The sequence below is a fragment of the Aquarana catesbeiana genome, linkage group LG13, assembly GCF_042186555.1.
Source record: "Aquarana catesbeiana isolate 2022-GZ linkage group LG13, ASM4218655v1, whole genome shotgun sequence".
NCBI lineage: Eukaryota > Metazoa > Chordata > Amphibia > Anura > Ranidae > Aquarana > Aquarana catesbeiana.
In genome coordinates this window covers 156,527,182-156,599,270 of record NC_133336.1, presented here as the reverse complement: position 1 = coordinate 156,599,270, position 72,089 = coordinate 156,527,182, and positions in this window count along the sequence as shown.

Below are 72,089 nucleotides of genomic sequence, written 5' to 3'. Positions count from 1 at the left end.
GCAGCCATAGTGCGGCCGTATGGGCTTGTTGCCCCCTTCGGTATTGGATCGCACCGACCTTGTTTTTTGGTGCTTTTGGGGTACGTTTGGTTGATATTTTGGGCTTATGGGATTTTCCATTTTCTGTGAGGGGCTGTTGGTGCGACTTGCAGGGGGAGAGATTTGGACAGATATTATCATGTTGCCTAACCATTTAACAACATGCATCTATCTGACATTATTTTTTGAATTAGTGTTCTTTATTTATTTTTTCAGAGCAATTTTATGTATTCTCCTGTATTCTATTCCCCTGAGGAAGCCAATGCTTTGGCGAAACTAGTAGGGAAGAAGTGATCTATTATCTCCACTCTAGTCACCACCATATTGGCTTGTAGATTGCCTACCTGCTCCACTATTATTTTTTTCGTTTTTGTATATGTGTCCTTATATATTGCATTATTGTTTTTTTTTTGTTTTTTAAGTAATTGTAATAAAATTTGATATTTTTATATATAATTTGTATTATTTTGTTCTTGGCACCACTATAATCCCTCCACTGTTGCTCCTCTTTGTAATTTACCTTCGGGATGAGGTGCCTTATCTACTAAGGACATTACAACCAGTATTACTTTCCAGTGCCACGTATTAGTGCCATCTGTCATCAGTGCCACATCAGTGTCACGTGTCATCTGTAATCGGTACCATCTGTCATCAGTGTCATGTAATCAGTGCCATTTGTCATCAGTGTCACGTTTCATCAGTGCCTTCTGTCATCAGTGCCTTCTGTCATCAGTGCCATAAGTGCCCACCAACAATGTCTAGAAGACTATTTTCAGCCAAGGAGGCGTACAATATTCTTGCAGCTGACGAGAGCAATGGGGAGCTCTCCGCTTCAGATTCCTCCTCAAATTCAGATTCTGAGTCTGACGTTGACTACGAGCCTGTCCCAAGCAGTGGAACACTGACAGACTCAGAGGAGAATGAGAGTCCTCCCATCAGACAAAGGCATTCTGGTGAGGAGTCAGTGCCATCCACCAGCACCGTAGTGCCATCCACCAGCACCGCAGTACCTCGGCAAGAAAGGCCATGTACCAGTGGGGTGTCACCTCAGTCCCAAAGGGTTAGGTCCCATGCCAGCCTTCCTTATTCCCTTCAGAACCCTTTATGGCTTCCTCCTAATTCAGGAGAAGCTAACATTCCCTCTTCACTGCCCAGCCAGGAGTCCAGGTGGACACAGAAAATTTTTCCCCAATAGATTTTTTTCATTTAATATTTACTGAGGACATGCTAGCATCAATTGTGGCCCAGTGCAACCTGTATGCACAACAATTCATAGCAAGTAACCCAACATCCTATTATGCCCGTCCCTACGAGTGGAGAGCCCTAACAGTGGAGGAGTTTAAAAATGATTTGGGCCTCACATTCTGTATGGGACTAACCAAAAAAAATGAATTACATTCATATTGGTCAACCCATCCCATCCACCACATGCCCATCTTTTCCTTAGTAATGCCCAGAACCAGATATCTCATGATTATGAGATTCCTACACTATAATGATAATACCCAGTGCCCTCCCCGAAATGACCCAAATTATGATAAGCTTTATAAAATTCAGCCACTACTAAATTATTTTTTTTAAATCTTCCCCCAGTTGTTTACCCCAGACCAACACATATGCGTGGATAAGTCCCTTATCAAATTTACTGGCAGGCTGGGCTTCAAACAATTTATTCCTACCAAAAAGGCCCGCTATGAGGTGAAGCTGTATAAATTGTGTGACCGAGCCACAGGGTATACATATGCCTTCATGGTATATGAAGGGAAGGACACCCAACTGCATCCCCCTAATTGCCCAGACTACATGGGATCAAGCGGGAAAGTCGTTTGGGAACTCATAAACCCACTGCTGGAGAAAGGCTACCATTTGTACGTAGATAACTTTTATACAAGTTTGCCCCTGTTCCGCAACCTTCACAGAAAGAACGCTCCAGCATGTGGCACCATAAGGACAAACCAGAAAGGCTTTCCTCAAAGCTTTGTCAACAAGAAGTTAAGAAGAGGGGAGACAGCGAGTTTGCGGAATGAGGAAATTCTGGCTGTGAAGTGGAGGGACAGAAGGGATGTCTACATGCTTTCTTCGATCCACAATAATACATTCCAGGAGGAATGGCCCAATCCAAAAGCCAACATGTATCCACTAATACATTGGGGGTCGTTTACTATAGCGCCAAAAATTCTCCTGCAGTACCAAAAAATAACTCTCAAAAAAGCCCAGAAAGACTTCAACTCTCAGAAAGCCAGCGCTAATGCAGATGGAAAGCAGCGCTATTGCGGCAATAATGCCTGTCAGATCACATATGCTGGAATAGTGGAAGCCAATGGGGCTCGAACCTGCAAAATCTAAAGTTCTCACCGAAGGCTTATATGCATGTTCTTTGCCATCAAAAGTGTTTGGAGACCCAGGTCTTGCCCCAGGGGACATGGATCAATGGCAAAAAAATTTTTAAAAACGGACGTTTTTCCGGGAGCAGTGATTTTAATAATGCTTTGAGTGAAACAATAAAAGTGTAATATTCCTTTAAATTTCGTACCTGGGGGTTGTCTATAGTATGCCTGTAAAGGGGCGCATGTTTCCCGTGTTTAGAACAGTCTGACAGCAAAATGACATTTCAAAGGAAAAAAAAGTCATTCAAAACTACTCGCGGCTATTAATGAATTGCCGGTCCGACAACACACATAAAAGTTCATTGATAAGAACGGCATGGGAATTCCCCACAGGGGAACCCAGAACCAAAATTAAAAAAAAAAAAATGACGTGGGGGTCCCCCTAACTTCCATACCAGGCCCTTCATGTCTGGTATGGATATTAAGGGGAACCCCGGCCAAAATTTTTTTTTAAAGTGGCGTGGGGTCCCCCCAAAAATCCATACCAGACCCTTATCTAAGCACGCAACCTGGCAGGCCACAGGAAAAGAGGGGGGGGGATGAGAGAGCACCCCCCTCCTGAACCATACCAGGCCACATGCCCTCAACATTGGGAGGGTGCTTTGGGGTAGCCCCCCAAAACACCTTGTCCCCATGTTGATGGGGACAAGGGCCTCATCCCGAAAACCCTTGCCCGGTGGCTGTGGGGGTCTGCGGGCGGGGGGCTTATCGGAATCTGGAAGCCCCCTTTAACAAGGGGACCCCCAGATCCCGGCCCTCCCCCCTGTGTGAAATGGTAAGGGGGTACCATTTCACAAAAAAACTGTCAAAAATGTTAAAAGAGACAGTTTTTGACAATTCCTTTATTTAAATTGCTTCTTCCTTCTTCCTTCTTTTTCTGGTACTTCTGGTTCTTCCTCCGGCATCTTCCTCCATGGCGTCTTGTTCCTTTCTTCTTCTCAGGCCGCTCCGCATCCATGATGGCATGGAGAGAGGCTCCCGCTGTGTGACGCTTCTCCTCTTCTGACGGTTCTTAAATAACGGAGGGTGGGGCCACCCGGTGACCCCGCCCCCCTCTGACATCATGGGGAATACCACAGGGAAGCCCCCGTGCGTTAGAGGGGGGCGGGGTCATCGGGTGGCCCCACCCTCCGTTATTTAAGAACCGTCAGAAGAGGAGAAGCGCCACACAGCGGGAGCCTCCCATCATGGTCGGATGCGGAGCGGCCCAGAAGACGAAGGGAAGAAGACGTCGGCACCACAAAGGAAGATGCCGGATGAGAACACCGGAGGAAGAACCAGAAGAAGAAGAAGATGGAGGAAAAACCCGAAAGAAGATAGAAGAAAGAATATAGAAGAAAGAAGAAGCATTTAAATAAAGGAATTGTCAAAAACTGTCTCTTGTCATTTTTAACATTTTTGACACTTTTTTTGTGAAATGGTAGGGGTACTTTTGTACCCCCTTACCATTTCACATAGGGGGGAGGGCTGGCATCTGGGGGTCCCCTTGTTAAAGGGGGCTTCAAGATTCTAATAAGCCCCCCACCCGCAGACCCCCACAACCACCAGGCAAGGGTTGTGGGGATGAGGTCAAGGTGTTTTGGGGGGCTACCCCAAAGCACCCTCCCAATGTTGAGGGCATGTGGCCTGGTACGGTTCAGGGGGGGCACTCTCTCGCCCCCCCCCTCTTTTCCTGCGGCCTGCCATGTTGCGTGCTCGGATAAGGGTCTGGTATGGATTTTTGGGGGGCCCCCCACGCCATTTTTTTTTTTATTTTGGCGCGGGGTTCCCCTTAAAATCCATACCAGACCTGAAGGGTCACTTTAAGCATTATTAAAATCACTGCTCCCGAAAAAACGGCCATTTTTAAAACTTTTTTGCATTAATACATGTCCCCTGGGGCAGGACCCAGGTCCCCAAACACTTTTTATGACAATAACTTGCATATTAACCTTTAATATTAGCACTTTTGATTATTCATGTTCGTGTCCCATAGACTTTAACCACCTGCCTACTAGGCCAATTCTGACATTTCTCTCCTACATGTAAAAATCATAATTTTTTTGCAAGAAAGTTACATAGAACCCCCAAACATTATATATGTTTTTTTTAGCAGAGACCCTAGAGAATACAATGGCAGTCATTGCAACTTTTTACCTAGCATGGTATTTGCGCAGCAATTTTTCGAATGCGTTTTTTTAGGAAGAAAAACAGTTTTGGGCTTTAAAAAAAAAAAAAAAAAAAAAACAAGAAAGTTAACCCAATGTTTTTGCATAATGTGAAAGATGAAGTTACGCAGAGTAAATAGATACCCAACATGTCACGCTTCAAAATTGCACACGCTCGTGGAATGGCGCCAAACTTCGCTATTTAAAAATCCCCTTAGGCGACGCTTTAAAATTTTTACTGGTTACATGTTTTGAGTTACAGAGGAGGTCTAGGACCAAAATTATTGCTCTCGCTCTAACGTTCGCGGCGACACCTCACATGTGTGGTTTTCATATGTGGGCGGGACATATGTATGGGTTCGCTTCTGCATGCGAGCTCACGGGGACAAGGGCGCTTTAAAATTTTATTTTTTTTTATTGTTAATTTTACTTTTTTTATTTTAGCTTGACACTTTTTTTCCAAAAAATTTTTTGATTACTTTTGTTTCTATTACAAGGAATGTAAACATCCCTTGTAATAGGAATAAGCATGACAGGTGCTCTTTACAGTGAGATGTGGGGTCAATAAGACCCCACATCTCACCTCTAGGCTTAGAAGCCTGAAATTTAAAAAAAAAAAAAAAAAAGGATCTCCGCTTCTCAGCCGAAGCAGCGCCGTTTTTTTTAATACAGAGGCCGGGCGTGACGTCATAACATCACGCCTGTCCTCCGAACGATCATAGAGACTCCGGCGACCATCTGGTCCGCCGGAAATCTCTATGCTAAACATGCGGGGCTGGCAGATCCTGTGACCGACTCACCGATCGTAGCGGTGAGTCGGTACAAGCACCGGAGGGGGGGGGACGTCCCCTCTTGCCTCCCATAAGAACGATCAAGCGGTGGAACAGCCGCTATGATCATTCTTATGGTGTGCAGATTCGCTGGCTCTAAAAGACGATATCTGGATGATGTCTGTAGCTACAGGCATCACTCAGATTTCCCCGCTCAAAGCCGAAGATGTCATTTGACGTACAGCGGGCGGGAAACGGTTTTAATGGTGTTCGCACAAATTTTTTGTCTGTTCACATGTTCTGCTGCAAACCGAACAGGGGGGATGTTCGGCCCATCCCTAGTTATCATTGAGAATCATGGGGTACAACTTGTCAAGCAACTCAGAGGTCCAAAGTCGCCCAACTGTGAAACAAGTCATATATATTTTAATAGAAAGGAGCTCTCATTTATACTTGCATTTACATCAGCAGAACAAATGCAGGAAGTGATGTGTGCACATGGGCCAGGAGCAAATGTGTGGGGATGCCAAACAAATCAATGAACCCCACCCACACCAAATCTAACTATCACATCCACCCCACATTGAGTAAGCACAAGTACATATCATACCCTTATCTGGAAAATGAGCAGCACCTCCTCTTTGCTAAAGAGGGACCTCACCATATCCACCTAGATGGAGATCTTGACCAGCACAGTGACTTCCGGGTGATTACAATGACTTATTTCTGGGTCAGAAGGCAAAGCCACACTCTTGATCGCTGCTGCGAATATTTGATCGCAACCACTATTAGGATTTTATTATTTTTGTTTACTTGCAGATATGCAAATTTGTATTTCTACTTATGATATTTAAAGGCGTTCGATAAGAAATGGTGTCCCTGGGTTAGCAGCGGGAGGAAATCGTTCAGCTGAAATCACACACTTTCATTCGCGCATGTCAGTCCCGACTGCAGGGGGAATTTCAGAGACATCTGTGCAGGTTTCTGCACTGATATCAATACAAATTGCACCCCAAAGTCGCACCAATTAAAACAATGCAATTGTCACCGCTTTGACATGTCAAATCACACCAATGTTAACTAAAGCTGACACATACAACACTGCCTATCCACCAGCTGAATTCATTACCTGCAATTCTCCACAGCTGTTATATATAAATATTCCATCTTTATCATTAACTTGCAGGTGTGTAGAAGCCTAGGTTTACATTGGATCGATTTGTCATGCGATTTGAGAGATTAAATCGCATGACTATTGGCAGCAATGGCACTGTTCCAATCAATGCAACATTTTTTTTGTGGCACTGCACCAATTTGCTAAAGTTGTTCCTGCACTACTTTTGCCGATTTCAGGTGCGACTTCAATAGACTTTTTTGTATGAAGTCGCACGGATGTCTATCAAGTAGCACCTGAAATCACGCTGACCTTGCTACTTTTAAATCGTGCTACTTCAAGTGAAGTAGCGCAATTTCCAGGGCAAAGAGATTAGTCTTTTGGTGCACAAATACATATTGAAATAAAATAGAAGAGATATTGCATTTTCCCAAAACCACCACCCACAAAAACTTAAGAGAAAAAAGTATAAGAGAAAAAAAAAAAAAAACACCACACACACCTCAATAATGTACTTTTATTTTACCAGTAGAAAAACAAAAAACAAAAATTACATTCATTTACCAGCTTCAAAAAAATTTGGACAGGATATATGGTGCTACATTTAGCAATGGGATTTTAAGGGCCCTGTTCATAGGAGCTTACAGTCTAAAATTTGACAAAACCTTAGAGTGGACACAGCTTTAATTTCAGTATATAACGGGCAACATCACATTTTTATCTGCAAGATTATAGAAACATACTCAGTCATTCTTACAAAGCATTCCAACATAATATAAAAAGACTTATTCAAAACACCCACCAGCAGCCCACAATCCACACATACATACATTGGTGACCATGTTCTGCTGGAAGCTGCATTTCGGTGTACACGATTAAACGAGATCAAAAAGAGTAGGTCAGCAGATGCTTCCAAACGATGTTTGCATGATCAGACAGGAACAATACACACATAACATTGACAGCATTGCCACATAAACCCACTTTTGACTGAAAAAATGCACAAGAATTTAATCAAATCTCCCATCATGCCTTGTCCCCCACAATTTATTTTTTTTGTCAATTCAGTAAATGGACAACAACACACATATACTGTCAGTATTTAGTGACTGTGTCCTTCACATCATATGACAAAACAAATTAATAATACAGCACATCTTAATAATCATGCAAATATATCAAAAGACATTCCACTTATCCCTCTTCCAATATCTCCCAGCTTCTTCCTCCCCCATCCCTTTCACATCAAAAAGATAAACAATATACATCCTAGCCAAAAATATCCTCACCGCATCTTCTACAGAAATTAACCTCTTCCTTCCTACCCATATATTCCGAACATCCCACATTACTTCCTTATAGACAGCAGAAAAGCACCACACCTTCCTGTCTGCATTTTTCTCCAATCTCCACAAGCCCAGAACCACCATTTCCTCCCTTACAAAAACCACCCCCACCACCTCCCTCAGGAAGCTCTTCAACTTTCCCAGCACTTCTTTAGCGAAGACACAGTTCCAAAACAAGTGGAACACGTCCTCTACTCCCCCACAGCCCTCCCTTGGACACAACTCCGATCTTACCAAATCCCTACTTTTCAGAAAACTCATGGTCGTCAGACACCCCATAAAGGTCATCCAGGATATGTCCCTTTGGCGGTTAGCCACTCCTCTTGTGCCCATACTCTTCCAGATTTGCACACTTTCCTTCTCTCTTAAGTACTGTATCCCATTAGGAAAAATCTCCCCAGCAATCCAAGCTTTAAGTTTCTTTTTATCACCAACCTCCCTCCCCAGACCCCCCAACCTCCATCCTTCCCAGATCTTGGTTAGGACCAAAAAATCCTGAGGAACGACCCATGCCTGTGGCTTTTCCAGGGCCCGCCTGTAGAGTCCCCATCTTGTAAACAATCTTCCTCCAAGGTACTGCATCATCTCCTTCCCGATTCCGTTACCTCTTAGTGTCCTTATAAACGTCACCCAGTAATGCAGCATCAAAAAGTCCCCGATCTTTGGAAGTTCGAAGCCACCTTTGGCCCTTGGTTTAGTAATCTTCTCCCTTGCACACTTCTCCATCCTCCCTCCCCAAAAGAACAAGAACAGTAGCCTTGTCATCTTCCTCACCCAATTATCAGGAGGCGGGAATATAACAGAGACATACAACATAATCGGAAGGATCACTGACTTGATCAGAACTTTCCCGGTGCAGGACAATTCACGCATCCGCCACATAGACAACTTTTCCTCCACTCGCTCAGTCACCTTATGGGAAGGCCCGTAGACGTGGTGTATCTGGATTTTGCAAAAGCATTTGACACAGTTCCCCATAAACGTTTACTGTACAAAATAAGGTCCGTTGGCATGGACCATAGGGTGAGTACACGGATTGAAAACTGGCTACAAGGGCGTGTTCAGAGGGTGGTGATAAATGGGGAGTACTCAGAATGGTCAGGGGTGGGTAGTGGGGTTCCCCAGGGTTCTGTGCTGGGACCAATCCTATTTAATTTGTTTATAAACGACCTGGAGGATGGGATAAACAGTTCAATCTCTGTATTTGCAGACGATACTAAGCTAAGCAGGGCAATAACTTCTCCGCAGGATGTGGAAACCTTGCAAAAAGACCTGAACAAATTAATGGGGTGGGCGACTACATGGCAAATGAGGTTCAATGTAGAAAAATGTAAAATAATGCATTTGGGTGAAAAAAATATGAATGCAATCTATACACTGGGGGGAGAACCTCTGGGGGGAATCTAGGATGGAAAAGGACCTGGGGGTCCTAGTAGATGATAGGCTCAGCAATGGCATGCAATGCCAAGCTGCTGCTAATAAAGCAAACAGAATATTGGCATGCATTAAAAGGGGGATCAACTCCAGAGATAAAACGATAATTCTCCCGCTCTACAAGACTCTGGTCCGGCCGCACCTGGAGTATGCTGTCCAGTTCTGGGCACCAGTCCTCAGGAGGGATGTACTGGAAATGGAGCGAGTACAAAGAAGGGCAACAAAGCTAATAAAGGGTCTGGAGGATCTTAGTTATAAGGAAAGGTTGCGAGCACTGAACTTATTCTCTCTGGAGAAGAGAAGCTTGAGAGGGGATATGATTTCAATTTACAAATACTGTACTGGTGACCCCACAATAGGGATAAAACTTTTTCGCAGAAGAGAGTTTAATAAGACTTGTGGCCACTCATTACAATTAGAAGAAAAGAGGTTTAACCTTAAACTACGTAGAGGGTTCTTTACCGTAAGAGCGGCAAGGATGTGGAATTCCCTTCCACAGGCAGTGGTCTCAGCGGGGAGCATTGAAAGCTTCAAGAAACTATTAGATAATCACCTGAATGACCGCAACATACAGGGATATGTAATGAAATACTGGCACATAATCACACACATAGGTTGGACTTGATGGACTTGTGTCTTTTTTCAACCTCACCTACTATGTAACTATGTAACCTTCTGAAAACTGCGACTTCCCCTCAACTCCCTGTCAAAACACACACCCAGCACCTGCATCCTCTCCACCTTCTGACTGCGTCCCTCATTCACCTCCACCTCACGGCCCACACTACACACCTGACACTTACTCCAATTCACACTCATCCCAGACACATTGCAGAACAGACTCACCTGCAATCTTCCACGCCGCACATCAGCCATTCCACCAGCCACCAACACAACATCATCCATGTACTCCAACACTTTCACACTCCTTCCACCACTGCCAGGCACAAACACGCCCTTGAATGCCTTGTCCTTCACTGCACTCAGTAATGGCTCCATCACGCAGATGATCAAAGGCGATAGGGGACACCCCTGTCTAACACCAGACATCACAGGGATACTCCCCCCTAGGGTACCGTTGACCAAAACCTGACTTGAGACACCTTTATATAGAGCTCTGATAACCTTCATCAGCTGGTCCGGAAACCCTAGGACCTCCAGAATCTGAAACAGAAACTGATGGGAGACTTTGTCGTACGCCTTTTCAAGGTCAATCGACTCTAGAAGGCACAGCAAGTTGTTAGATTGCGCGTAGTATACGACATCCCTCAGTAACGATAGATTGTCGGAAATTCGTTGACCAGGAACCACACACACCTGCTGCTCCCCAATCACTTCGCCAACCACAAGCTTGACTCGATCGGCAATCAATCTTGTCACAATCTTGTAGTCAATGTTCATCAGTGTAATTGGCCGCCAATTCTAAATGTCTCTCATCGCCCTTTCTATAGATGAGGGTAATCACCCCCTCCCTTAAGGACTTTGGCATCTCCCCCACTTCAAACACCAGCCTCACCAACTCACACACCTCATTCTTCATCACCTCCCACGCTTTACAAAAGAACTCAACAGTCAACCCATCCTTCCCAGGTGTCTTATTCCGGTTCATCCCATCTATCACTTGCCTCACTTCCTCCTCAGACACAACCACACACATACCAAACCTATCCTCCTCAGACAATCTTGCATCCACTTTCTCGCAATACTCTCGCATCTCCTCAGCATTTACTCCACGTCCGCCTGCAAACAAATCCATATAAAACTCACTCACCACCTCCATCACCTTCTCACCATTCACTTCCTGTCCCTGCACCATCACCGATTTCTTCACATTGCGTCCCCTCAAGAGTTTCTTGAAGAACCACGTACATGTCTCCCCTTCGTCCATGTCCTTCACTTTAGCTTGGAAGATTAGCTTCTTCCCTCTCATCACCCAAGCATTCTTTATCTCCTCCCGAAGCTTTCCAATCTCCTCTTCTAACTCCCAGCCTCCATGCCTTAATTTAAGCAGGAGTCTCAACCTATGCTGGAGAACCCTCCCTTCTTGTTTCTCTATCCTTGCCTTCTTTACACCTGCTTGAAGAAAGAAGAGCTTGATTCGCTCCTTCAGCCAGTCCCACCACTTGAAAAAGGATTCAAAATCTCCCTTCCTTCTCAACCACACTTTATATTGCAGAGCAAACTTATCAAAAATCCCTTGGTCTTCCAATAACAGATTTAATTTCCAGATTCCTCTCCCAGTCTTGACATCTTGATCAAAAATAAACTTTCCCACCAAAACCTGGTGGTCGGAGAAAGACACCTCCCATTGCTTCCACTCTGCGACCTTCAGTGCCCTGGAACCTAAAATAAAGTCATTTCGGGATTTCACACTTCCCTTATCCGAAAAAAAAGGTTGCTGGGGCTTTACCATCTCTTTTTTTTTTTTAATTCTTTATTTTCTTTTATAAAAGAGTACAAAAACCTACACCCCTTTAATTACATGGGGCTCTAAAAAGCATACCACAACTTATATCTATTACATGCATTCAAATTTAATTACATGGTGCTACCTTCCCTTTTGCTCCCCAATCCCACCCTAGCCCCTCTTTTCCCCCCCTCACCCCACTTCTGCAGACATTACTTTTCTTCTCTCCTTCCTTTCTTTCTCATACTCTCCTTTTCCAATCAAAGTCTGGGCGTTACAGTAACATTGCTTCCACATATCGTTTAGATTTCCTGAATGCAACTCAAGGACCCCATTTGCCCTTATCCTCCTCATGTTTTCTTTCTACTTGGGCTTCTAGTTCTATTTTTTCCATTAGGTACATTTCATTTACTCTATTGATCCAGTCTCTGGGTTTCGGGCCCTCTATTTCCTGCCACTTCTTAGGGATCACATTTTTTGCAGCATTTAACAATATTGGGGTTAACGAGGACCTATATCCTTTTTTCCCTCCTTCCGACCCGTGGAATAGACAGTCCCAGGGGTTATACACTATACCTCTTCCCGTTATTTCTTTGCTTATTTTAAGCACTTCTTTCCAAAATAATTTAATTTTGGGGCAGTTCCACCAAATGTGTGCCATATCACCTAGTTCCCCACACCCTCTCCAACAATTTGGTGACCTTTCTGATGAAAATTTGCTCAGTTTTACCGGTGTCAAATACCACCTAGACAGACACTTATAGTTGCTTTCTATTGTTTTCATATCAGATGTGGTTCCATATGTAGCCCCCAGGATGCTTTTCGCTGTTTCTGTACTACACCCTAAACCCAATTCCTTCTCCCATTTCTTCAGATGGTGGTGGTTCCAACGCCTCTCTACTCTTCAAGATTTTGTAAAATGCGGAAATTTTCCTCTTAGCCCCCTCCTTACAGAATAGCTTCTCGATCTCTCTGAGGTCCTCTCCCCCCCTTAAAGGCCCCGGCAGGCCTTGAATAAAGTGCTTGAGTTGCCTATACCTCCAACCATTTAATATCATTACATCCTTTTGTGACTCTAATTCCTGTTGTGTACGGATTCCCCCCCTTGTGATGATATCTCTTATTTGTGCTTCCTTCTTTAATATCCAATTTCCCCCCACCTCTTCCATCCCGGGAGGGAAGAGTATGTTATTTTTTAGAAAAATCAGAGGTGAATTATATTCCATTTGTTACTTTGGTGAATCTGGTCCCAAACTTGCAGTGTAAGGTATGTAATAAAGTGCGTTTCTTTCCCTAGTCTCCTCTGACCGGGAGGGTTCCAAATCATGTGATTTAACTGTGTGTTACTTAACCCCATCTCTAAACTAACCCATCTTTTACTTTTTCTACTTTTCTCCCATTCTAGTGCCCGTGCTATAATAATTGGCTTTGTAATAAATTCTAAAGTCGGGAATCGCTAACCCCCCTTGTGCTTTTCCTCTACTCAATACATTATATGCTACTCTAGGTTTTTTCTTATCCCAGACATATTTACTTATTAATTCTGACAATCTTCTAAAAAAATTTTGTGCTAGAGGGATTGGGAGCATCTGCATCCTGTACAGTATCTTTGGTGCTAAGACCATCTTCACAACATTCACTCGTCCTATCCATGAGACAGGACAGTAGCTTATTCTTTTTATTTCTGTTCTGATTTCATTCAAGAGGGGTATAAAATTTAAATTATATAGATTCTCCCTGGACTTTGTCAGGGTTACCCCCAAGTATTTTATATGATCCTTCCATGGAAAATGAAACACTTCCACTAACTTACTGGCTTCTTGTTAATTAATGTTTATTTTTAGGGCTTCTGACTTTTCTAAGTTGATTTTAAAGTTTGAGAGCTCACTATATTGCCTCAGTATTGCTAACAGATTAGGAATAGAGATTATAGGGTTTGAAATATAGAGTAGTATGTCATCCGTTCTTCCCCGTTTACCTTACAACCGCACACGTCTGGACTCCTCCGAATCCGGGCGAGAAGGGGTTCCAACGCCAGGACAAATAAGAGCGGGGAGAGAGGGCAGCCCTGTCTAGTCCCATTTTTCATGGTAAACTGGGCTGGAGGAAGGTTATTCACTTTTACATATGCTGTCGGCTGTTTATAGAGTGCTTTAATCCACTTTAACATTGTTGGCCCTACTCCTAACGTCTCCAGCACAGTAAACAAATCCCCAGTCGACTCTGTCAAATGCCTTTTCGGCGTCTATTGACAAGAGAACAGCTGGGGATCTTCCCGCCCTGAACGCTTCCATTATAAGTAGGGATCTTACCCCATTGTGTCTGCCCTCTCTCCCCGGAACAAATCCCACCTGATCTGGATGGATCAGGTAGGGCATTTTCTCTTAACCGGAGGGCAAGCACCTTGGCATACAGTTTTGTGTCTGCATTTAATAATGCTATTGGCCTGTAACTTGAACACAAGGTACGGTCTTTGCCCTCCTTGGGAATCAATGTCACTGACGCTAGTAAGGTGTCTCTACCCAGATCCCCCTGCTTCCCTATCTCGTTCCACAACTGACATAACCGAGGGATCAGGGACTCATTATACTTTTTAAAAAAACTCACTGTGAAGCCATCAGGCCCAGGACTCTTCCCTGAAGGGGTTGCTTTTAACGCCTGCATTATCTCCTCTTGTGTTATTAGTCTCTCTAAATCCGTTGTTTCTGCCTCAGAGTGATGGTAGGTCTGCTTCTTTGATGAACTCCCTCATCTTTACTTCATTATTCCTACACTTTCCCTTCTTCCCCACAGAGTAGAGTGACATAAAATATTGTCTGAACTCCTCCCCTATTTCTCTAGAAGTATGTCTACTTTCACCCTTTCTATCCCTGATTTTTTCTATATAATCCTCCTCCTTTTTCCTAATTGTTGTTGCTAGGTGTTTCCCTACTTTATTCCCCTTCTGGTACATATTTTTAAGATGTCTATTTCTGCTTTTCCAGGAGTCTTCTGATACTACTTCCCTTAGTTCATCTCGCTTTATCATTAATTCTGCCAGTACCTCCTTTTCCTCCTTCCCCCTATCTTTGTGTGTTTGTTCTAGCTGGTGTATTTTTGCTATAAGATATTCTATCTTTTTCCTTCTTTCTCTCTTCTCCCCTGCACCGATCGAAATTAGTACCCCCCTTATATAAGCCTTAAAAGCTTCCCATATTATTATCCCAGGTATCTCCTCTGAATCATTATTATGAAAGAATTCGTCAATTTCTGACTGGACTCTCTCCACAATATTCTCCTTCTCAAGTAACTTTTCATTTAACCTCCATGTAAAGGGAATCTTCTGTAGACCTTCTAGTCTTATTATAATTGTTACGGGTGCATGATCCGATAAGGTCATAATTTCTATCCTTGATCCTGCTATTGTATCTAACAAAGTATGATCCACAAACCAGAAATCCAGCCTTGAATAGGTCCGATGGACAGGGGAGAAGAAAGTGTAGTCCCTCTCCTTAGGGTGTTGGATTCTCCAGACATCCACCAAATGATTATCATATAGTTTCCGCCTAAGACCCAATAACTGTTTATTAGCCTCTCCACTTGTTCCAGATGACCTATCCAAGACCGGATCCATACACATGTTAAAATCTCCTGCCAGTATCACTTCCCCCTTACTGAATTCCACCAACCTATTCAGGGTCCGGGAGAGATATCTGGTTGGGTCTTTATTTGGGCAGTAAATGTTGGCCATTGTATATATCTTACCACCCAGTTGTAGTTTAATAAACAGAAATCGCCCCTCTATATCCACCCTCCTATCTATGACTGTACTTTTTATCCGTTGAGCAAACCCGATAGCTACTCCCTTCGCCCTCTTGGTTGGTGAATCACAATATATCCAGGTGGGGTACCTCCTTATCTCAAGCTTAATTCTTTCCTCTTGAACCAGATGCGTCTCCTGTAAGAAAACTATGTCTGCACCATATCTTTGAATCTCTTTTAACACCATATTTCTCTTCCCAGGAGAATTTAAACTTTTTTTTTTTTTTTCTTTCTTCCTTTTTCCTTTAAATATTCTTTATTAACATTTCTTAAAATTAACATACCTTCCAACAGACATGTAATAACAACACAGAATTCATTTAAACAGAGCTCTCTGGGGAGGGGGCAACTAACCCCTTGTCCATGTATGGCGTACTTTCATACCAACAAACCTGCCCTATCCCCAAGTTACCTTAACATGGCCGTTTTATATACAATATCCATTTTATCCCAGCCCTACCTTCCAACCCTTCCCCCCCTCCCCCCCACCCCCCTCCCATCCTATCCAGGATCTCACATTCTTTCAACTATTCCTTGCAACCAATGCTTATCAACCAGGGGTTCCACATATTTTTGAATATTTTTAGATTCCCTCTTCTAATATATAGGGCTCTCTCCTTCCAAACTGTCTCATTTACTGTTCTTGCCCACTCCTCAACTGTCGGGGGTGCAACTGTTTGCCATCTTTTCATGATCATCTTCCGGGCTTGATACAGACACCTCAAAACTGCTGTTTTTAGTACTGACTCCTCTGGTCCCCACACTCTGTATCCCAGGATGCATAATCTGACCTCTATGTCCAAAGATAACCCCCACCTGCCATTAATGGCTTCAACTACCTCTCTCCAGTATCTAACTAGCTTGGGACATCTCCAGATCATATGTATCAAGTCCCCCTCCTCACCACATCTGGGGCATTTAGCATCTAATCTTAGTCCAAATTGAGATAATGTTTTTGGGGTGTAATATGCTCTATATACCAGCATTAGATGAGAGATTCTCTGTGCAGGGGATACTGAGACTACCTGCCCGGTCTCCAATATTTTTCTCCACTGTTCATCTGTTAATTTCCCAACATCCGCCTCCCAACCTTTCCTACAACCAAGATGTTCTGGCCTTGTGATACTTTTGCTACACAGTTGCGCATATATTTCAGATATAAAACCTTTTATTTTCCCAGGTTTAACCACCTTTTGGAGCAATGCTGCTTCGTTCCATACTAAGGGGCATATCCTAAACTGGGCATTCAACGCCGATCTCATTTGTAGGTATCTAAAAAAGTTTGCCTCGGGATTCCATTTTCAGTTTGAAGTTCCTCAAAAGATTTTAATACGTTCCCTTTGTATAACTGGGATAATTTATTTATGCCCCATCTCTCCCATTCTTTAAACTCCCCCATGGCCACCACTTCCTGTAGATTCTTATTGTGCCACAAAGGGGCATATTCAGTGAACCCAGCATATCCCATTAGTCTCTTTGTTGCCTTCCAGACCTTTGTTATCATCCTAATTGTGGGGCCGCTGTCCGGGAGAGAATCTGCCTCCAATGCCTCCACCACTATCTTGTGTGGTGCCTCCAGAGTCAACAACCCCCTATCTGCGCTTCCGTCACTTATGTGCTGCAGCTGTGCCGCCAGAAAGTAACATCTTGGGTGCGGGAGTGCCATTCCTCCCTCCTTGACTGGCAATTGCAGACTCTGGAGGCTAATCCTAGCCTTGCCCCTCCTCCATATCAACTCCCTAAATAGTGTGTCAATTTTCTTAAACCATTTTTTATTCACCCACACCGGTGAGTTATGTAACAAATACAAGAGCTGAGGTAACCAGATCTTAATTAAGTTACATCTCCCTGCTGCTGTTAGGGGGAGCCGGTTCCAAATATCTATTTTGCGCTTAAATTTAACCAGTAATAGAGCTAGGTTGTCTTCGATATACTGATTGGGATCCTTTGTCATGTTTATACCCAGATATCGTAATGTTGTAACTACTTTTAATTGGGGGATTCCCAGTGTCAGGGAGTTATTAGGGATATCTATTGGCAGGAGTGCCGACTTCCTCCAGTTCACCACTAGTCCTGATAGATTACCGAACCTCTCCATCGTATCCATTATCTGCCCAAGGGAGCCTGCAATGTCTCCCAGAAACAGCAGGACATCATCGGCATACAGGGCAATCTTCTCCTCTCCTGTTCTTCTAATAAACCCCCTCACCCCTGGGCAGGACCTGATATAAATTGCTAGTGGCTCCATGGCAAGGGCGAAGAGCAGGGGGGACAGAGTGCACCCCTGTCTCGTCCCTCTTTCTAAGCAAATTTTTTGTGAGCTCTCGTTATTAACCTTAACCCTCGCGCTCGGGCCCTTGTACAGTATTTTTATCCATTTAATAAAGACGGGACCTAAGCCGAATTCTTCCAGAACCCGCCAGAGATAACTCCACTCCAGGCTGTCAAAGGCCTTGGTTATGTCTAGTGACACAATGGCTCTTGACCCCATATTCTCTGTCGGGGTCTAGAGATTCATGTAGGCCCTCCTTATGTTCATGCTGGTGGTCCTGTGGGGGATAAATCCTGTTTGGTCCGGGTGTATTAATTTGGAGATAGTTTTGTTAAGTCTGGACGCCAACACCCTTGCCAGAATCTTAGCATCCGCGCACAGCAAGGATATTGGCCTATATGCCGACAGTTCTAGCGGGTCCCCCCCTTCTTTGTGAAGCAGAATAATAGTAGTTTCAGTCATAGAGTCAGGCAACCTCCCTGCCTCTAGTGCCCAGTTCAGAGTTTTAAGCAGTTCTGGTAACAGGATTTTCCCATACTGCTTATAGGTCTCAATCGGGAGTCCGTCGGGCCCTGGTGATTTTTGGTTTGCCATTCCATTCACTGCTTGCCTTAATTCAGCCAACGTTATTGGTGCGTCTAATCCCTCTTTATCCTCCACTGTAATGGTGGGGACTAGCATGTTCCTGAAAAATTGATCCATGACCTCCTCTCCGACCTTCCCTTGTGACCTATACAAGTTTTCGTAATACTTCCCAAAAGCATCCGTAATCTCTGAACTATGAGAAGAGATCTCACCATTTGGGGCCCTAATTGCAGGAATTGTCGAGGAGGAGGAATTGGTTTTCGCTAAGTAGGCCAACATGCGTCCCACGCTTTCTCCTTCCCCAAAGACTCGTTGACTCTGAAAGAGTTGCCTATTCTCCCCCTTCCTCAGTACTGCTATTCTATAAGACTCTTGTTTGTCCTCCCATAGTTTCTGCCTCACTGGCGTTGGATCCTCCAGAAATTGCTTCTCTGCCATCTCCAGGTCTCTTCTAATCCCTTCCTCCCACTCTCTTGCTTTTTTCTTAACCCCTGCCACCCCCTGGATCAGTATACCCCTAAGGAATGCCTTCAGGGTATCCCATTGTATACCCATTGTGGTTGAGCCTTTGTTAGATCTTACAAAGTCTTCTAGCTTTGTTATTATCCTCGCTGGTTCCCCCAATAACTCCAACCAGTATGGGCTCAATTTCCAGAATCCCCGAGCCTCCCTACCCCCTATATTTACTGAGACTACCATCAGGGAATGGTCCGAAACCCCTCTCGGGAAGTATGCTACATCTTTTATTATCGGTAGCGCTTCTACGTTCCCCAGGGTTAAATCTATCCTAGAAAGGGTGGAGTGAGAGGCCGAGAAGCAGGAGTATTGCCTTATTCCCGGAATCCGAACCCTCCATGCATCTGTCAATCCTGCCTCTACCAAAAACTGGCCTAAGCGGCCTTCTGCCAGATTAGATGTTTGAGCTCTCGGTGGGAATCTATCCAGAGCTTTGTTCAGCACCTCATTAAAATCTCCTACTACTATTACCGGAATATCCGTTTTATCCAACATAAATTCCATTAGTTTATACAACACTTCAAGTTTAAAAGGTGGAGGGATATAGATGTTAGCTAAGACATACATTCTATTTTCTATTGAACAATACAGGAAAATATAGCGACCCATATCATCTATACTGGTCTGCCGACAGGAAAACACCACACCTCGTTTCACCAGTATGCTCACCCCTCTAGCATACGTGGAGTAGACCGAGTGATATTGGGCCTGAAATCTCCTATTATAAAGATATTTCGTCGTGTCCTTTGTCAAGTGGGTTTCTTGCAAGCAGACCAGCCCCACCCCCCTCATTTCTAGAAGTGAAAAGATGGCAGATCTCTTGTTTGGGTTCCCCATCCCCCGTATGTTCCAGGACCCTATCTTAAAAACCCTAGACTGCATCGAGAAAACAAAGAGCAAGAAGTGGCTCCTAAAGACCCAATAGTACAAAAACCAAAAGAAAAAAAATAAGGAAATAAAAAGTTATCCAATTTTAAGCTTAATAAAATATATTGTGCAAAAAACCTCCACACCCACTGTGACTCCATTCCTGTAAGGCAGCTAACAAAGAATCCCACTTCCAATTCCATGAGGTGCATTAGACAAAAAAAAAAAAAAAAGGGATATATCTATAATTGCACTCTGTGCTTTGATGTGCTTTGAAGCCTATAAGGCTTACCCTACTATTCCTCTTATTACTCTCTTATTACTATACATACTAGTGGTTATCCCCAAGTGTTCCCCCTTAACTTGCATTTCATCCTGCTCCCCCTTTTTTCTTTTTTCCTTCCTTCCCTTTACCACACTTGTGTTCAATCCTGAATCCCCCTCCCTTGTTTCTTTACGTGATATCCCCAATACTAAATCTGTGCTACTTTTACTCTGTTTTAATTTTATTACCCCCGTTCACCCCACCTCCCAACAGTCCCACCCCCCCACCTCCCCCACACCAACCACCCCATCCCTCTCCCACCCCCCCTTCCCCCACCTTACCAGGTACGCCCAAGGGGCTTTAATCGTGACTGCCTCATACACTCCTGGTGCCATGCCCATTCCACCCATATTCCCCTCCACCACCCCTAAAATATGCTCCTTGCCACATTTTTAAATATAATACTATCCCCTTCTCTCACTCCTATTAACCATACAAATTCCCCAACCACCCTATATCAGGTCAAAAGTTCTCCCAACGTCCCAAATCTTCATGAAGGGTATCCTAACTCTCTTGCCTCCTCTCCTTGAGTTTCAGTCTCTGTTTATTTCCTTTGAGCCAACGTGTTGCTCCTGTCGGGGAATCAAAAAAGAGAACCTCCCCAATTGCCTCCACTCGCAGCCTAGCTGGGTACAGTAGAGCATACTTAACTTCATACTTTTGTAGGGAGCGCTTGATCTCCACAAACCCCTCCCTGCGTCTCTGCAGCTCTGGTGAAAAGTCTGAAAAAAATTAAATTTTAGCTCCTTTATAAGAAATAAACCCCATCTCCCTAGCTTTGCGCAATAATGTTATCTTGTCGCAGTGGTTCAGGAACTTCATTAATAGAGACCTGGGCCGACCTCCAGAAGGCGAAGCCCTGAAGGGGACCCGATGGGCCCTTTCAATCGCAAATTGTAGAGAGAATACATCTCTTCCGAACACTTCTATGAGCCAACCTTCCAAAAAAACATTAGGAGTATGTCCCTCGCACCCCTCTGGAAGCCCCACTACCCTTACATTGTCCCTTCTTAAACGGTTTTCCATTTCATCCATTTTTTCAGTAATTTTACCCAATTGATCCTTCATGATTTTTACATCTTGCTGTAGTGGGAAAACATCATCTTCCATTTGGCTCACCCTTCCCTCCAGAGCTGTTATCCTCTCTACTGCCTTCTGCAATTCTTGCTTTATTGCTAACAGTTCTTCTTTAACCTCTTTAATTGGACAGCTTAGACCCTCCAGTGAAGTTTTACACGCGTTGACTGCTTGCAATACTTCCCGCAAGGTGGGTTCCGGGTCTATGGCGGGAGCATTGGGTGGTAACGGTATATGCTCTTTTTCCACCATCCCTATACCTTTGTTGTTATTCACACACTTAAGTCCCACTCCTGCTGCAGCTGATGAGGCCTGTCCTTGACTTTTCCTATCCCCTGGAGCTTTGACTTGCATTGCTTGCCCATTTTTTGTGGGGGTTTGTTCAGGGGTATGTGCGAATTTCTCCAGCTTTATTGCTGCTGCTGCCGCCTGACTTCCCTTTTCTTTTGCAGATCGCAGTGATTGAGGCCCCAGATTCTCCATGTTACCTGGTTCCTCTCCTCTCTTCCTTGACATAATTAACTTAAGATATGTGGGTCACCCAAGAGGAAAAGAAATAAAGGGGGGACACAGTGCGTAGCAGAACCCAGAGTGGTCACAAATGGTCACAAATGGCAGATGTCTGTAATAGCAAAAACAGTTCAAGTAGCACTGTAATGTTCAATCAGGCTATATTTAAACTGTACACCGTTACTTATTCCGTTCTTGTGGAAACTGTACACCAATTGCCCCCTCACTCCTCAGTCCCCTTGTCTTGTAATACAGAGTCACTTGCACACCGTCCCTTAGCAGCAAGAACAACAGGTAGCAAAGAGCAAACTGTCAGGGACTATGCCCTGGTTCAAAAAGTCCCGCTCACCTGTCCTCTCTGATCCCCAGACTTCAGCGGCACTGCGTCTATATACCAGCCAGCTTCTGCGAGGTTCTTCAGCTGACTCCTGGCGGGGACCCCCTCACTTTCACCTCCACTGCTCCCAGAAATTTCTAAGTACCTCCGAGTGCTTACAGCTCCCCGGGCTCCGGTTGCGCAAGCGCAGTAGCGGCAGCAGCCTCAGCTTTCAAGTCGCGGGCGCCAGTTCCTCCGCCAGGGGATTCTTCCACACCCGTCCTCTGCAGTATAGGGGCACCCCGCAAGGCACCGAGCAGTCTGGCGATGCCGGCCGTGTACTCCGCCAGCGGTACTAAGCCACAGGAGGTTCCCAAACCGCCGCTCGCTCACACTCCACACTCCAACGCTCCAACAACATCCGCATCCGGTCACGCCCCAGAATTTAAACATTTTACGTTATACGATAGACATTTAACTTCCATTATTATTTACTCTGTGAGCTTCCTCCCTTCTCTCAACTCTCCCACTACTCTCTTTCCCCATTATCCAAAATACCCTACCCAGACTGTCGTTCGCAATCAACCCATGGAGGAGAACAGGAACTACAGGGTACAAAAAAAAACAAACAACGAAAGTGCTATCTGCAGCGGTTCCCCCCCTCTCCCCCCATCTCCCTCCTCCACACCTCCCCCCCCCTCTCCCCCACCGCCCTCCCCTCTCCCCCACCGCCCTCCCCTCCCTCCCTCCACCGTCTCCAGACCTTGGGACCGTGGCATCTAACCTATTTTTCACCATGCCTCCCGCTCCCTGTGCACTAGGGTCTGGCTCTTCCAGTGGGCGCAGATTATTATTTCTCCTCCCTGCCCTCCATCAATGTGGACCAGGGTGGGTGGAGAACGTCATCTATTCCAATCCTTGAATGCTTATTGCTTATTGCCCCCTTTCCTGCACTACTCTCTCCCTCCCATCCCCCATCCCCCCCCCCCCTGCCTCTATTAGCCAAAGACCTCGCCTGTAATTAGGGGAACCTCTATATTCAAATTTATACAAAAATCCTGTAAGTTCTTCAGTTGATTTAGTCTCCAACTTCTTCCCTCTTTCACTACCACCAACGCCAGAGGGTATCCCCAACTATATTTCAGGTTTGCCCTCCTCAAGACCTCCAGTAATGGTTTTAGATGTCTTCTTCTTGCTACAGTTCTGGGAGAAAGATCTGCAAAAATCTGTATATCGCTATTGTTATATTTCACTGGTTGGGCTCCTCTCAAACTTTTCCAGATTTTCTCCTTATCCTCATACTGGTGAAATCTCACTATAATGTCTCTTGGTATCTCCTCTTTCATATTTGGGGGTTTCCTCACTCTATGGACCCAGTCGACGTTTAAGTGCTCATTTTTATCTCTGCCCAACCGTGGATTGAACATCTCCTTCATTATAGTGAATAGATCTTCCCCTCTTCTCTCTGGTAATGCTCTAATCCTGAGATTCTGTCTTCTATTCTGATTCTCCTGTTCTTCCAATTTCAGAAGTAACTCCCGCTGACCCGCCTGGAGATCTTGGATTTGGGTTTTTAGATCCTCCATCTTAACCGTGTGTTGTTCAGTAACTTCCTCCACCACTTCCACCCTTTTTAAGAGGTACCCCAAATCTGTCCTTAAATTAAGGACCTCTGCCTTTAATACTTTTTCTAGTTTCCCGAACATTTCCTGGATCTCCGTTTTCGTTGGTAATACCTCTACACTTGGTTCCGAACTTAAGTCCAGGTCCTGTCCGGGGAGATATCACCTCTCGGGGTCCCCCCTACTGCTCCTTTGTTTTTCAGAGGATCTTTCTTTTTATCTTTGGTGCTTTGTTGTTTATTATCCATAACTGGGCTTTTCACTTGGGGGTCTTTTAAATATTTTTGTATAGTGCTGGTGTTTAAACTGTCTCTTGGTTTTTTAGGTTCCGTTACTTTATTGGAGCGGCTTTTCATATTCTTTTCCCCCTCTACTCAGCTCTCCTCTGATTCACCTTACTTCTTACACTTATTATTCCTGCTTCTTTTCAGCCTCTGTTATCACTCCTCCTGAGACCCCCCACGTATCATACAGGATATAAAATTTTTTTTTTTTTTTTACAAAAAAAAAAAAAATACAGTTCAGACCAAAAATAGTCATACCTTAGTCCACTTCTGCTCGTGGGTCATCAGAATGTCCGTGGGAATACCTCTGCTGTTTTGGCTTAAGGCTTAAGGGGAATCTTTACTCAGGAGTGGTTCCAAGTTTTTGCCGCGATTCTGTTGTGAGGTTACTTGAATCAGCTGGTATATGGTGTTCTCAATGCTGCTTCATGTGCTGTGCTTTCACAGCACTATCTCCTCTGGCCCTCCTTTTGATAAACAGGCTGTTATCTCTGTATTCAGAGGATGTGCCAATCACATATACTGCCGCTGTGGGGGAAAAGGTGAGTCTCGTATAAACCCCAATGCTCCTGGAGGGGGGGGGGTGGACCGGGGGGGGCTCTTCACCAGACCAAGCTCCGGGGGACCATCTCCATCACCATAAGCCGCTGCACCCGTAAGCCACTGCACCCGTCCTGCTGGGCGGGGGGTAAAACACCTTCCTACCGCCCAGTCTGCTGATGCTGTGGATCCTTCTCTTCGGAATTACGTCGCCCGCCTCTGGCTTCGGTTTGGTGTGCTGAATTACCAGAGACAGCGCTTGCTCTCACCCCTTGCTGCCTCTCCGTCCTGCATTGCCGCCAGTCGGATCCACCGCTTCCTCCTCTGCCCCGCTGGAAGGCCCCTCCCCTACACCTGTGCACGTCACATCACACTCACCGGCTTTACCATTTCTATAGTAGCAAACCGCTCCATCCTGCAAACAAAAATCCTGCAAAATTGCATTAAAAGCTGTGCTGGTGACATCGGTCTGGCTTTCACCTTGGCCTACTCTATCTTCAGCAGTCCTAATAAGATTAAAGTCTCCAGCAACAATGGTCTTTCCTCTCCCCACAAGGTGGAGCCTCAAAATTTCCAACAAATCCATCGAGGCATTTTTTCGCACTGGTGCATAAACACATACCAACTTAAAGGATTCTTCCAGGTAGGTAAACATTACATTCAGAACTCTTCCTATCACCACTTCCTCCCATGATTCAACTTTAATTTCTGGGTTTTTAAAGAGCACCCCCACCCCTTCACTTCTATTTTCCGCAGCACAAGACCAAATTGCTGGTCCTGCAGACCAGTCCCCATGGCCTGGAGCATACCACAAACCACACTCTTGCAAACACAAGACATCACACTCAATCTTAGCCAACTCAGACAAAACAGCTGCACCACGATAGACAGATCCAATCGAACGCACATTCACACTACATATAGACAAAGCCATGAGAAGGATCAAAAAAATCCTGCAGAACACACTAAACCCCTCCATCAGGAAGCTGTTTTCCACTTCTGTTCCCTGTACCTTTTACAAGAGGAACAACTGATTCACTCTCCAAACATTGCATGGCAGGAGAACCTACCAAGTCCAATGGTGATGTTGCTCCACTTGAACCATCTGACACTTGTGAATCCATACTTAAACTTGGCAGTACACACCCACCACCACCTGGGCTCAAACCCAGAGACAAGTCCCATTTAGGCTTCTTTCTCCATGCCTCACTCTCCTGCTCCACCTCAGGCCCTGGTCTTTGAGTAGCCATTAAATAGTCTTTTGATCCTGACCCCTCCTTCCTACTCACCTCCAGCACCTCCATATCCTCAGCCCACTCACCAAGCTCCTCATCTACATATTGACTCTCCTGTTCTGCCTCCACCTGTTTTATCAAAGCGATCAGTTCTTCACACACTCCACTCACCTCCCTCCCCCCCCTCCATGCCTTCATCCGCCACAGCTTCTTCCGCCTCACCAACCTGCATCTCATTATCCCCCTCTGTCAGATTAATATTCACTCCACTTTTACCCATACTCCCTTGCAGTTCCTGTCCGACACCTTCCTCGGAGCTACTACCAGGGTTTTCAGCGTCTGGGGGGGGGTCGGCGCCTTTCCACCTTCCTTGCCGGCCACCTGCTCACCCCCGTCATCTGCCCGCTCAGTTTCCTGCTCCTCCGGTTCTCGGCTCACATTCTGCCCTGTAAACCGCCATCTCTGCACAGCCTCCGCATACGAGAACATCTTCCTCCCCACTATTTTCGGACAGTTTCTGACGATATGCTCCCCTGAACCACACAGATCACATTTCTTTTCCTTGCACTCCGCTGCATTGTGTCCCGGCTTCAAGCACACTCTACAGCAAAGCTTAGAAGGGCAGTCCTCACGAATATGTCCATATTGAAAGCACCCCCTGCAGTAACGGGGTTGCCCAGAATAGAAAACAGTACACCGCTCCCCAGCAATGGTAAATGCCAGGGAGGATGACACGCTCTACAAAAACCTGCTGCATCCCTCTTCATGCGTACTTTAAAACACAGTTTACCTCTATACATGCCATACTGGTTATAAAGCTTCTCTCCTCGATCAGCCCCCACACAATACCACAACAAAAATTGTCTCACCAATTCCGGCTCCAAAAAAGGATTATAACAACGTACAGTCATGGTCTTCAATCCAGGATCAAATAATAAACTGACGTCCATCTTCTTAGTTAGCAAATTTCCTCCCAGATCCGCCTTCACCCAATTCTCATATGCAGCTTGGCAGGTATCCTCAGTATGAAAAGAAACATCGTATTCACCACTGACCACAAAATCTTGGAGAGCAAATATATCACTGACCTGTAAATTCAGCAACTTCTGTAAAACATCCACAGCGATCGTCTTCAGACCCACTTCACCACGATATTCAGGCTTTACCTGGATTCTCATAGAATTTCGCAAACGCATCAGACCTCGCGACATGGCGACGTCCTTTTTTGGTTCTGCCTTTCTTTGGCCTCTCGTTTATCCAGGGGTCCCCCCCCCAGAACACCCCCAACTCAAAACCAAGGCAAATATGACACCTGATCTTAAGTTAGGAAGCCGAGCAGCACTCCGTAAGGAAGATTTTAGCCCTCCTCCCCACAAATCACAGGCAAAAAACCTGACTTTCTCAGGCCAAAAGAACCTTCCTACTGCAGGCCTTTATATAAGAGAGGTTGTATTGTTAACACACCCAATAGAAGTACACGCCCACCAGTATCTTTCAATCTATCTCTTCATGTATGTCTAAAGTGATTGCACCTGATGAGCAGGAACACATAATAGTATTCGCAACTGTGTTAGCCTTGGCTATGTGCATCAAATCTCCAACTACAGGACAAAGATCAAAGTCCATTTGCATCCACATAAACAAAGCAACAGTTTTCTAAGCATATGTACCCGTGCAGTGTAAACCCTAAAATTTGAAATGTCCAAGTCCCTGGGCATGATTAGTGCTCATAAACATTAATCAGTCCCTGGCTGCAATGAGCTTCCAATCTAAAGTCCAAAATTAACTTTCTTACGTTAGAACCTATTTCGACAGGAGACAAACAGGATGCCAGCATGTCTTTGGATTGTGGTGAGAAACCCACACAGGCAGAACATATAAACTTCAACACAGGCATTAGCATGTTGGGGAATTGAACCAACATCCCAGGTGCTGCTAGACAGAATTGCTACCCTCTTAGCCACCAGGCAGCCTTGCACATGTTTTCTGCATTTCTGTGGTGTGAACCAGCCCTAAGTCCATAGCCATGCTCAGTGTCACAAGCAATATACAATATATTGGCCTAAGTATTGGGACGCCTGCCTATAAACGCACATGAACTGTAATGGCATCCCAGTATTAGTATTGGGTTCAAAACTCATTTGGCCCACCCTTTGCAGCTATAACAGCTTCAACTCTTCTTGTCCACAAGGTTTAATGCCGCGTACACACGGTCGGACTTTTCGTCTACAAAAGTCCGACAGCCTGTCCGACATACTTCCGACGTACCTTCGGCGGACTTGCGGCAGACTTTCTTACGAACGGACTTGCCTACACACGACCACACAAAAGTACGACAGCCTAGTACGCGGTGACGTACACCAAGTCCGACGAGACTATAAAACGGAAGTTCAATAGCCCGTACGACACCCTTTGGGCTCCTTCTGCTAATCTCGTGTTTATCTCGTGTTAGTAGAAGTTTGGTGAGAGACGATTCGCGCTTGTGAGACTCGTATTTTTCAGTTCGTTTTAACTGTTGTTCAGTCTGTGCTTGTGAGGTTTGTATCTGCTTTTCAGTGCGTTTGGTCAGTTGGCATTGAGAAATCTTTGTTTTATTGGCCGCTCGTTCCTGATTTTCAGGTCGTTCTTCACAGGCCTTGCTGTTCTTCAGTGCGTTCTGTTTAGTGCGTTCTGACCAGCCAACCATTTTGAAACCATGTTACCTGTACGTACTCGTCGTAGATCTCGTGCATTGTATGTGCTTGGTGCTGTAGTTTATTCTTCAGCCCAAGACCAGTCCATGAACAGGGCGAGGAGGAGTTCATGGACCAAGAATTGGTTGCTTCAGCGTGACCAGTTCTGTCACATGCCTTTGCTCCGTGAGATCCGTGAGAATAATCCTGAGGATTTCAGGAACTTTCTCCGGATGACGGACCCCGTTTTTGACCGTTTGTTGGCTTTGCTGACCCCCTATATCAGCAGGCAGGATACCTGCATGAGGCAAGCCATCACTCCGGAGCAGAGGCTGGTCGCTACCTTGCGGTATTTGGCCACAGGGAGAAGCCTGCAGGACCTTAAGTTCTCGACAGGCATCTCCCCCCAGGCTCTGGGGATCATTATCCCAGAGACCTGTTCTGCCATCATCCAGGTCCTGCAGAAGGACTATATTAAGGTAAGATATTTTTCTTTTATTAGCATCACATGTTCTTTTATGTAATCTTTGATAATGTAATGTATTTCTTGCTTCAAACACTACTTACCATCATTGCAATATAGTGTGAATGTCCCCTTTTTATCCTCACACATGCTGCATTTTTTTCCTGTTATTTTTTGTCATGCATGTATATTTTCCTTCAATAACCTTCCCAGCATGAAGTGATGGGAACATATCCACCTAGTCTACTCATTTTGAATGTATTTTGTTTGAGTGTATTTAGTGTGCTTATAATTAGCAATTAGCTAGATTTCCCAACCCCCCCACCCACCCCCACCTAAACTCAGTCCAAATAGTGTGCTGCTAATTAGCAATTATCTTGATTTCCCAACCCCCCCACCCACCCCCACCTAAACTCACTCCAAATAGTGTGCTGCTAATTAGCAATTATCTAGATTTCCCAACCCCCCCACCCACCCCCACCTAAACTCACTCCAAATAGTGTGCTGCTAATTAGCAATTATCTAGATTTCACAACCCCCCCCCCCCCCCACCCTCGTAAAAATTTGCTTGAATGTTCTGTGGTGTTGATTTGTCTAAAGCAAATATATGTTGCAGTTTGCAAAATGCATGTGCACTCTACAAGTGCATTTGTTCCAGTGCTTTAGTAAATGAGCAGAAGCTCTGCTGATTTCCATCATCAAATCATATGCAAGCCTCAAAGTGTTTTCATTAATTGCCCTTGCCTGTGATTGTGTACTCCTTGCAACATGAATGCCTTTTTACATTACCTCATTTACTGTAAGCTGGTTAGCAACTGCACCTGCAGAGTGCGACAACTGCAGTCTTGTAGCCTTTTTAGTCCCTAAATTCCTGCGTGTCCTAAAAGTAATCTTTTTTAGGGATTTCACAACCCCCTAAAATGTAATCAATGTTCCATCAGAGGGGGTGAGCAATCTGATAAGTGTGCCTTTCCATATTAGTTATTCCAGAAGAATTAAATTATTTAATGTTATACTGATGCTGGGGAATAATGTTTTTAATTGTCTAATTTTCTTGCAATGTTAGCTTCCAAATTAATTGATTTTGGTTTTCTTGTTTGATTCCCCAGTTTCCTTCAACGCCACAGGAATGGCAGACTGTGGCATCCCATTTTGCCAGCCGTTGGGACTTTCCCAATTGTGGAGGGGCTATAGATGGGAAACATGTCCACATTGTGCCACCACCCCATTCGGGGTCATACTATTTTAATTATAAGGGGTTCCACAGTATTGTTTTAATGGCGGTGGTGTCGGCACACTATGATTTTTTATATGTGGACGTGGGGAAGAATGGCCGGATGTCGGATGGAGGAGTATTTGCCCAGACGGAGTTCTGCCAGCGTCTCCAGAGTGGTGGCCTGGGATTGCCACCTGATGCGGATAACGTGGAAGGACTCCCCTTTGTCTTCATTGCCGATGAAGCCTTCGCTCTCAGCAAGCACCTCATGAGGCCATTCCCCCAAAGAACCCTCACCCCGGAGAGGAGGGTTTTTAATTACCGGCTGGCCAGAGCTAGAAGAGTGGTTGAGAATGCGTTTGGAATTCTGGCCAGCCGGTTCCGCCTGTTTCAAACAGCCATTAATTTGGAGGAATACAAACTTAATTTTATCATTTTATCGTGCTGCATTCTGCACAACTTTTTAAACAAACATTCTCCGAATTATATAGGCACAGTTGGGCCTGAGGCCGGACAAATAGATGCCAACCTTACGGGCCTGGATACTGTCCGTACTGGCTTGGCCCCCCAAAGTGCCCGTCAAGTTAGACAGCAATATGTTAATTATTTTATGGGTAGGGGGGCCATTGCAATGGGCCAGGATATATAATTTTTTACAATAAAAAAAATATTGAGGAAATCTTGCATTATATTTATTGCTTGCCTTTCTTTTGGGCTGTCTCCTAGGTTATGGTCGAGCAGTTGTAGTGCCAACTGTATTTTAATTTTAAATGTCTAAATAAGCTCCATTGCCACTGTAAACAACTTTTTTGCAATTATAACCAAACTGATACTGAGCCTTGAAATAACAAACCACACATTTATTTAATTCCTATAAGGAGATGTTTTTATTAATGGTTGTTATGCATTCAGTTCTGCATTTAGTATAAAATGTTCATAGACAAAAATATAATGATATCTTAATAATGTAGAAAAATATAATTATATTTAAATATTTCTACCTAATCCACAAAAAAATATTTTTGGCTGTTTGATTTTCGCAAACAGGCTTTTTTTTTTTTTTTTGAAAATCAAGTTTTGTTATTTTTTTTGTTTTTTTAAAATCAAGTTTTATTTTTTTTGGTTTTTTAAAATCAAGTTTTATTTTTTTTGTTTTTTGAAAATCAAGTTTTTTTAGTTTTTTTTGGTTTTTTAAAATCAATTTTTTTTTATTTTTTTTGTTTTTTTGAAAATCAAGTTTTGTTATTTTTTTGTTTTTTTAAAATCAATTTTTTTTTATTTTTTTTGTTTTTTTGAAAATCAAGTTTTGTTATTTTTTTTGTTTTTTTAAAATCAAGTTTTATTTTTTTTGTTTTTTTAAAATCAAGTTTTTTTTTTTTTTTTTGGTTTTTTAAAATCAAGTTTTTTTTTTTTTTTTGTTTTTTTTTGAAAATCAAGTTTTGTTATTTTTTTTGGTTTTTTAAAATCAATTTTTTTTTATTTTTTTTGGTTTTTTGAAAATCAAGTTTTGTTATTTTTTTTGGTTTTTTAAAATCAAGTTTTATTTTTTTTGTTTTTTTAAAATCACGTTTTTTTTTTTTTTTTTGGTTTTTTAAAATCAAGTTGTTTTTTTTTTTGTTTTTTTTTTGAAAATCAAGTTTTGTTATTTTTTTTGGTTTTTTAAAATCAATTTTTTTTTTTTTTTTTTGGGTTTTTGAGAAAATCAAGTTTTATTTTTTTGTGGATTTTTTAGGTATTTACGAGAAACAGCCCTCCTTTTTTAAATTAGGTTAAACAGCCATTTATGTTCAGCCAAAAAAAGAAAGAGAAGGCCCAGAATGGGGTCAGCAAAACAGGAAATGAAGGACATGATTGATGTTTTGGGGTTTAAAAAAGGGCATTTAGATTCGACCCAAAACATCAATCATGTCCTTCATTTCCTGCTGCATACGATCCAGCCGATTACGCATTTCATCGATGTCTTTATTCCAGGCCATTATTTGACCAATTAGCCGTTGGGCACTTTCAGAGGTGAAATAGTCACTTCTTGTTGTACCTAAAGTGGAATGAAACCAAAAAATGTCTTTAGAAATATGCACACATACATAGTTTACCTTACCATAATAAAGCTGTTGTCTCAGACACTGACCTGGTGGGGTGCCCATGTAGCATAATTCCTCCACATCCTCGGGGGTGGTGCTGTTGCTTGAATCAAGCACAACCAGATCCCCTAAAATAGAGTAGACAAATTACATTAAACAAAAGGCAGCCATGCATAGATTAACGTAAGCTGGTGTGTCAGACACTCACCTGGTGGGGTGCCCATGTCGCCCACCTCTCCTTCCTCCACATCCTCAGTGGGACTTGGGCTGATTTCCCAATCATGTTTGGCTTGGGGTGGACTGTCTTCTTGTTGGTTTTTCCCCTATGTGAAACAAAAAATTATTAATCTACTTAGCACACAGATATTTTAGTACATAGTAATTTTCCAACATTTGTAGTGAAGTGGTTTGTGTAGAGTTCCTATTTTACCTCAATATTTAAAATTATAAAGACATATCGGATAGATAGATAGATATCAATATCTCAAAATATAGTTAATAATCTTTTGATCTCTCTCTCTCTATATCTGGAACAAAATCTCTAAATATCTAACTAAATGTAAAGAAAAAAAATAAAGATAACTTAAAATATTCAAAAAGAATGTTTTACATTTCTATATCTATCTATCTACCTATCTCTATATTTCTCTCTCTCTATATATTTCTCTCTCTCTCTCTCTATATCTATATATATATCTATATCTATATCTATATCTATATATATATCTATATATATATCTATATATCTATATATATATCTAGATATATATCTATATATCTATATATAGATATATATCTATATATATATATATATATAGATATATATCTATATATCTATATAGATATATATCTATATAGATATATAGATATATATCTATATATATATATATATCTATATATCTATATATATATATATCTCTATCTATATCTATCTATATATATATATCTATATATAGATATATATATATATCTATATATATATCTATATATAGATATATATATAGATATATCTATATATATATCTATATATAGATCTATCTATAGATATGTAACAAGGTTTATTAAAAGATCGTTTAAAACGATGAACAAAAAATCGTATAGGAAGGAAAAGCACATGGAGCAGTATACAAGGTAATAAACACAAGAGAAAAACACGACAAGTACTTACTTTTTTTAAGAACTTTCCGGATACGTCGGTATTGATCCGGCTCCCTGAGTTTCAGGTCAGACCATCTTTTTCTCAGTTGATCTCTGGAGCGCTGGACCCCAAAAGATGCCTGCAAAGTGTCCACGACCTTCGCCATTATTTTGGCCTTGCGCAAATTTGGCCGTGCGTACGGCCCATACTTCCCATCATAGTCGTCTTTGTGAAGAATGGCCACCATCTCCACCATCTCTTTAAAACTCATATTAGAGGCCTTAAATCTAGGCCTCATAGATTTGGTTGACGTTCCAGCCTCCGGGCTGTCTCCACTACCTGAGGTCGTCAACATTTCAGGTGTCTCCGCCATTATTTAACTCCACTACGCGCCGTAACAAAAAATGGGCGGAGAACATGAGTTAAAATCGAACGTCAGGGGCGGGCGACGCAGGCGGAGTTTCACACATGCGTAGTGTATAAAGAGGGGCCTTGCGCACGTGTCGTACGTACGTTCTGTGCGTCGAATTAGGGGGCGGAGAACATGAGTTAATTTCGAACGTCAGGGGCGGGCGACGCAGGCGGAGTTTCACACATGCGTAGTGTGTAAAGAGGGCCCTTGCGCACGTGTCGTACGTACGTTCTGTGGTAGGTGATAGTGGACCAGGACGTTACAAAACGAAGGTAATTTTAGATATATATTTTTTGGGTTTTATGGTCATGACTTTGTAGCAAGCGGCCTATATGGCTTGATAGATTGATGAGGCCTACATAGGGAGAAGATGATGAGGGGTTAGCAGAAACCTATAATAAAAGTGTTTTTTGTCTTGTGACTTCATCTTTTCCAGATATAATGAATCCCCTATTTAAGGATCCAGAGTTCCTTACAGCTTTTATTTCGAAATATCGAGAGATGAGGAATTTGTGGGAGGTGAAACACCCTCAGTATTATGCAAAGCATGTGAGGAAGTCAACGCTGGAGAGACTTCTGTCCTTTGTCCAGGCGACCATCCCGGAAGCAACAATGGAGACATTGCTCAAGAAAATTGGGGTCTTGAGGAACATGTATAAGAGGGAGCATAAGAATCAAGGAGATCAGGAGCATCAGCAGATGATGTTTATGTACCCAGGCTGTGGTACTACAATCAACTCCGTTTTCTGGATAACCAGAATGAAGCCAGGCCATCACTTTCAACCCTTCCCTCCACCCTTCCCTCCACCCCAGCAGAGGCTGATGAGGAGCAAGCTGGGTCTTCCATCCTGGATGAACCAGATATGACCATCTGGAGTCAGGTAAATTATTTTAACAAATATTTACTGTACTAATATTAATGATGTTAACTGGATGTTATAATTGTCTAAAATAATTTGTCACTCAAAATTGTGTATACATATCAATTGACAGTAGTGGCTAAATATGTTTGGCACCTGCTTGAAATAATTAGGGTGTCTGATTAGACTCTTTTATTAAAGAGATGTATTCACATTGAATTTGCTATTCATGAGAAGCAAACTGTGTGTCATTGATGAACCCAAAAAATATACTCAAACTATTGTCCTTTTTTTATACACAGGATGAGTCCATCCAGGAGGAATGTGGGGAAAGTGGCAGGCAGGAGGAGACCGGGCCCATGGACAGCCTGGAGGAGGCCGGATTCACCATCATCCTGGAGGAGGCTGGGCCCAGTGTCAGGCAGGAGGTGGCTGCTCCCAGTGAGGTGGCTGCTCCCAGTGAGGTGGCTGCTCCCAGTGAGGTGGCTGGGCCAAGTGAGGTGGCTGGGCCCAGTAGGAGCCTGACCGAATCCCAAGTGCCTCCCCTCCACCTTCCCAAAAAAAGGGCCAGGAAGGGGATGGTCACACAGGACGCATCCCTGCGCCTCATGCAAGAGGCCACCCATTTTTTAAGGAGCCCCCCCGAAGCGGAAGAATCCTATGGCTGCTACTTAGCCAGCAGGCTTCTTCAGATGGATTGGGAGCAGCGCCTCATTTGTGAGCGCCTATTTGGGGAAACAATCCATAAGGGGCTGCAGGGCACGCTAACACAAAACACCCAACTACATGAGGCAGCCCCCCTCCTCCTCCTCCTCCTCCTCCTCCTCCTCCTCCTCCTCCTGCCACAACTGAAACACCAGAGCCACAGCCTCAAAAGAAGGCTACAGGGAAGGCTGCAGGGCAGCGTGGAGGAAAGGCTGCAGGGAAGAGAAGAAAGTGATGACCTGGGTTCAGTCTGGTCTGACAGAAGACGCAGGCTGTTGTAGGACCACAGTCTGGGGACATCTAGATCATCTGCTGGTGCTGTTGATCTCTGGGATTCTTGGACCAGATTGTGCTCCCTCTTATATGGACTCAGCAAGATCCCAATTTTCTGGTACACCGACTTTTTCCAGCGTTGACTTCCTCTTTATTTTATTTTGACCATGAATAAATGGATCTTTTTTGAGTTTAGCAAAAGACTTTATGTGTTTTCTTTTAAATCATTGATTTTACACACAATGTTAAATTAACAAGGGACAACAATCTCATTGAGTTTGGAAAAAACACACCAAAAATACATTACTAATGTTAATAATGTTCAAGTGGTAAGTCTTGAAAATAAAAAAATTTACATAACCAAAAACGGTGCTTTGGGTTAACTTTATCTAAAAACTAAAAAATAATCACTATAAAAAAAAAAAAAGAATAATGGGTTCTTTGTGGTAACTTTACAAACCTAAAAAAAAAAAAAAAAAGGGGAAAAAGTATTATTAGTATGGAAACATTGTTTTTAAAATGCATACTATATCATTCATGAGATCAAAGAGAAAAAGAATCCAGAAATCAGTTTGGGAGAACTCTGATTATGAACAGCAAAACACCTTCGTCCTTTAGAGCATTTGTAAAGAAGAAATAAAATGCGCTGCATTCAACGATCACAGATTTTGCAGCGTGATGAATGTGCTACCTACAATACGAACACTAGTTTTACTAGACCGAGTGCTTCCGTTTAGTTTTTGCTTATGAGCATGCGTCGTTCTAGCATACAGACGAGCGGACTTCGGGGTCCGTCGTAGTTACGACGTAAAGATTTGATGCATGTTTCAAATCTAAAGTCTGTCGGATTTGAGGCTAAAAAAGTACGTTGAAAGTCCGGAGAAGCCCACACACGATCGGATTACCAGCCAGCTTTAGTCCGTCAGCGTCCGTTGGACTTTTGTAGACGAAAAGTCCGACCGTGTGTACGCGGCATAAGAGTGTGTCTATGGCAATGTTTGACCATTCTTCCAAGTGCATTTGTGAGGTCAGGTACTGATGTTGGACGAGAAGGCCTGACCTACAGTCTCCTCTCTAATTCATCCCCAAGGTGTTCTGTTGTGTTGAGGTCAGGACTCTGTCCAGGCCAGTCAAGTTCCTCCACCCCAAACTCCCTCATCCATGTCTTTATGGACCTTGCTTTGTGCACTGGTCCAAATGATTTGGTAGAGGGGGGATTATGATGTGGGGTTGGGCTTGGCCTCTTAGTTCCAGTTAAGGGAACTCTTAAGGCCTCAGCATACCAAGACATTTTGGACAATTTCATGCTCCCAACTTTGTGGGAACAGCTTGGGGAAAGCCCCTTCCTGTTCCAACATGACTGCACACCAGTGCACAAAGCAAGGTCCATAAAGACCTGGATGAGCAAGTTTGGGGTGGAGAAACTTGACTGGCCTGCACAGAGACCTGGCCTTAACCCGATAGAACACCCTTTGGCTGAATTAGAGTAGAGACTGCGAGCCAGGCCTTCTCATCCAACATCAGTGCCTGGCCTCACAAATGCTCTTCTGGAAGAATGATCAAACATTCCCATAGGCACACTATACCTTGTGGACAGCCTTCCCAGAAGCTGTTTTAGCTGCAAAGGGTGGGCCAAATCAAATTTTAACCCTACGGACTAAGACTGAGCTGCCATTAAAGTTCATGTGTGTGTAAAGGCAGGTGTCCCAATACTTTTGGCTAAATAGTGTATCTGGAAAAGACTTACAATGGTGGTTGAACCCTCCTACACATAAATACTACATTTAGACATAGTTATAGGACGTGTGAGATTAGACAAATTGTCTACATTAAGCAACATGGTTGGGATTTGAACCCATACACTCAGGGATGCTAAGCAGAAGTTCTAACCTCTAAGCCACAGAGCTGCCACATGTGAGAACCTCCTACACATAACTACACATAAAAACACATAAATACTGCATTTCTTTGGACATACAAGTGATGGAATTACATTACTCAAGAGTTATTCTTCTTGATTTATTCTGTGATATTTGGTGTTTTTTTGTGGGTGAGAGTAGAATATTACCCTCAGATTTTGGGGAATTACATTTTGCTTTCTGATGTTGGTACACATATCACATTTTTTGGGCTCAAATTATGAATATTTGGAAATAATAAAAAGCACAAAAAATTGTGATTCATTTTAAATTTGCATCAGCAATGGTATTGTTTGTGGATTATAAAGACACCTGTGTGAGTTTGGGGTAAAGATTGTTGTGAGAGTAACAAGTGAAAGTGACAGAGAAAAAGGAAAATTTATTATCAAATACTTACCGTAATTTTCCTTTCCTGATGGACTCCATGGCAGCCTACGTGTGGTTAACCCCGCCTCCTCTCCAATGCTATAGGACCCCATTCCCATAAAAGAGTACTCACCACTAGCTACTGCGTTCCGTAACTAGCCTACTCTATGACCAATGGGTGGGAACTCCGTCTGCCATGGAGTCCATCAGGAAAGGAAAATTACGGTAAGTATTTGATAATAAATTTTCCTTTTTCCTGACAGACTCCATGGCAGCCTACGTGTGGGAAATAACTAGCCGACCACACGGGTGGGTATGTTGAGTCAAACCAAAATTTTAATTTGCCCTATCAACCGATAGGATTCTCAAAGCAAAGTTTACAGAGGACAATGAAGCAGGCTCAATACAATAGTGAGACATGAAAGTATTGATAGAGGCCCACGAGGCCGCCTTGCATATGGTGTCCGGGGCCACGTGTCGAGCTGCCGCCCATGAAGCCGCCATTCCCCTGGTGGAGTGAGCTGTCACCGCCTGTGGAGGAGCCAAGCCTTTCGCCCTGTATGCTTGTTGAATAGTCTGAACAATCCAAGTAGCGAGTGTCTTAATCGAAGCTTTTTTCCCTTTATTGCTTCCTGAGTGTAAAATAAATAAATGGTCAGAACGTCTGAAGGGAGAAGTTATTCTCAGGTATTCTTTAATTGCTTCCCCTACATCCAGAGGATGAATTTCGGAAGATCCTGGAGACTTAAACGTGGGAAGGACTATTTCTTGATTATCATGGAACACTGAGGACACTTTTGGATTTAAACCCAGCATAGGGACGAGTACTACCCGGTCTGGGAAGAACGTCAGGAAGGGTTCTTCACAACCCAGAGAGCCAATCTCAGAGACCCTTTTTGCCGATGTGACGGCTACTAAAAAGACCACCTTTGCCGAGAAGTCCTTAATAGAGAGCGGGGAAGGCCCGCTAGTACTGAGTCCCGAGATTGAATCCAGAACTAGTGGCAGATCCCATTTGGGGAACCTGGATTTTCTTTGGGGCTTAAGCCTTGAAGCGCCACGAAAGAATTGCCGGATTAACGGATTATTTGCCCAAGAGGACCCTGAGAAGGCAGACAGTGCAGATACCTGGACTCTAAGCGAGCTGATGGATAATGGTAGGTCTAAACCTGTTTGAAGGAAGCTGAGGACGTCTTGCACCTTCGGGTGTCTACAAGACCTGCCGTTAGAAGAGCAGAAATCCACAAACTTGGACCAGATCCTACTGTAGACTTTATTCGTGCTAGATCTTCTTGAGCTCATAAGAGTTGAGATCACTGAGGGAGCGCAATCAAGCGAGATTAGCCTCTCCCTCTCAAGAACCAGACCATCAGTCTCAGTACTGCCGGACATGGGTGCAGAACTGACCCCTGAGAAAGAAGGTCCGGCCCGAGAGGGAGAGGCACCGGGTCCCTGAAGCTGAGCTGGACAAGGAGAGGGAACCATGGCCTGTTCGGCCAGTATGGAGCTATCATCAACACTTCGGCTGTTTCCGAACTGAGCCTCTGCAGGAACCTCAGGATGACTGGAAGCGGTGGAAAGGCATAGGCCTTGTTGAATCTCCAGAGATCCGTCAGTGCGTCCGACCCGAGAGCCTGGCTGCAATGACCTCTGGCATAATATTTCTTCAACTTGCAGTTGTGGCGTGAGGCGAATAGATCCACCTCGGGTTCGATCCCCAGTGATGAGACCCATCTGAATGTCTCCATATTCAGGGACCACTCGTTGTTGTCCAGCTTGGTGCGAGAAAGGAAGTCTGCTTGGGTATTTTGGACCCCTGGGACAAACACTGCCGAGATATTGCATAGGATCTTCTGTGCCCAGGAAAGGATGGGCTCGACTTCCCGAAGGAGAATGAGGCTCCGGGTACCCCCCTGCCTCTTCACATAGGCGACTGCCGTTGTGTTGTCCATTCTTAGCAATACTGAGTTCCCTTTCAGTAGGTGAGAGAAGGACTGCAGTGCACACCAGGCCGCTCTGAGCTCTAGGACGTTCGAACCCGGGACTGGCAGGCATGGATCCCATTTGCCCTGTGCAAGGTTCGAACCGCAGAGGGCTCCCCAGCCCGTCCCGCTGGCATCGGTCGTAACCGTGATCCAGGCGATGGGAGCAATGGAATGACATGTCAGTAAGTTCTTGTGTTGGAGCCACCAGAAGAGGCTGTTTCTCATTGATGATGTCACCCGGATGACCTGATTCTTGTCCCCTGTTTCCCATTGCTGCAGGAACCCTGACTGGAAGGGACGTAATCTCCACAAGGCCCATTTGACCATGGGAGTCGTGGAGACCATCGTGCCGATGATTATTAGACACTGAGAGGCCTTCAGGTGTGAGGCATGTAGAGCCCGAGCAATTCTGTCCCGGACCACCGGAACTTTCTGTAGTGGAAGAGAAATAGTGCTTCTTACGGTGTCGAACTGTGCTCCCAGATATATTAGGCGTTGAGTCGGAATTAGGTGGCTCTTTGCAAGATTCAGAAGCCACCCGAAGCTGGATAGAGCGGAGATCACCTGCTCCCGGTGGGCCAGCAGCCGATCCCTGCTTTGAGATAGAACCAGGAGGTCGTCGAGGTAGTGGTAGAGCCGCACCCCCTTTAACCTTATGAGGGCCACCGTGGCTAAGAGGATCTTTGAGAAGACCCGGGGGGAGGTTGTCAACCCGAAGGGGAGGCAAATAAACTGCAGATGCTCCTGCCCTACTTGGAAACGTAGGTACTTGTGAAGCCGCTCCTCTACTGGGACGTGGAAGTAAGCGTCCTTCAAATCGATGGAAATCATCCAATCGTTTGGCTGAATGGCTTGCTGAATGGTCGACAGAGATTCCATCTTGAACTTTCCTTGCTCTATAAACTCGTTCAGGTAGGTCAGGTCTATGACCGGGCGCCAAGAGCCACTCTTTTTTCGAACTAAGAAAAGGGGAGAATATACCCCCTGAAACCATTCGTCCCTGGGGACATGTACAACTGCTCCTTGAGACTTCAGAAGGTCCACATAGGACAGAAGAGCTTTCCTTTGATCTTCCGACCGGGGAAGAAGAGTGGAGACAAATCTGGGGGGAGGAATATTGGAAAAGGTCCATCTGTGACCTGTTGAAACTGTTCTTATCACTCAAAAGTCCGAGATCGAGGCCACCCAGACGTGCCGGAAGAGGCTTAGCCGTGCCCCTACCCGACCCGCCTGGGCGGGCGTAATCTCAAAAGGACTTTGCCTGCTCACGACCACTGGATGTCTGGCCTTTAGCGGACTTGCGAAAGGAAGCTTGACCTCTGCTCCAGTTCTTTCTGAAGTCCCTCCCGGGCTTGTAAGAGCGAGCTTCCCTGGAGCGCTCTGGGGGACGTCTTCTAAACTGAGGTTTCTTCCGCTCAAGAAGGCGTCTATCCTGGGGAAGGAAGCCCGACTTGCCACCCGTAGCACGTGACATGGCATCATCGAGTTTATTGCCAAACAGTGAGGATCCCTCGAAGGGAATTTTACACCAGGCCTGTTTGGAAATAGGGTCAGCAAGCCAAGGACGTAACCATAATGCCCGTTTGGCCGTGACTGACGATAGCATAACTCGCGCCAACAGGCGTATCAAATCAATGGATGCCTCCCCCAAGAAGACTGCCGCTAGCTTTAATTCTGCGGCCGCTGAACTTCCCGCCAGTTCTTCCGAAATTCCCTTAAGGAAGGAATCCACATTTTCCGCCCAAGCCTCCATGGCTTTTGACATGGCTGCCAGAGCAAACGCTGGTTTACAGGCCGTGCCTGCCAACCCCTAGATTCTCTTCAGATCCTGGTCAATCCTTCTCTCGAGATCATCCTTGAACGATACCGTATCCTCCAGGGGAAGAGTGACATGTTTAGCCAGCCGCATCAGGGCAGCGTCTACAAGGGGAGCATTCTCTAGGTATTTCACCTCTCCCGACTTGAAGGGGTACAATCTGGAGGTTTTGTTAACCATAGAGGATTTCCTATCCGTTTTGCTCCATTCCTCATCTATAATATCTTTCAGCTCTGAAAGGAGCGGAAAGTTTGAACGTTCTTTTCCGAGGTGTTTGAAGAATTTCTTCTGCTTGGCCGGGGGAGTAGCGGGATCCTCCCATTTAAGGGCCTCTATGATTGCTTTAATTAAAGGTGACACCATGTTGAAGTCAAAGCCTCCGATTTCCTCTTCCTCCCGAAGATCATCATCTGAGGAATCAAGAGAGGCCGCATAAGGCTGGGGCGTGCCCGGGTCTTCACGGGCCTCATCAGCCGGGGGGCCAGACAGTACCGTAGACTGGCTCAGCGTGTGGGGTGAATCCAACTCTTTCAGGGATTGCTGTACCACACGTTTAACTAGAGATTCCAAATGCTGGGTCTCTGTTTCCTTTTCCCTGACCGCCCGGGCATAGCACCGGTCACATAGTGATTTGCCCTCCGGAACTCTTGTTCCACATCCCCAGCAGGCTCTACGATCAGAGCGGCTGTCATGGCGGTGGGAGCGGTGTCTGGAGGAGGAATGAGATCGTCTCCTCTAGTGGTGGTCTCCAGAAGCAGAGTCTCGTCTGGATCTTGAAGGAGACTGGCGTTGTGGCCTGGCAAGGTCTTTAACATTCTGGACCGGAATCTGAGGGTCCGATCTAGAAGGGCTGGAAAAAAAGCACAATAGGGAAGGGAAAATGATGGGACCGTCATCAGAAAACGCATATACCATGCGACTGACCTTCCACCCCTCCCCTCTTAAGCACATACCTTGTGCGAGAGGGCTGGCCACTTAAAGGCGGTGAACTATCCATAATTTGCTTCTTCTATAAGAAGTGCGATACAATGCAGCTGGTCTGCAAAAAAGAGAGAAAAAATGGCCTAGATGGGCCAACAAACCAGTAAGAAGGAGTCCGTTGCCCCTAAAGAGTCACAACATCTCATCATATATCAAGGAGAAAATTTATTTATATATATTATATATATTCTTTCTTTTTTTTTTTTTAATTTATTTTATATTATATTATTTCCTTTTTTTTTTTTTAAACTTTGAATATAAAATATATATATTTTTGTTTGTTTTTTTTTTTTTTTTTTTTTTTTTTTCTTTTTAACAAGTATATGCATTTTAACATTTCCACGCACAAAGTATACCAAAGTGCTCAAAACACTCACCTAAAGTTGACCAGTGCTGGGCATGGGGAAGACCGCTGCACTCCCATTCACTGCGAGGGAAAACCCACTGTGAGGGAGTCTCAGAGCGGCATTTAAAGCTCCCCGCCCGTGACGTCACCGCCCATGACGCGCCCGCGCCATGGGTCAGCGATCGTACCGCGCACGCGCGGTTCCAGGGCATTATGCCGTACTGCGCATGCGCGAGCCAAGCCTCGGTCTCGAGGAGGCTATTGCGCATGCGCGAACAGCGAGAACGCCGTACCCGGAAGTAGTGAAGCAGGCTGGAACGCACCAGCGCTCCAGCCGCCATGAGGGGCGGAAAAGGACCCAAAACGACCGGTCTCGCTGATATAGAGACCGGAGATACCTGGGGAAAGACAGGATACATAGAAAACACTGCCATGGAGACAAACATGCTTCCGACCTTGCCAGCCGTTTGGTACGTCCAGAAGTTTTCAGCATACAGAGGCAACCATCCCTCCACCACAAGGGGAAAATCTTCAGCCTCAAACGCTACTCGCCCGCCCGTGGCTGGGCCCTGAGCTGCACCGCAAGAGGTATGCCATAATCCTGGATCCGTCCGACCGGACGTGAACGCCTTGAATAGGTCCATTGGAGGAGGACAAAAAAGGAACGCAGTAGCTAGTGGTGAGTACTCTTTTATGGGAATGGGGTCCTATAGCATTGGAGAGGAGGCGGGGTTAACCACACGTAGGCTGCCATGGATTCTGTCAGGAAAAATATATTTTACCAAAACATCAAAACATTCCACATTCTAGTAGTCTTAAAATCAAGTAGAAGCAACAATGTTGCAAAGGAAAATTTATTTCACAAATGTATCTTTATTTTAGAAAGATACATTTAATCTCAACATTAAAAGGTTTTTTTTGTGAAACTTACAATTGTTCCATTAGAATCAATGGCTAATACTTAATTTGGACTAGAATAGAGCAGATTTTCATTTAAAAAAAATGCTCTCTAACCACTTGCCGACCGCCTCACGCCTATATACGTTAGCAGAATGGCACGGCAGTCAAAATCACGTACCTGGTACGTGATTGAATTCCCGCGGTCGGGGGGTCCATTCGGACCCCCCCCCCGGTGCCAGCGGCGGTCGGCTTTTGTCTGGCAGCGATCAGAGATGAGGGGGAGGCCATCCGATCGTGGCCCCCCCCCTCGCGATCACTCCCAGCCAATGAGAAACATCCTCTGCCACTGTATAGTACACAGAGCCAGAGGATGTGATGTCATCTCTCCGCGGCTCGGCAGTTTCCGTTCTGGCGCCGAGGAGAGAAGACATGTGAGTGCACAACACATACACACACACACAGTAGAACATGCCAGGCACACTTTACACCCCCGATCCCCCCCCCGATCGCCCCCCGATCCCCCCCAATCACCCCTCCCCCCCTGTCAAACTGACACCAAGCAGTGTTTTTTTTTTTTTCTGATTACTGCATGGTGTCAGTTTGTGACAGTTAGAAGTGGTAGGGCAGTTAGTGTTAGCCCCCTGTAGTTCTAGGATACCCCCCTAACCCCCCCTAATAAAGTTTTAACCCCTTGATCACCCCCTGTCGCCAGTGTCACTAAGCGATCATTTTTCTGATCGCTGTATTAGTGTCGCTGGTGACGCTAGTTAGGGACGTAAATATTTAGGTTCGCCGTCAGCGTTTTATAGCGACAGGGACCCCCATATACAATCTAATAAATGTTTTAACCCCTTGATTGCCCCCTAGTTAACCCTTTCACCACTGATCACCGTATAACCGTTACGGGTGACGCTGGTTAGTTCGTTTATTTTTTATAGTGTCAGGGCACCGCCGTTTATTACCGAATAAAGGTTTAGCCACTGATCACCCGGCGGTGATATGCGTCGCCCCAGGCAGCGTCAGATTAGCGCCAGTACCGCTAACACACGCACGCAGCATACGCCTCCCTTAGTGGTATAGTATCTGAACGGATCAATATCTGATCCGATCAGATCTATACTAGCGTCCCCAGCAGTTTAGGGTTCCCAAAAACGCAGTGTTAGCGGGATCAGCCCAGATAACTGCTAGCACCTGCGTTTTGCCCCTCCGTCCGGCCCAGCCCAGCCCACCCAAGTGCAGTATCAATCGATCACTGTCACTTACAAAACACTAAACGCATAACTGCAGCGTTCGCAGAGTCAGGCCTGATCCCTGCGATCGCTAACAGTTTTTTTGGTAGCGTTTTGATGAACTGGCAAGCACCAGCCCCAGGCAGCGTCAGATTAGCGCCAGTACCGCTAACACCCATGGCATGCACCGTACACCTCCCTTAGTGGTATAGTATCTGAACGGATCAACATCTGATCCGATCGGATCTATACTAGCGTCCCCAGCAGTTTAGGGTTCCCAAAAACGCAGTGTTAGCGGGATCAGCCCAGATACTTGCTAGCACCTGCGTTTTGCCCCTCCGCCCGGCCCAGCCCAGCCCACCCAAGTGCAGTATCGATCGATCACTGTCACTTACAAAACACTAAACGCATAACTGCAGCGTTCGCAGAGTCAGGCCTGATCCCTGCAATCGCTAACAGTTTTTTTGGTAGCGTTTTGGTGAACTGGCAAGCACCAGCCCCAGGCAGCGTCAGGTTAGCGACAGTATCGCTAACACCCACGCACGCAGCATACGCCTCCCTTAGTGGTATAGTATCTGAACGGATCAATATCTGATCCGATCAGACCTATACTAGTGTCCCCAGCAGTTTAGGGTTCCCAAAAACGCAGTGTTAGCGGGATCAGCCCAGATACCTGCTAGCACCTGCGTTTTGCCCCTCCGCCCGGCCCAGCCCACCCAAGTGCAGTATCGATCGATCACTGTCACTTACAAAACACTAAACGCATAACTGCAGCATTCGGAGAGTCAGGCCTGATCCCTGCGATCGCTAACAGATTTTTTGGTAGCGTTTTGGTGAACTGGCAAGCACCAGCGGCCTAGTACACCCCGGTCGTAGTCAAACCAGCACTGCAGTAACACTTGGTGACGTGGCGAGTTCCATAAGTGCAGTTCAAGCTGGTGAGGTGGCAAGCACAAGTTGTGTCCCGCTGCCACCAAGAAGACGAACAAAGGCCCGTCGTGCCCATAGTGCCCTTCCTGCTGCATTCGCCAATCCTAATTGGGAACCCACCACTTCTGCAGCGCCCGTAATTCCCCCATTCACATCCCCAACCAAATGCAGTCAGCTGCATGAGAGGCATTTTCTTTATGTCCTCCCGAGTACCCCTACCCAACGAACCCCCCCAAAAAAGATGTCGTATCTGCAGCAAGCGCGGATATAAGCGTGACACCCGCTATTTTTGTCCCTCCTGTCCTGACAATCCTGGTCTTTGTATTGGTGAATGTTTTGAACGCTACCATTCACTAGTTGCGTATTAGCGTAGGGTACAGCATTCCACAGACTAGGCACACATTCACAGAGTCTCCCAAGATGCCATCGCATTTTGAGAGACCCGAACCTGGAACCGGTTACAGTTATAAAAGTTAGTTACAAAACAAAGTGTAAATAAAAAAAAAAAAAAACACAAGCAAAAACATAAAATAAAAAAAATAGTTGTCGTTTTATTGTTCTCTCTCTCTCTATTCTCTCTCTATTGTTCTGCTCTTTTTTACTGTATTCTATTCTGCAATGTTTTATTGTTATTATGTTTTATCATGTTTGCTTTTCAGGTATGCAATTTTTTATACTTTACCGTTTACTGTGCTTTATTGTTAACCATTTTTTGGTCTTCAGGTACGCCATTCACGACTTTGAGTGGTTATACCAGAATGATGCCTGCAGGTTTAGGTATCATCTTGGTATCATTCTTTTCAGCCAGCGGTCGGCTTTCATGTAAAAGCAATCCTAGCGGCTAATTAGCCTCTAGACTGCTTTTACAAGCAGTGGGAGGGAATGCCCCCCCCCACCGTCTTCCGTGTTTTTCTCTGGCTCTCCTGTCTCAACAGGGAACCTGAGAATGCAGCCGGTGATTCAGCCAGCTGACCATAGAGCTGATCAGAGACCAGAGTGGCTCCAAACATCTCTATGGCCTAAGAAACCGGAAGCTATGAGCATTTTATGACTTAGATTTTGCCGGATGTAAACAGCGCCATTGGGAAATTGGGAAAGCATTTTATCACACCGATCTTGGTGTGGTCAGATGCTTTGAGGGCAGAGGAGAAATCTAGGGTCTAATAGACCCCAATTTTTTCAAAAAAGAGTACCTGTCACTACCTATTGCTATCATAGGGGATATTTACATTCCCTGAGATAACAATAAAAATGATTTTAAAAAAAATGAAAGGAACAGTTTAAAAATAAGATAAAAAAGCAAAAAAAAAAAAAATAAAAAAAAAAAAAAAAAACACCCCTGTCCCCCCTGCTCTCGCGCTAAGGCGAACGCAAGCGTCGGTCTGGCGTCAAATGTAAACAGCAATTGCACCATGCATGTGAGGTATCACTGCGAAGGTCAGATCGAGGGCAGTCATTTTAGCAGTAGACCTCCTCTGTAAATCTAAAGTGGTAACCTGTAAAGGCTTTTAAAGGCTTTTAAAAATGTATTTAGTTTGTCGCTACTGCACGTTTGTGCGCAATTTTAAAGCATGTCATGTTTGGTATCCATGTACTCGGCCTAAGATCATCTTTTTTATTTCATCAAACATTTGGGCAATATAGTGTGTTTTAGTGCATTAAAATTTAAAAAAGTGTGTTTTTTCCCCAAAAAATGCATTTGAAAAATCGCTGCGCAAATACTGTGTGAAAAAAAAAAATTAAACACCCACCATTTAAATCTGTAGGGCATTTGCTTTAAAAAAATATATAATGTTTGGGGGTTCAAAGTAATTTTCTTGCAAAAAAAAAAATAATTTTTTCATGTAATCAAAAAGTGTCAGAAAGGGCTTTGTCTTCAAGTGGTTAGAAGAGTGGGTGATGTGTGACATAAGCTTCTAAATGTTGTGCATAAAATGCCAGGACAGTTCAAAACCCCCCCAAATGACCCCATTTTGGAAAGTAGACACCCCAAGCTATTTGCTGAGAGGCATGTCGAGTCCATGGAATATTTTATATTGTGACACAAGTTGCGGGAATGAGACAATTTTTTTTTTTTGCACAAAGTTGTCACTAAATGATATATTGCTCAAACATGTCATGGGAATATGTGAAATTACACCCCAAAATACATTCTGTTGCTTCTCCTGAGTATGGGGATACCACATGTGTGGGACTTTTTGGGAGCCTAGCCGCGAAACGGGACCCCAAAAACCAAGCACCGCCTTCAGGCTTTTTAAGGGCGTAAATTTTTGATTTCACTCTTCACTGCCTATCACAGTTTCGGAGGCCATGGAATGCCCAGGTGGCAAAAAACTCCCGCAAATGCCCCGTTTAGACACCCCAAGCAATTTGCTGAGTGGTATAGTGAGTATTTTGCAGACCTCACTTTTTGTCACAAAGTTTTGAAAATTGAAAAAAGAAAAAAAAATTTTTTTTTCTTGTCTTTCTTCATTTTCAAAAACAAATGAGAGCTGCAAAATACTCACCATGCCTCTCAGCAAATAGCTTGGGGTGTCTACTTTCCAAAATGGGGTCAAATACCATCAAAAGAAAGCTCTATTTGTGGGAAGAAAAGGACGCAAATTTTGTTTGGGTACTGCATTGCATGACCGCGCAATTAGCAGTTAAAGCGACGCAGTGCCAAATTGTAAAAAGTGCTCTGGTCAGGAAGGGGGTAAATCCTTCCGGGGCTGAAGTGGCTAAATAGCTCTCATTTTGGTATTTACTATAGTGCCGGCTAAAAAAGACACTTGAGTTAAAATGAGAGTTATTTTCAGGTCTGAGCATGCTCAGTTGTGTTGGCACCTAGTTGTCCAAAACGGGGAATTTTTCACTTCTCAGACTTTTAAAGATATTTCAGTGTAGAAATCACTTTTTCACACAGTATAAAAGCAGATTAAATAATATACCGCATATTTCAGTACTATTTAGGCAATTATATCATGCTCTAAACATTATTTCCATGTGCAATTCTCCAGGTTTTAGCAGAGTAAGGGTTTGGGCGCTATTTGGTTTCAGGGAACTATAGTAAATTAAATTTTGGGAGTCTCACCAGCACTATAGTGAATACCGTTTTCGCGCTAATTATCGCTATTAATGCTAATTCGCGGTAATTAGCGCCGCAGCTCTATAGTAAATGACCCCCATTATGTTCATGGATGGTGTCGACTTCAACCACCAAATGCTCAAACCCTACCTTGCCACAAGACGAACATACCAGTGGTGTAAAAAAGTATCAATTTATTTGTTTAATTTGGCCATATACAACAGCTATATTATCTACCGCAATTCCACTGAAAGCCCCAAACCCTTCCTTGAGTACCAGGGGGAAATCACCACTGCCCTTATATTCCCATATGACCCACCAGAAAACATTTGATCCAATGTGATTAGCAGACTCTCCGAACGCCACTTTCCTGATAAAATCCCTCCCAGACCAACAGGCCAAAAACGTCAGAAAAAATGCCGGGTGTGCACCAGAGGAGGAGTTAGAAGAGACACCACTTATTATTGTCCCCAATGTCCTTCCCAACCAGGCTTCTGCATAATTGACTGTTTCTGCCGTTACCATACTTCACTAAATTATTAGTGAAGTATGGTAAACATAACCCTCACTTCCTGCCATTTACCTTCATGCCCCTTATGTTTCTGCTTGCTCTGTAAATGACCCTGGCTTGTTATTCGACCACACTTCTGCCTACCGATTTTGTACATGCCTCTGCCTGATCTGGAACTGACCCTGGACTGTTTGACCATGCTTTTTGCCTGCCTCTTGGACTGATCTTGTACCCTGCCACTAGACTAGTGGGATTCATAACACAGGGGTCTCACATATGTGAGGGGCTCCAGAATTGTTTTTCTGGATGAAGAAAACATTTTTTTTGTTTTCTCATTCCTAAAATAGGGTCTGGGGACTCGGAGGCTTCAAAGAGATTTGGGTAGGAGAAGCCTCTACCCCTGTCCCCATTCTGTCCTGAATGAGGCCATACTTCTGCCTGCTGCCTGTAGGACCTATGCCATCATGCCTCTGCCTGTCATATGAACTGACCACACCACATGGACCATGTTCCTGCCTATTGACCAGGACCAATATTTTGGCACTGCTGACAATCTCTGCCTGCACTGACCCTGAACTGTATATGGACAGTATCCCTGCCTGCTGCCTGTATTGACTATTGACAGTATTCCTGCCTGTTGCCTGGACAATTGCGTTCACTTTTGCTGACCAAGTCCCTGCCTGCTGCCTGGACCAGTGCAATCCTCCTGTGGACAACTGCACTACTAAAACCACAGGTAATCTTATGTTTACCCTTTGCTCAGCAAAATGTATTTTGGGGTGTAATTCTTGGTATGTGCATGCTATGTGTTTCTAGAACACCTGACGGTGTTCCTTGTATGTTGGGCCTCTGTATGTGGCAAGGCTGTGTAAAAGTCTCACACATATGGTATCGCCATACTCAGGAGGAGTAGCAGAATGTATTTTGGGGTTTAATTTCTGCTATGTACATGCTATGTGTTGGAAATATCTTATAAATGGACAACTTTGTGCAAAAAAAATGCATTTTCATTTTTTTCCACATTTTCCAAAAACTTCTGGAAAAAAATGAAATGTTCAAAAGACTCATTATGCCTCATAGATTATACATTGGGGTGATAGCTTTCCAAAATGGGGTAATTTTGTGGGGGTTTCCATTGTCCTGGTGCTCCAGGGCCTTCAAAATGTAATAGGTGGTTGAGAAATGGGATGTGTAATTTATGCTCCTAGAATGCCTGAAGGTGCTATTTCAATGTTGGGCCAGGCTGTGTAAAAGTCTCACACATGTGGTATCGCCATACTCAGGAGGAATAGCAGAATGTATTTTGGGGTGTCATTTTTGCTATGTACATGCTATGTGTTGGAAATATCTTATAAATGGACAACTTTGTGTAAAAAATATGTGTTTTCATTTTTTTCCACATATTCCAAAAACTTTTGGAAAAAAATGAACCATTCAAAAGGATCATTATGCCTCATAGATTATACATTAGGGTGTTAGCTTTCCAAAATGGGGTCACTTTGTGTTCGTTTCCATTGTCCTGGTGCTCCAGGGCCTTCAAAAGTGTAATAGGTAGTCAACAAGTTAGATGTGTAATTTATGCTCCTAGAACACCTGATGGTGCTCCCTGCATGTTGGGCCTCTCTATATCACATATCATATGTATATATCTATATCACATGTGGTATCGCCATACTTAGGAAGAGTAGCAGAATGTATTTTGGGGCGTCATTTGTGGTATACACGTGCAGAGAAATAACCTATTACAATGACAAAAAAAAATCATTTTGCAAAAAATTGTGGGAAAAAATGACAACATCAAAAACCTCACCATGTATCTTACTAAATACCTTGGAATGTCTACTTTCAAAAAAGGGGTTTATTTATACTTTCCTGGCTTGTTCAGGTCGCAAGAAATGATATAGGCCACCAGTACATCAGGTATGATCAATTTTTTATGATTTGCAGCATAGCTTGTAGACTCTAACTTTCACACAGACCAAATAATATCCACTAATTTGGGTTATTTTTACCAAAGATACATAGCAGTATAAATTGTGGCCAAAATTTATGAGGAAAAATTAATAATTTGCAAAATTTTATCACAGAAACTAAGAAAAATGTGTTTTTTTATTTTCCAAATTTTCAGTCTTTTTTCATTTATAGCGCAAAAAATAAAAAACCCAGAGGTGATCAAATACCACCAAAAGAAAGCTCTATTTGTATGAAAAAAGGACAAAAAATAATTTGGGTAGAGTATTACATGACTGAGTAATTGTTCAAGTGTGAGAGCACTGAAAGCTGAAAATTGGTCTGGGCAGGAGGGGGGTTTAAGTGTCCAGCAGGCAAGTGGTTGTAATTCTTGTCTGTTGCACAGTACACAATAGTCTTATGCTTGCTGCTATGTATGCTACAGAAACGGTAGGTATTTGAGCTGCAAATGTATGAACCCTGGACATGCAGATATGTCTTATGCCGCATACAGATGATCAGAATTTCCAACAACCAAACCGTGGATTTTTTTCCAACGGATGTTGGATGAAACTTGTCTTGCATATACACGGTCGCACAAATGTTGTCAGAAATTCTGATCGGCAAGAACGCGCTGATGTACAACACATACGACGGCTTTAGAAAAAAGGAAGTTCAATAGCCCCACCCTTTGGGCTCCTTCTGCTAATCTTGTGTTAGTAGAAGTTTGGTGAGAGACGATTTGCGCTTTTCAGCCTTGTGCTTTTCAGTTTGATACTGCTCTTCAGTTTGTGGTTGTGGGTTCGTATCTGTTTTTCAGTGCGTGTAGTCAGTTCGTATCTGTTTTTTCAGTGCATTCTTGTCCGCTCATTTCTGATTTTCAACTCTCTCTTCTCAGGCCTTTCTGATTTTCAGCGCGTTCTGTTAGTTCTTTCTGACCAGCTGACCGTTTTGAAGCCATGTTGCGTTTACCTACTTGGTATAGAGTTCGTGCTATGCAGGGGCTTGGTGTTGGGGTTCTTACTTTGACCCAAGCCCAGTCCATGAACAGGGGGAGGACTGGGGGACCAGGGGGAGTTCATGGACCAAGAATTGGTTGCTCCAGTGTGACCAATTCTCGCACATGCCTTTGTTGCAGGAGATCCAGGAGAATAATCCTGATTTCAGGAATTATCTCCAGGTGACGGACCCTGTTTTTCACCGTCTGTTGGCTTTGCTGTTCCCCTATATTACCAAGCAGTACACCTGCATGCGGCAAGCCATCACTCCGGAACAAAGGATAGTCGCCACCTTGTGGTACTTGGCAATGGGGAGAAGTCTGCAGGACATCGAGTTCTCGACAGGCATCTCGCCCAGGCTCTGGGAATCATTATTCCAGAGACCTGTTCTGCCATCATACAGGTCCTGCCGAAGGGCTAAATTAAGGTAAGTTTTATCTTTTAACATCACATTATATGTATTTAATGTTTGCTAATGTATTGGATTTATTTCATCATTCCCTAATTATCATGATTGTAATATGCTGTGAATGTCCTCTTTGTCCTCATGCATGCTGGAAGCTTTTAGTGACTCCTGCTCCTTTTTTTATCCTTCATGCATAGTTTCCTTCACTAACCTCCCCAGCATGGTATCCTGGGCCCATACACACCTAGCCTAGTCACTTAACAATGTATTTTGTCAGCTCCATTGTAGTGCATTGCCCTAAACACCCCCTAAAATGTGTACAAATGTTATTTTGTCCTTAAATTCATGCATAGTGCAAGAGGCTTTTTTTTTGGGTCCCAAACTCGTTTGGAACCCTCCCTCCCCCCAACCGCTAAGTCAACCGATACCAATCCTCTATCTGCTGACTTTGCCAAACCCATACACACTATACCTACCTCTTTTGTGGTCAGATTTATGGATGAATTCACCAAAGCATGTAGTGAAAGGGCCTGCCTGAATACTTTCAAATGGTACTGTTTAACCACCTCAATACTGGGCACTTTCACCCCCTTCCTTCCCAGACCAATTTTCAGCTTTCAGTGCTCTCTCACTTTGAATGACAATTACTCAGTCATGCTACACTGTACCCAAATGAAATTTTTATCATTTTGTTCACACAAATAGAGCTTTCTTTTGGTGGTATTTATTCACCACTTCATTTTTTATTTTTTGTGATATAAGCGAAAAAAGAGCGAATATTTTGAAAAAAAAACAAAATTTTCTACTTTCTCTTTTAAAAGAAACCAAAAAAATGTAATTTTGTCGAAAATTTAGGCAAAAATGTATTCTACCACATGTCTTTGGTAAAAAAAATCCTGATAATTGTATGATCATTGGTTTGTGTGAAAGTTATAGAGTCTACAAGCCATGCTACGCATTATTGAAAATGTATCAATCCTAATGCACTGATGGCCTAATGCACTGATCTCATTTCTTGAGGCCCTAAAATGTCAGGACAGTACAATAACCCCCCAAAAGACCCCTTTTTGGAAAGAAGACAGTCTGAGGTATTTAGTAAGAGGCATAGTGAATTTTTTGAAGTTGAAATTTTTTCCCCACAATGCTTTGGAAAATTAAGAAATATAGATTTTTTTTTTTTTCTTCACTAAATTGTCATATTTACAAGTTATTTCTCACACACGGTGCAGGCATAATTGCAATTACACCCCAAAATACATTCTGCTATTCGTCCTGAGTATGGCGATACCCCATGTGTGAGACTTTTCCACAGCCTGGCCACATACAGAGGCCCAACATTCATATAGCACCATCAGGAGTTCTAAAGGCATAAATTACACATTTCATTTTCTGAGTACCTATCACATTTTTGAAGGCCCTGGAGCACCAGGACAATGGAATTACCCACAAAATGACCCCATTTTGGAAAGAAAACAACACAATGTATATTCTATGAGGCATACTGAGTCTTTTGAACATGTCATTTCTTCCCACAAGTTTTTGGAAAATGTGGAAAGAAAATGAAAACCTATTTTTTTCTCACAAAGTTGTCAATTTAGAAGATCTTTCTAACACATAGCATGTACATAGCCAAAATGACACCCCAAAATACATTCTGCTATTCGTCCTGAGGATGGCGATACCCCATGTGTGAGACTTTTCCACAGCCTGGCCACATACAGAGGCCCAACATCCATATAGCACCATCAGGCGTTCTAAAGGCATAAATTACACATTTCATTTTCTGAGTACCTATCACATTTTTGAAGGCCCTGGAGCACCAGAACAATGGAATTACCCACAAAATGACCCCATTTTGGAAAGAAAACAACACAATGTATATTCTATGAGGCATACTGAGTCTTTTGAACATGTCATTTCTTCCCACAAGTTTTTGGAAAATGTGGAAAGAAAATGAAAACCTATTTTTTTCTCACAAAGTTGTCAATTTAGAAGATCTTTCTAACACATAGCATGTACATAGCCAAAATGACACCCCAAAATACATTCTGCTATTCGTCCTGAGAATGGCGATACCCCATGTGTGAGACTTTTCCACAGCCTGGCCACATACAGAGACCCAACATCCATATAGCACCATCAGGCGTTCTAAAGGCATAAATTACACATTTCATTTCCTGAGTACCTATCACATTTTTGAAGGCCCTGGAGCATCAGGACAATGGAATTACCCACAAAATGACCCCATTTTGGAAAGAAAACAACCCAATGTATATTCTATGAGGCATACTGAGTCTTTTGAACATGTCATTTCTTTCCACAAGTTTTTGGAAATAGTGGAAAGAAAATGAAAACCTATTTTTTTCTCACAAAGTTGTCAATTTAGAAGATCTTTCTAACACATAGCATGTACATAGCCAAAATGACACCCCAAAATACATTCTGCTATTCGTCCTGAGTATGGTGATACCCCATGTGTGAGACTTTTCCACAGCCTGGCCACATACAGAGGCCCAACATCCATATAGCACCATCAGGCGTTCTAAAGGCATAAATTACACATTTCATTTCCTGAGTACCTATCACATTTTTGAAGGCCCTGGAGCACCAGGACAATGGAATTACCCTCAAAATGACCCCATTTTGGAAAGAAAACAACCCAATGTATATTCTATGAGGCATAATGAGTCTTTTGAACATGTCATTTCTTTCCACAAGTTTTTGGAAAATGTGGAAAGAAAATGAAAACCTATTTTTTTCTCACAAAATTGTCAATTTAGAAGATCTTTCTAACACATAGCATGTACATAGCCAAAATGACACCCCAAAATACATTCTGCTACTCGTCCTGAGTGTGACGATACCCCATGTGTGAGACTTTTCCACAGCCTGGCCACATACAGAGGCCCAACATCCATATAGCACCATCAGGCGTTCTAAAGGCATAAATTACACATTTCATTTCCTGAGTACCTATGACATTTTTGAAGGCCCTGGAGCACCAGGACAATGGAATTACCCACAAAATGACCCCATTTTGGAAAGAAAACAACCCAATGTATATTCTATGAGGCATAATGAGTCTTTTTAACATGTAATTTCTTTCCACAAGTTTTTGGAAAATGTGGAAAGAAAATGAAAACCTATTTTTTTTCTCACAAAGTTGTCAATTTAGAAGATCTTTCTTACACATAGCATGTACATAGCCAAAATGACATCCCAAAATACATTCTGCCACTCGTCCTGAGTATGGCGATACCCCATGTGTGAGACTTTTCCACTACCTGGCCACATACAGAGGCCCAACATGCAAGTAGCACCTCCAGGCTTCTAACACATAGCATGTACACACCAAGAATTACACCCCAAAATACATTCTGCTGAGCAAAAGGTAAAAAAAAAAAGCTCACCTGTGGTTTTAGCAGACAGCCAAAGGAAATGTCCAGGAATTGTCCAGGCAGCAGACAGATATGGAAAAGTATGAACATGGTTCAGTACAGTCTAAGGTTTAGCAGGCAGTTCAGGTAACAGGCATAGGCATGGCCAGTCCAGGTGGTAGGCAAAGGCATGGCAAGGTCATGTGGCAGGCAAATGCATGGCAAGGTCATGTGGCAGGCAAAAGGCATGGCCAGTTCAGGTGGCAGCAGGCAGCACTTTGTACATTGGGCCTTGGTCAGGTAAGACCTGAGGACAGGGGTAGAGGCTTCTTCCCACCCAAATCTCTACGAAGCCTCCGAGTCTCCAGACCCTAATCCGAGAAAACTAAAAACCCGGAGAAAAATGTTTTCTCCACTCGGAAAACCTTTTCTGGAGCCCCTCACATATGTGAGACCCCTGTGCTGTACAGTGGCAGGGCAAATGATCAGTTCAGGAGGCAGGCAAAAATCATGGTCATTTAACAGTCCGGGTCAATTCACGTTGAAGGCAGAAAGATGTTTGGCAGAGGCATAGTCGTTAACAGTCCGGGTCAATTTACGTTGAAGGCAGAAACATGTTTGGCAGAGGCATAGTCGTTAACAGTCCGGGTCATTCACAGAAATGGCAGATAGTGGAAAAAAATCACCTTCACTGTACTAATAGTGTAGTGAAGTATGATAGCTCCGATAGCATGTTCCAATACAGAGCCCTGGCTCGGAGGGACATTCGGGACAGTAGTATCGGGTGTCACGGCGAATTCCTCTACTTGCACATACACAACATTTTTTTGGGGGTTTGCGACCTGTTTGGGTAAGAGGGAGGATTTCGGGAAAGTGCCTTTCATGGAGTCTGGCTAACGCATCGGAGCGAATTAGTTGAGGGGCTTGGCCTTGGGGATAGAGAAGGGCTGTGAAAACTTCTTCTTGGAATTTTAGATAGGGTAGGGAACTTTGGGTGCACTTAGAAAAAATGATATAGGAATTAAATAGGGCAAGTTGCATCAAATAAATGGCGACTTTCTTGTACCAAAATAGTGATCTCCTGGTGGCCAAGTAGGGCTGCATCATCTGGTCGTTCATATCCACCCCCCCCATGTATAGGTTGTACTCATGCACACATTTTGGCTTCTGTATGGGGCCTCCTCTTCTCTGAAGTTCCACCAAGGTGTCGTCATGTATTGTTGAAAGGATGTAGACATCTCTTTTTTTATCTCTCCACTTCACCGCTAGTACTTCTTCAGTTCGCATACTGGCCATTTCACCCTTCCTTAATTTCTTGGTGACCAATCTTTGTGGGAAGCCTTTGCGGTTGGTCCGTGCTGTCCCACAGGCCACAGTGTTCTTCAGGTACAAATGGCGGAAAAGTGGGAGACTAGTGTAGAAATTGTCTACGTAAAGGTGGTAACCTTTCCCAAGTAATGGTTGGATCAGCTGCCAGACAATTTTGCCACTTGTTCCCATGTAGGTAGGGCATCCAGGGGGGTTTAGCTGTCTGTCTTTTCCCTCATAAATCATAAAATCATATGTGTAACCCGTGGCCCTGTCACACACCTTATAAAATTTTACCCCACGTCTGGCTCTTTTACTGGGGAGGTATTGTTTTATTCCCAGTCTTCCGGTGAAGTGCACCAGGGATTCATCCACACATATGTTTCTATCAGGGGTAAACATCTCCTTGAAGCTGGCGCAAAAAAAATTGATTAGGGGCCGAATTTTGAATAACTTATCGTAACTGGGATGATTTCGAGGGAGGCATTGGGCATTGTTATTGAAGTGTAAAAATCTCATGATCATCTCATAACGGGTTCTGGGCATAAATGACGAATAGATCGGCATGTGGTGGATAGGTTGGGTAGACCAGTAGGAATGGAGTTCATTTTTTTTTGTCAGCCCCATGTTGAGGGTTAGGCCAAGGAAAATTTTAAATTCTTCTACGGTGAGGGGTTTCCAAACAAAAGGACGGGCATATGAGGAACTGGGATTGTTGGCTATGTGTTGGCTGGCGTATAGATTACATTGCTCCACAATGTAGGTTAGGAGTTCATTGGTAAAAAATAAATGAAAATAATAAAGTGGGGTTACATTTTCCGTCTGCATCTGAGGGCCTGGCTGGGCTGTGAAAAGGGGTATTACAGGTTCTACTGATGTATCGGGCAGCCATGTTGGATACAGTAGAACATCTGGGAGGCTAGTATGGGCACTGCCTCGTTGATGGGATCCGTTGCTAGCATCTGGCCTATCTTCTAGGAAGGTTGCAGAAGTGCTGGTGGATGCCCGCCTATCCCGAAGTGCTGCGCTGCTGGTGGATGCCTGCTGGTGGATGCCCTGGAGTGCTGCGCTACTGGTGGATGCCTGCATGTCATCCTGGAGTGCTGGGCTGCTGGTGGATGCCTGCATATCATCCTGGAGTGCTGCGCTGCTGGTGGATGCCTGCTGGTGGATGCCCTGGAGTGCTGCGCTGCTGGTGAATGCCTCCTCCTGCTCATTTCTCCTGATTCTCCTTGTTAGGATTGTATCTTCCTCTGTTTCCAACTCGGAGCCACTGCTTTCCACTGGCTCATAGTCACTATCCGAGTCTGACGGAGAGAATTCCCCGCTACTCTCGTCCGACATACTCTGGAGTATTTGGAGAGCCTCCTCTGCGCTGTAAGACCTTTTTGTCATGTTGGCGGGCAGATGTGTCAGATGGCAGGCGGCAGATGTGCCAGATGGTGGGCGGCTGTGCCAGATGGTGGGTGGCAGATGTGCCTGATCGTGGGCAGATGGCGGCTGGCAGATGTGCCTAATGGCGGGCGGGCAGATGTGCCTGATGATGGTGGGCGGCTGATGTGTCAGCTGTTGACGGGCTGATGTGTCAGCTGATGACGGGCTGATGTGTCAGCTGATGACGGTGTCAGATGGCGGGCGACAGATGTGCCTGATGGCGGGCGGCAGATGTGCCTGATGACTGGCGGGCAGATGTGCCTGATGACTGGCGGGCAGATGTGCCTGATGACTGGCGGGCAGATGTGCCTGATGGCAGGCGGGCAGATGTACCTGATGGCAGGCGGGCAGATGTGCCTGATGGCAGGCGGGCAGATGTGCCTGATGACTGGCGGGCAGATGTGCCTGATGGCAGGCAGGCAGATGTGCCTGATGATGGTGGGCAGCTGATGTGTCAGCTGTTGACGGGCTGATGTGTCAGCTGTTGACGGGCTGATGTGTCAGCTGATGACGGGCTGATGTGTTAGCTGTTGACGGTGTCAGATGTGCCTGATGGCGGGCTACAGATGTGCCTGATGACTGGCGGGCAAATGTGCCTGATGACTGGCGGGCAGATGTGCCTGATGACTGGCGGGCAGATGTGCCTGATGACTGGCGGGCAGATGTGCCTGATGACTGGCGGGCAGATGTGCCTGATGACTGGCGGGCAGATGTGCCTGATGGCAGGCGGGCAGATGTGCCTGATGACGACGGGCTGATGTGCCCGCTGTTGGCGGACAGATGTGCCCGCTGTTGGCGGACAGATGTGCCAGTTGTTGACGGGCAGATGTTCACTGACAGGTGTTTTCACTGTTTGGGGACACTGTGTTTTGGGGACACTGTGTTTTGGGGACACTGTGTTTTGGGGACACTAGCTGGGTGATCAGTGGGTAAACAGCAGACAAACAGCTTTATTACTCACTGATCTCCTGGCTGCAGCACAGATCTCTCTTCCTCTCCTCACTGACAGGCTCTGTGTGAGGAGAGGAAGAGATGAGAGCAGTTACTACGCTCTCTATTTACATTACATGACGACTGTGATTGGACACAGTCGTCATGTGATCAGGAGGGCCAATCACAGGGCCCTCCTGTGTTGTGCTGTCTCTGGGGGACACAGGCAGATCGGGATCGTGCCGCTGCGCGGGCACGTGGCGGCGCGATCTCCTGTCATCTGCCACCCCCTCCCCCTTGTTTACTATACGATGGCTGTGATTACACACAGCCATCGTGCGGATCAGGAGGGCAAATCACATTGCCCTCCTGCCGCTCTGAGATGCGGCGTGTCCGAGTGACACGCGCGCATCGGGATTGCGCGGCTGCGCGGGAGCGCGCCCGCGTGATCCCGCTCCTTCTGAAGGACGTTCGGGAACGTCCAGTCAGAAGGAGGGAGCTCCCACCCGGCCGTATATGTGCAGTGGCCGGGTGGGAAGTGGTTAAAGTTTTGTTCTCCTATTATCTTGATATGTAATTGCAGAATGTAAAATTGTGCTTCAATTTGGACAGTGTGTATTCATATTTTTGTATTATGACACTTCTTACCTGTCCAGTGGGCTGCCAATAGTGTAAGTAAGGAGGGGCTGGCCAAAGTAACACACATTATTTATGCATTCAGCTCTCAATGATGTGGAGAGGGTTACTTGTCCAAAACATCTCCCCCCTAACATAAAATTTTTACACTGGGCCATCAGAGGGGAGGAGGAATCTGATAAGTGGACCTTATACTTTTGTCTTTAAATACTCCTTAAAATAAATGTTATACTTATGTTGGCCAAGAATGTTTGTGTCTAATCTGCTTGCAATATTTATGTGCAAAAGTACTATTTTTTTTTCTTGTTTGACTCCAGTTTCCTTCAACCCCACAGAAATGGCAGACTGTGGCATCCCACTTTGCCCAGTGGTAGGACTTTCCCAACTGCGGAGGGGCAATCGATGGGAAACACGTCCACATCGTCCCACCCCCCAACTCGGGGTCATACCATTATAATTACAAGGGGTTTAATAGTATAGTGATGTTGGCAGTGGTGTCGGCGACATACGAGTTCCTGTATGTGGATGTGGGGAAGAATGGCCGGATGTCGGATGGTGGAGTCATCGCCCAGACAGAGTTTTACAGATGGCTCCAGAATGGTGGCTTGGGCTTACCACCTGCAGAAGACAACGTGGCTGGTCTTCCGTTTGTGTTCGTCACTGACGAAGCGTTTGGGCTAGGTGACCACCTCATGAGGCCATTTCCCGATGAGGACCCTCACCCCGGACCAGAGGGTTTTTAACTACTGACTGGCCAGAGCCAGAAGAGTGGTGGAGAATGCTTTCGGCATAATGGCCAGACGGTTCCGCCTATTTCTAACAACCATACACATGGTGGAATATAAACTTAACCATATAGTTCTTGCCTGCTGCATTTTGCACAATTTCCTAAGGAAAAATGCTACGAACTATGTGGCCTTAGTTGGGCCTGAGGCCAGATTTACAGATCAAGCAACCCTGACGGCACTTGAAGCTGGCCGTCCTGGCTTCCCCCACCAAAGCGCCCACGAAGTCAGACAAAAGTATCTGGAGTACTTTGCGAGTAGGGGGGCCATTGATATGCCAGCAAATGAATAAAACATGTTTCAAATAAATTTTTATTTTAAAATGAACTAATATTTCATTTGATTTCCTGCTTGTGTTTATTTTAGATGTCTCCTAGGTTCTCCAATGGGATTTTCTTTTTGGACATGTTCTTCAATAGTGCAAATGTAATTTATTTGATACATGAGGTGACAATCTCTTGTTCAGCTAACTATTATGTTGTGGGTCTGCTACACACACACATTGTTTTTGTTGTTAATGTACACTACCTGACCGCACGATTGGTTCTTGGTGACAGGGTACTGTGCATGTCGCGCTGGCTCACTCATCGGGAAAGGAAAACTTTTTTTCCTTTCGCGATGAGTGACAGGCAGTGCTGACAGCTGTCTGGTATGAGTCCTGAGGGGGAACGCCGCGCCAAATTTTAAATGAAAAAACTGGTGTGGGTTCCCCCCCAAGAGGCATACCAGGCCCTTAGGCCTGGTATGGATTGTAAGGGGAACCCCCTACACCAAAAAATCGACATGGGGTTCCCCCAAAATCCATACCAGACCCTTATCCGAGCACGCAGCCCGGCCGGCCAGGAAAGGGGGGTGGGGACGAGCGAGCGCCCTCCTCCTCTTGAGCCGTACCAGGCCGCATGCCCTCAACATGGGGGGGTGGGTGCCTTGGGGGAGGGGGGGTGCCCTGTGGGCCCCCCCACCCCAAAGCACCTTGTCCCCATGTTGATGAGGACAAGGGCCTCTTCCCGACAACCCTGGCCGTTGGTTGTCGGGGTCTGCGGGCAGGGGGGTTATCGGAATCCGAGAGCCCCCTTTAATAACGGGGCCCCCAGATCCCGGCCCCCCACCCTATGTGAATGAGTATGGGGTACATGGTACCCCTACCCATTCACTTAGGGAAAAGTGTCAATTAAAAAAAAAAACACACTACACAGGTTTTAATAGTAATTTATTAGGCAGCTCTGGGGGTCTTCTTCCGACTTCAGGGGGGTCCTCTTCCGACTTCTCACAGTGTTCTGCCTCTTCTCCTGGGCCCCTCCACTATCTTCTTCCAGCTCTTTTGCCAGCGGGGGCCCGGTCTGCTGCCGGTGTCTTGTCGCCGCTGTCTTGCCGCTGTCTCGTCGCTTCTGCTTTTCTTCTCTTCTTCTCTTCTGCTCTTCTTCTCTTCTTCCGATGTTGACACGACGCTCTCTCCGGCTGGAATGCTTTGTGCGAGCTGCGGAGCCATTTATATAGGTGGTGACCCCGCCCCCTTGTGACATCACGGTCCCAGCATGCACAGGGACTCTGGCATCATAAGGGTGCGTGACCCCAGAGTACCTGTGCATGCTGGGATCGTGATGTCACAAGGGGGCAGGGTCACCGCCTATATAAATGGCTCTGCAGCTCGCACAAAGCATTCCAGCCGGAGAGAGCGTTGTGTCAACATCGGAAGAAGAGAAGAGCAGAAGAGAAGAAGAGAAGAAGCAATGAGACAGCGGCGACAAGACAGCAGCAGCAGACCGGGCCCCCGCTGGCAAAACAGCTGCAAGAAGATAGTGGAGGGGCCCGGGAGAAGAGGCGGAACACCGGGAGAAGTCGGAAGAGAACCCCCCCAAAGTCAGAAGAAGACCCCGGAGCTGCCTAATAAATTACTCTTAAAACCTGTGTAGTGTGTTTTTTTTTTATTGACACTTTTCCCTAGGTGAATGGGTAGGGATACCATGTACCCCATACTCATTCACATAGGGTGGGGGGCCACGATATGGGGGCCCCCTTATTAAAGGGGGCTCTCAGATTCCGATAAGCCCCCCGCCCGCAGACCCCGACAACCAATGGCCAGAGTTGTCAGGAAAAGGCCCTTGTCCTCATCAACATGGGGACAAGGTGCTTTGGGGTGAGGGGGCCCGCAGGGCGCCCCCCCTCCCCCAAGGCACCCACCCCCCCATGTTGAGGGCATGCGGCCTGGTACGGCTCAAGAGGAGGAGGGCGCTCGCTCATCCCCACCCCCCGGGCTGCGTGCTCGGATAAGGGTCTGGTATGGATTTTGGGGGGACCCCAAGACGATTTTTTGGTGTAGGGGGTTCCCCTTACAATCCATACCAGACCTAAGGGCCTGGTATGCCCCTTGGGGGGGAACCCACGCCTTTTTTTTATTTAAAATTTGGCGCGGCATTCCCCCTCAGGATTCATACCAGACAGCTGTCAGCACTGCCTGTCACTCATCGCGAAAGAAAAAAAAAGTTTTCCTTTCCCGATGAGTGAGCCATCTCGGCGCTGGCTCCCGTGACGGGGCTCGAAGGTGTCAAATCTCACCGATAAATGCGGCGAGATTGACACAATATCGCAGTCACCTACTGTATGTAATGCATTAATGATAAAAATAATCATCCTTTTCAGCACCATGAATTAATTGTTAGGAGTCCCTAAAATGGCCTGATTGGGGCCAATTTTAGAGCACTGTGTGGGTTATATACTAAAGGCAAATCCACTTTGCACTACAAGTGCACTTGTAGTGCAAAGTGTATTGTCACTGTAAACACCAACTTACTCCCAAAACTGGTATTGAGCATTGAAAGAAGAAGCCACACATTGTTTAGTATAAAAAATTTTACTCTGTGCACATTCACATATGTGTTAGAAAAGGGTTTTTGAACAAACCAACATCTTTGCTGTATAACATTTTTATGGTTGACATTATAAATATCCTTTTTTTGGTTAAGCAAGCATGTTTAAAACCATAACATACACAACTCAGGAACTTACAAAGTTCAACTTTGAAAAAGTGAAGGCAATATCAGACATTAGCATGTTAAAACTGTGTTGATCTTGCCTTCATCAGATGGGGTGATGTCACCCCTCTAAAAGCAAAATTTTGAAGATGCACACAAATTGGGAGAGAAAATGTGGATTTCCCTCCTGATCCCATACCTTGATATCCCGTGATGGCAGATAGAACATGTTGACACATTGTGTGCATCTTCAAAATTTGGCTTTTAAAATACTTTAAAACCTGAATTAAAATTAAAAAGTCTTTGACAAAACGGTATAATTTTTGTGTGCTTTAGATTCTGCCTAAAACATCAGTGATGTTCTTCATTTTTTGTTGAACATCATTGATGTTTTCCTTTATCTTTTGTAAATCATGATTGTACACCATGATCTCCCCGATGAGGACATGTGCACTTGCACTTGTGAAATAAGTTTCTTTTTCCACAACATCCACAGCACCTGAAAAGAATAAAACACACAATGTATTATAAATATGCAGGCATACATCTATTACCTGAAGCTGTGGTCTCAGACACTCACCACTCACCTGCTGTGGTCACTATTTCAACCACGTCATGTACCTCTCCTCCCTCCACATCCTCAGGTTGTGGTGTGGTGACTTCCCCTTCTTTAGGAGGTTGGGGGTTCCTGGTGTCCTCTGATGTCCTTATACTTAGCACACAGATATTTGAGGCAAGAAATATGAATATGAAACATTGCTTGAAGTGTCGTACAATTGTTTGTTTTGGCAGAGTTCCAAGCTGAAGACATGATTTTTTTCCCTTTCTTCAAGCTGGAATACTTACCTTTTTTGGTAAAGTTTCCCACATGGCGACACCCCTAGCCTCCACTGGAACACCTGTGTGGGACACCCTAAAAAGGGTGTTCTGACGTCCCACACTAGTGCTCCTGCATCCAGATGTGTAAACAGCTTTTGAGTGTCCTTTCCTTACACTGAATCAAGTTTGCATTTCATTCTAGTTACAAACCCATCTAGACAGCAAACTTATTTTAATACAAATAGGCCTGAACAAATGTAGTTAACCTGCACCTGCCAAAAACATTGTAATAGTGAGCGAACTAACGATGTTTACTACTAGGGATGAGCTTCGAGTTCGAGTAGAACTCATGTTCGACTCGAACATTGGCTGTTCGCAAGTTCACCGAACAGCGAACAATTTGGGGTGTTCGCGGCAAATTCGAATGCCGCGGAACACCCTTTAAAAGTCTATGGGAGAAATCAAAAGTGCTAATTTTAAAGGCTAATATGCAAGTTATTGTCATAAAAAGTGTTTGGGGACCTGGGTCCTGCCCCAGGGGACATGGATCAATGCAAAAAAAAGTTTTAAAAACGGCCGTTTTTTCAGGAGCAGTGATTTTAATAATGCTTAAAGTCAATCAATAAAAGTGTAATATCCCTTTAAATTTCGTACCTGGGGGGTGTCTATAGTGTGCCTGTAAAGGGGCGCATGTTTCCTGTGTTTAGAACAGTCTGACAGCAAAATGACATTTTGAAGGAAAAAACTCATTTAAAACTACCCGCGGCTATTGCATTGCCAACAATACACATAGAAGTTCATTGATAAAAACGGCATGGGAATTCCCCAAAGGGGAACCCCGAACCAAAATTAAAAAAAAAAAAATGACGTGGGGGTCCCCCTAAATTCCATACCAGGCCCTTCAGGTCTGGTATGGATATTAAGGGGAACCCCGGCCAAAATTTAAAAAAAAAAAATGACGTGGGGTTCCCCCTAAATTCCATACCAGACCCTTCAGGTCTGGTATGGATTTTAAGGGGAACCCCGCGCCAAAAAAAAAAAAAAAAAACGGCGTGGGGTCCCCCCAAAAATCCATACCAGACCCTTATCCGAGCACGCAACCTGGCAGGCCGCAGGAAAAGAGGGGGGGATGAGAGTGCGGCCCCCCCTCCCTCCTGAACCGTACCAGGCCACATGCCCTCAACATTGGGAGGGTGCTTTGGGATAGCCCCCCAAAACACCTTGTCCCCATGTTGATGAGGACAAGGGCCTCATCCCCACAACCCTGGCCGGTGGTTGTGGGGGTCTGCGGGCGGGGGGCTTATCGGAATCTGGAAGCCCCCTTTAACAAGGTGACCCCCAGATCCCGGCCCCCCCCGTGTGAAATGGTAAGGGGGTATGTACCCCTACCATTTCACGAAAAAAGTGTCAAAAATGTTAAAAATGACAAGAGACAGTTTTTGACAATTCCTTTATTTAAATGCTTCTTCTATCTTCCTTCATCTTCTGGTTCTTCTGGCTCTTCTGGCTCTTCTGGTTCTTCCTCCGGCGTTCTCGTCCAGCATCTCCTCCGCGGCGTCTTCTATCTTCTTCTCCTCGGGCCGCTCCGCACCCATGGCATGGGGGGGAGGCTCCCGCTCTTCTCTTCTTCTCTTCTTCTTTTCTTCTCTTCTTCTCTTCTTCATTTTCTTCTCCGGGCCGCTCCGCAATCCATGCTGGCATGGAGGGAGGCTCCCGCTGTGTGACGGCGCTCCTCGTCTGACAGTTCTTAAATAACGGGGGGCGGGGCCACCCGGTGACCCCGCCCCCCTCTGACGCACGGTGACTTGACGGGACTTCCCTGTGGCATTCCCCGTGACGTCACAGGGAAGTCCCGTCAAGTCACTGTGCGTCAGAGGGGGACGGGGTCACCGGGTGGCCCCGCCCCCCTCTGACGCACGGTGACTTGACGGGACTTCCCTGTGACATCACGGGGAATGCCACAGGGAAGTCCCGTCAAGTCACCGTGCGTCAGAGGGGGGCGGGGTCACCGGGTGGCCCCGCCCCCCCGTTATTTAAGAACTGTCAGACGAGGAGCGCCGTCACACAGCGGGAGCCTCCCTCCATGCCAGCATGGATTGCGGAGCGGCCCGGAGAAGAAAATGAAGAAGAGAAGAAGAGAAGAAGAGAAGAAGAGAAGAAAAGAAGAAGAGAAGAGCGGGAGCCTCCCCCCCATGCCATGGGTGCGGAGCGGCCCGAGGAGAAGAAGACAGAAGACGCCGCGGAGGAGATGCTGGACGAGAACGCCGGAGGAAGAACCAGAAGAGCCAGAAGAGCCAGAAGAGCCAGAAGAACCAGAAGATGAAGGAAGATAGAAGAAGCATTTAAATAAAGGAATTGTCAAAAACTGTCTCTTGTCATTTTTAACATTTTTGACACTTTTTTCGTGAAATGGTAGGGGTACTTATGTACCCCCTTACCATTTCACACAGGGGGGGGGGCGGGATCTGGGGGTCACCTTGTTAAAGGGGGCTTCCAGATTCCGATAAGCCCCCCGCCCGCAGACCCCCACAACCACCGGCCAGGGTTGTGGGGATGAGGCCCTTGTCCTCATCAACATGGGGACAAGGTGTTTTGGGGGGCTACCCCAAAGCACCCTCCCAATGTTGAGGGCATGTGGCCTGGTACGGTTCAGGAGGGAGGGGGGGCCGCACTCTCGTCCCCCCCTCTTTTCCTGCGGCCTGCCAGGTTGCGTGCTCGGATAAGGGTCTGGTATGGATTTTTGGGGGGACCCCACGCCGTTTTTTTTTTTGGCGCGGGGTTCCCCTTAAAATCCATACCAGACCTGAAGGGCCTGGTATGGAATTTAGGAGGACTCCCACGTCATTTTTTTTTTTTAATTTTGGTTCGGGGTTCCCCTTTGGGGAATTCCCATGCCGTTTTTATCAATGAACTTCTATGTGTATTGTCGGTAATGCAATAGCCGCGGGTAGTTTTAAATGAGTTTTTTCCTTCAAAATGTCATTTTGCTGTCAGACTGTTCTAAACACAGGAAACATGCGCCCCTTTACAGGCATACTATAGACACCCCCCAGGTACGAAATTTAAAGGGATATTACACTTTTATTGTTTGACTTTAAGCATTATTAAAATCACTGCTCCTGAAAAAACGGCCGTTTTTAAAACTTTTTTTTGCATTGATCCATGTCCCCTGGGGCAGGACCCAGGTCCCCAAACACTTTTTATGACAATAACTTGCATATAAGCCTTTAAAATTAGCACTTTTGATTATTCATGTTCGTGTCCCATAGACTTTAACGGTGTTCGCATGTTCGAACAAACTTTTTTCCTGTTCGCATGTTCTGGTGCGAACCGAACAGGGGGGTGTTCGGCTCATCCCTATTTACTACGAACGATTACTGTGCCCACAAACCTGAAACTTGCCATTTTAAACGCCATTTTAAACTGTACAACAGTAAAGAAAAGCACATGGAGCAGCACTAAACTAATAATAATAATGGGAACACACGACTTACTTTTTTGCAGCACTCTCTTGATTCTTCTGTACTGATCCTACTCCCTCAATTTGAGGTCTGACCATCGTTTCCTCAGTTGATCCTTGGATCGCCGTACCCCAAAATTCTTCTGCAGACTTCACAACTTTACTCATGATTTTGGCCTTTCTCTCATTTGGGTTTCTGTACGGTCTATATTTCCCGTCATAGTCGGCCCTCTTCAAGATGTCCACCATCTCACCAAAGGACATATTTGAGGTCTTAAATCTCCTGGATCTTGACATTTGTGGCTCCGGGCTTTCCTCATCATTGCTGCTCTCCTCTGCATTCACCTGCTCTGTAACACGCGTGCGTCATACATACGAACTGTGAGCGGAGGACGGAGTAGCGTAAGTGCCGATTGTGCTAACGAAGATACAATTTTAACTTGGGGCATCAGTGGCCTATACTGCTTATAGATTGAGGCCTATATTGGCACTAAGGATGAGCCAAACACTCCCCGGTTCGGTTCGCGGCATAACATACGAACAGACCAAAAATTTGTGCAAACACGCAAACCCCATTAAATTCTATGGGACTCGAACATGAAAAATCAAAAGTGCTAATTTTAAAGGCTAATATGTAAGTTATATTCATAAAAAGTGTTTGGGAACCCGGGTCCTGCCCCAGGGGACATGCATTAATGCAAAAAAAAGTTTTAAAAACAGCCGTTTTTCGGGAGCAGTGATTTTAATAATGCTTAAAGTGAAACAATGAAAGTGTAATATTCCTTTAAATATCGTGTCTATAGTATGCCTGTAAAGTGGCGCATTTTTCCCATGTTTAGAACAGTTCTCCGCACAAAATTACATTTCTAAAGAAAAAAGTCATTTAAAACTGCTTGGTGCTGTAATGTAATGTTGCCCCCCCCAGCTCATTACCGGGCCCTTTGGGTCTGGTATGGATATTAAGGGGAAACCCGTACCCAAATAAAAAAAAAAGGCGTGGGGCCCCAGGCCCTATATACTCTGAACAGCAGTATACAGGCGGTCCCCAGGTTACAAACAAGATAGGGACTGTAGGTTTGTTGTTAAGTTGAATCTGTAATTTGGAACAGGTTTTAAGTGTAGCTCCAGCCCAAAAATCTATTTTTAAGTTTTTGGATAATATAGGGAAGGGTTATCACCCCTGTAACATTTTTTTTTGCTGTCTGTGCCCCTGTTCAGAAGATTTCACCTCATTTTCTGTCCCAATGACAATTGGATTTTGAAAATGTTGGGTTATTAGGGAAACAAGGATTGCTGATAAAGCATCCTGTTGTCTCCCTCCGTTTCTAAGTAGGAGTCATTTGTAAGTCAGATGTTTGAAAATAGGGGACCGCCTGTATATACTATACGGCCTGCCCTATACACTCTGTGGAAAACTGGGCCTTAGATGTTGGTGGTACCAGAACACTGTAAGCCCTCACAGTTACTCTTGGTGGGCACTGGAACAGGCCCTGCTGTGAAATATTATATCAAGAATAAGAAAAATTGGGCCTTAGGCGGTGGTGGTGGTGGCACAACACTGTAACCCCCACACAGATACTCTTGTTGGGTGCAGGAACGGGCCCTGCTGTGAAATATTGGATCAAAAATTGTACTTAAATACAGTGCAGCCGTAGTGCAGATGCTACTACACTTCTGGTGGTGTACACAGTACACAATACAGTGCAGCCGTAGTGCAGTTGCTACTACTTTTTCTGGTGGTGTACACAGTACACAATATAGTGTAGTGCAGTGTTGCAAAACAAAATATGCATAATGTCCAGAAGGCCACCAAGGAGAGGCAGACGCTCACAGGCCACTAAAAGAGGGCAAGCAGGCTTTGTGTCTACAGTCAACAGTGCTGGTCATGGACATGGTGCATCCTCTGCCAGTGACCATGGGGCACACTTGTCCTTTTTTTCTGCTGCTGGCCGTGTTATTGAGCCAGAACATGCAGAAGAGTTGGTGGAGTAGATAACAAAGCCATCCTCATCCTCTGTCACCCAGGCTCAGAGTAGTTTTCCTTTCTATGCAGCTGCCAAAGAGGCCTATTCCACCGGCTCCTTGTCCACAGTCACTCCTTCTGTAGCCCAACCATCATGCATGGAGGTGTCCCCCAAACTATTTTACCACAGTGTCGGGTACATGCTGCTGGAGGATGCGCAGCATTTTGAAGGCTCCGATGTTGGTTCCCAGGTTGGGGAAGGGAGTAACGTGAGCCTAGAGAGAGGGGGTTCCCAAGAAGGACAAGAAACTGGCAGTCATGTTCCCCCAGCTGCAGCATAGTGCCAAGTTTGCTCCAGTGACGAGGAGGGAGGGGATGATGCATCACACCACAGAGCTCCGCAGATGCAGGGCGCTGCTGACTCCCCGCTGATTTTGAAAAGTTCCTTGGTGTGGGCCTTTATGGACACGTGTGCAGCAGATCGCACCGTTGCTGTTTGTAACCCATGTCTGAGGCGAATCAAGCGTGGCCACAACAGCAGCCGCCTGGGCACCACATGCTTGACCAGATATATGACGACCTGCCATGCAGTCTTTTTCCCGTATACTATATTTGAGATTTAATATCTCTCAGATATGATTTGGGTTAAATGAGAGTTCTTTGACCATGAGTGAAAGCTTTAACATAATAACAACATTTATTGGTGAGTAGTTGAAAGTCTATCTAATACACAATCATCTATCTATAGTCTAAACCATGGAAGAAAATATCAGGTAAAAATAAGAGAATTACATGAAGGAATATAGAGTATATTCCTGAAAACATTAATCTACAAACATATTTAGTTACAAGTAAAATGCAGACCTTTCTCATAATTACCCTTTGCACCAAGGTTCCATTCTGATGGTTGCTCTCCCATAAAAGTGTGTGTTTTCCTCCCAAGTAGTCTGTGTATATCATTACATGCTGATGCCTCATTGGTTGGCATAGTGTGGCTCTGATTGGTGAGCTTCCCTATTCTTGGTTAAGGACTAGCTACATCTCCAATCCCTATACTTTGCATAAGTCAGCCCCCTTTAATGCAAATCCTTGTGACTATTCTGAGCAGGAGCTTAACTTGAATTTTCCCAGGAAGTTAAGTATTGATTACGGGTTGGCCTCCCTTCAATGCATATCCCAGCATGGGATCCTTTGAAGTGAGTATGTGTAAAACAATGAGGTTTGGATCCCATTGTTTGTATACACAAACCGACTTGTCTGGTCTACCAGAGATTTCTGCGAAGATAATATGTTCTGCCCTACATAGATAAAAGTTAAATTAAATATATTCATAATTACAATATTTTAAAGCTATTAATGGAGATTTCACATAAACTCATAAGGCAACAAGTCCGTTGGCAACAGCACTTGAAAGACCCACATCAAAGAAAAAGGCGTAATTCTCCTTGCTCCTCATCTGGGATCTCCAACCCTACTATACCTCCAGTCCTCTCGAAAACCTGCACTGAGAGGAGTGAAGGTATAGCAATGGGTGTCCCAAGTACTTGCAGCCAATCTGCTAGCAATACACCACCATCTGATTTTAGC